Raw genomic sequence first — 72,089 nt, 5'->3', positions numbered from 1 at the left:
TCTCCCCTGGCATCCGTCCGTGATCAGAAGAGTTGATGGAGTCGGTGCATGAACGGGCATAGCAGCAAGTAAAGGACATTGGGCCTTTACATGACCCACCTTATCACAATTATAACGAATACAAACCCCCGGCGATGGAGCTTGTTGCTGATGAAACTCTCTTGTAAAGTGCCCCTCCATGCCACATCTATGGCACCCAGTAGCTGATCGGAATGCTCCCTCATGCATATTCCCGCATTTGCCATAAGTGCGGCTCCTCTGTCCTCCAGATCGTGAATCGGCGGGTTTAAACCGCTTCAATGTCGAATGCGTCTAAACCAAGGTCTGTCTTTTCTCTCTAGTATGGGTCTCAATCTCAATCTCTCTCCTCCGAGCGAAAGACTGCAGCTCAGAGAGAGAATTGTATCTCTGGGTCGATACAAACTCGTGGATCTCCGTCTTGAGCATACTCAAGTAACGGGACAGTTGAACCTGCTCCGTGACAGCATACTCGGGGCATAAAAGGACTCTCTCAGTGAACATCTTGATGATCTCCGTCACCGACTATGTCATCTTCTTAAGCAACAGATACTCCTTAGCTAACATCTCCTCTCCACCAGGGGAACATACTCGCTGCGAAACATATCAGAAAACTATTCCCAAGTCACTACGGCTTTCTCTGTAGTAAAATAAGCACTGGTCACCAATTTCCACCAGTCCTTCTCCCCCAAACGAAGAAGTTTCAAGACACACCTGACCTTCTGCTCCTTCGGACACGAACAAGTGAAGACAAAACCCTCCACATCAAATCACCACCTCATAGAAACAATTGGGTCCTTGACCCCGTCAAACTCTGGGGGCTTCGTGTTGCTGAAGTCCCGGTACTGAAATGACCCTATCCTATAAACTTCTAAAACCGCAACGGCGGCGGTGGCAGCAGCAGCAACAGCCTCAGTGATGACAACATAGCGCTCGTCAGACATCTCAATTGCGGCGGTCTTAATAGACCCAAATACCTCTGGGATAGCCTCCCTAACAGCCATGGTCACCTGGGTGGTGATCATCTCGTGAATCTCATCGTTAGACAAACATGGCCACTACGGGCCTCCAGCTCCTGATCCAGAACCTCTAGTGATCGGCATACTGAAAAACAAATCGGAATACATCAGAAAAGCCACAATTCATACTATTAGAACATTACGGAATCACTAAACCCTCAGGGTTCATGACTTTTAGATAAGTCATATGCTTAGATCATGTCGAATGATACAAATATAATCTGAGAATAAGTCATAGTGTGACTTATAGGAACATTCTAAACTACTTGTGAGAACTAGAGAAACATTCCTAATATGTGTAGTATTTGAAAGAAAGTTGTATTTAAGCTGTTACACATATGTTGAACTTCCAAATACATTGAGATGATTGTCAATCACAATTGGGCATGTTCTCATTATGAATGAAGAGAAATTACATGGAAAGTAGTTCCATAAATATTTTAATTAGATTTACACATTAGAGGTAGAGTACATTGTTATTTGGAGAACCACATTCAAAGATGTTTAATGAATAGTTTATTATGACTATGAGTAATCCCATTACATAAGTATTGGTATCTAAGTCATATTTAAGCATCTAATATATTCTAAATAGTTTTCTATATATATGAGTTATATATATATATATATATATATAAAACTGAAAATGTTTGTATTCGCAAAGTTTATACAAATCAAGCCTGTTAAATCTACTTAATATAGCACCTTCATTAGCTAAAGCATGAAAGTCAAGTCGGTGCTATAGCCTTGTTGATATAAGTAGATGTATTTGATTGAAATTTAATATTTGGATATTGGAATAGTACAAGCAATATATATTGTAATGAGTTAATATGTTGGATATAAGTCTTTCATTAAATAGTTGTTGTGTTCTATATTAGCATGTTTAAATCCTTGAATAACTAGGTTATTCTAAATGTCTATAGTTGTTCATAGTTGTGGGAGCATCTATGAGGTAAGACTAACATGACTGGATTGGTTTATTCTCATGGAGATGAGAATAGCAAGAGTTGCTACCAACTTCATAGGTACTTGATTAGGAGAATAAGTATTGGACCTGACCAACATCAAAATCACTTTATGGATCGAAGTCATGAGTGATGTTTTAATCAAGGTTGTATCTTTGTATTCTTAGACCTGAGATACATATTTGGGGGGTCGAAGTGTAGGAATTTTTGTGCTTTGAAATGGTTTAACGATGTGCTGTAAAAGGCAGTCATAAGTGCCATTATTGGGTATGACATGAACTACAATGATGGATGTATGTAGCCAAGATGGGATTTGTTCCTCTTATTCGTTGAGAGTTAGACATATAAAGCCTTACTAAAAGTTGAACACTAAATGAGATTGATGGCGATCCATATCTTATGTTTAACATGATGTCTGAGACAAAGGAATAACTGATACCACACCTTTACTGACAATTATATCTTAGAGCTCCTGGAATTGATTGTTGATAAGATGGCACCCTTCATATGTTATTAGGGGTAGTAGCCCGTTGCTAGATGTCAGCTACTGTCTATGTCAGTCTGTAAAGAATCTTATACAAGTGGGAGATTCTTGAATCTATATGCCCAAAAATCATTATTGAGTGATATTGCTAATAATACATGATCCTACAGGGTCACACCTTTATCAAGTTGGCACATTATGTATATTTATTATTAATATGATTATTAATAAATAATATCAATTCTTCTATATATTTAGGAAATAACTATTGTTTTGTGAAAATAATAATTAAAGAGAGTATAACTAGTTGTTATATCATATGGTATGATTTAATAAGCCATGTACAAAAGTTTTGGACACTTTGGTTAACCATGATTAAGTTAATGAGTTAACATACCATGGTTAATAAACTATCTAGACAATTTTTGTCTTCCTCTTAAGCATGGCCAAAATCATTTTTATAAGATAAATGGTTGATTGTAAACTCTCTTCTTATGTCCCCCGTGCTTCTAAAAGGCTACCAATATTTTATCTTATTACAATGTAAAGGTATGTCTTGCATGACAATATAAAAGGAAAGCTTTTGCATGAGTTTTTGGCAAGTTTTTTTTCACTAGTTTTCCTCTCTTTTTCATTGTGACCGAAACCACTCTCACCCTCCCTCTTCTTCTTGTATTTTGAAGTGTGTTGAAGAAATGGTTATCTGAAGTGTTTATCCTTTAGTGCTTATTTGATTTAAGCACTTAAAGGCTTAAGAAGTACTTTATACAAGAAGGAACTAGCATTCCAGGTGCATTAATCTTGATGGTGGATACTTGTAGAGAAAATCATACTCTTTGATTTTTCTATCTTCATCAACACCCCAAAACCAAGTGGGTTCGAAGACTCCAAAGGTTGTCATTCTAAAACACTCTATGGTTGTTTTTAATATCATTCTAACCTATATAAATGGATCCTAAATGGTTTGGTTTTGTTATAAACTCAAAAATAAACTTGTTATTTTAAAAGCTTCTGTTGCAGTTTTTATGAAAAACTAACTTATATTTTGTATCAACTCTCATCACTTTGGTTTTACTCATTGCGACCACAAACATAGAAATATGTTTTTTCCAAGATGAAGCTCTTAAATACCAACTTGTGCAACAAAATTTGTGATGACTTTTAGAATGATGCGTTACTTTGTAATGTTGAGAACGAAGCACTTATGAAAGTTGAGATCGAAAAAGTAATGAAGCGTTTTCAAAAGATGTCTATACGAAGATGACAAATTTAAATTGTAATAGATCGTTAGTATGTTTTTATGTAATGGATCGCTTTTTTGTGTTATACGTAATGAATAGTTTTTATGTTTTTGTATTATGTTTGACCGCGAAATTTGTTCTCGTGCCACACCTAGTATGAAATCCAATCACATCACTTAATTATTTTGCCAAATCATTAATAATTGTGACATGTCAATATGTACATGTGTGCATTATTTAATGAATAAAGGGAGTTGATTCGTACAAAATAATTTTTCTCCATAAACAACAATTTGTGCTTTAAAATGTTGTATTGTACAACTATACAAAATATGAATTGTTGTGTATGGTAAAAAAATTGTTGTGTATGAATCACTTCCCATGAATGAGATGAATGTTTATGTTGAACATATGAATGTTTCAAATCCATTTCCTTTAGGTGTTGATCCGCACGCAACAAGATTTTACAATACACAACAATTTTATAAGAATAGACAATTATACCATTTCTTGATTTTACGTTTTATACCCTCTTACTCTAAAACCCTTTCCCACGTATCATCGCGATCAGTAACGACCTTCGCCCAAAAAAAGATACAACCTTCACTTCCACCATCTCCCACTGCAATTGCTTCACCCCTGTCACCACCTCTGGCTGACTCCACTGTCGTCGCCTACCACGTATCATCACATGTACATGTTAATGTCTTGTACAATTTCAATTTTGTTTCTAGTTTTTGATTGTTTCCTGTACAAACATGTATCATTGTGTGTATTAATCGGTTTGGAAAATAACTGAATTAGAATTGTATGTATTATTGATCATAATCGTTGGGCATCAACGGAGAAATATGGGTTTTTCAATGAAGACTGGAAGTGTCTGCTATTGGAGAGCCTTTGGTGCTCTGTTTCAGCGAAGAAAACAGCTTCTGGTTTCAGTTTATTTCTCATATGGCATCGGCCTAATGTTTGTTTTACGTTTAGAAAACAAGGTGACCTATTGCGGTTCTCGATGATTCAGTGGAAGGATTGTCTTCTTTATGGATGCAAATTGGTTTCTGGTTTAGGCACAACATTTATGTTCATCATTATATGAAGTCTTAGTTTGACATCAATATCGTGCCTCTTATATCTTCTTCTAAGTATGGTAAGATTAGGAACATTCCCAAAAAAATTCAAGATTTTTCGTTCATTGCCCTGAAAGTCGCTAATCGTTTTCCTTTTTTCAGGAAGCTGTTGTTTCTAGTTTCTCGTTATCTAGGTTACACTCCTACCCTATTAATGGTAGGACTCTTCACCATTTTAATCTTATGCATGTATGCTAACTTTTAGACCGCTGGCCCTTTGTGAATTTTTGGAGGTTGCTTGTTTTTACTAAACCACACAAGATTTGTGGTTTAAGTGGCAATGGTATACGCACTCTACTATGCAAAACATCAAGTTGGGTGGTCTGGAGTTTTGGTATCGATTAATCTTGCTCTCCTATCATGGGGCATGGGCGGAGCTTATATATGGCCAGGGGGCTGTGCCCCCCCCCCCCCCATTTTTTTTTTAACAATTACTCTATAACTATTTAAAAAGTTACATATTATGCCTAAAACTATAAAATTTGACTTTGCCCCCCCCCCCCGCCCCAATTAAAACTTCAAGCTCCGACTCTTCCTATCATGTGATGCATTGACATTTATGCTCCAATGGTGTGATGATTTGGGTAAAAAGAGTGGAACGGCACAATTTGAAGACCCAAAAGTTCTAGAGTCGTTTCTTGAATATGACATTACAGAGAGCGAGTTATGTGTTCACGGTGAGGAAGATGAACATGTCAGCTCATGTAAATCTTCAAGTAATAAGCCAACTTTGATGGTAGACATAATATATTTATGACATAATAAAAAATTTGTAAAATTGTCTATTCGTAAAAAATTATTCTAGATGACAAAAAATTATTGTGTATGGCAAAAAAATTATTGTGTATGAATCAGTTTCCTTTTCTTGTTTCTACTTCGTTTTATCTTGTTAGTTATTTAATTATTTATGTCATTTAAATATAGAAATCTAATAAATTAATGAAAGTAATTTTAAAGACGAGTACAAAATAGAAAATTAATAACAAATATATATATATATATATATATATATATATATATATATATATAAACTCAAAAATTGGTAGGAACCGCGAACACAAATATTTGTCGGTTGATTGAAAAACTAAAAAGTTAAGATTTAATTTTATTTCTAGTCAAAATCTCGCGAGATAATATGACGTTTTAGTAAATATGTAAGAGATTTTGGTACTTTCTGCCTAAAGTTAATTGTTTTAAGGGTATATATATATATATATATATATATATATATATATATATATATATATATATATAAGATTGAGAAACGCGCGTGTCCAGCACCCCCCCCCCCCCCCTCATTTTTTATCTCTATGTCATATGTAATGGCTAGGCTTTTATTTATTTACTAGTTTATAACCCGTAGGAATCACGGTTATAAAATTAATTAAACTTTTATAATAAATATTTATAAATATTAATCAATTATTTTAAATAAGTCATTTTAAATAAATTATTAATTAAGAGATATATATCAAAATTTTAAAATTATTATAACTTCAAATTTAACTTATAATTAGAAAATATAAATTTGAAATTTGAAATTAGTTGTCTAATATATCTACATGACACATGGCATAATATTAATGAGGAGTTGTATTAGAGTGACACTTGACAAAAATAGATTACAACTATTCATTTATTAGAATAGAGATTTTTTCCACCTGTTTCGTTTTCAGTCATAACTTTTTTTCTTTGAAATAACCAGAGTTCTTAAAATTTAATTCTCTACAAAATAGACACAATCATGAAAATTTGAAAAAAAAATGTGTTTTTAGATTTTTAATATTTATCAAAGATCCCAGAAAAAACTTCAAAAATTATAAAAATTTAATGAATACTTCTACTCACTATACTAGCAACTTTGTCAAAAGAATTTTTTTTAAAAATAAAGTGTTTTACATACCAAATTTGATGTTAAAAGATTAAAAATTAAAAAAAAAAGTTAAACATAATATGATTCAAAAAAATTATGATTCAACATGTTTATGATCATTAATTTGTTACGATCTAAAAATATTTTGTTTCAAATATTTTATGATCCTTAATTATCATATCTTTTATGATTCAAAATTAAATAATTCAAAAAATATAATGATCGAAATGTTGTTATGAACAAAAAAAACTTTATTTAATTTAATATATTATTATCCAAAATCATATCATTAAAAAATAATATGATTCAAAATTATGTGATCCAAAATGATATGATTCAATTTTTCATGATCCAAAAATAATATGATCTAAAATAGTATGATCCATAATATCGTTATGATTCGAAACTTTTAATCATTTTTAAACATTAAAAACTCGAACCGTTATTTAATTAAAAAAAAGATGAAAATAATCAAAAACACAAAAAAAAAAACACACACACACACACACAAGAAACTTCATAGGCATGGTAAACCGTTAAAAAAACAAACAAAGAAAGAAAACGCAAAGATAAATAAAAATTTAGTATATATTGATATAAAAAAAATTTGAATAAAATAATAATAATAAAACGAAAAAAATTAAAATAAACAACGAAATTTTTTTTAAAGAAATGAAGAAAAATATAAAAGCAGCAAAACCGAGTATATATGCCTCTAAAAAAGTTACAAAAAAATAATAAATAATAATAAATAAAAAACCCCACTTAAATGACGTTCGTCATACGTGTTTCCTCAAATTCGTATTACGTTCCACGGACGTGTGTCGCATGCGAACACGTCACGAACTAATAATTATGTTTGACGTTTGTGCCCTTTGACGAAATGGGTGGTGGACAATTGTACTCGCGATTCCTATCATGTTTTGGGTTTAATAGGATTCAGACCCTATCATACGGCAAAAATTTGTCCTCACGGTTCCTACAAATTTTTGAGCTCCTACATGATCATATATATATATATATATATATATATATATATATATATATATATATATATATATATATATATATATATATAAATTTTTTTATTTACTATTATGTCTTATACCAAACCATAGGAATCAAAGTTGTCTAAAAAAAGGGTTCGAAAGCAGAATTTGCAAGACGCAAAAAGAGAAAGTAGTGACTTTAAGGCTTAAACTTTGAAAATCTATGTAGCATATTTCATAGCACATAAGTACAACAATGTTTCTAGAGCTTGGGGAGAGAGAAAACTGAAGAAAAAGCTTTAGAGAGACGACGAAAGAGACTGCATATCGAGAGAGATGTTGAGTAGGAAAGGAAAAGAAAAAGGAAATAATTTCGGAGTTTTGCTCTTATTTTCAACTCTGTACCGGTAAGTATTGATTCTCAATAGTCTCTACGTGTGTCTTATAAGTCTTAAAGTCCCTAAGTAACCACCCACCCCCCCCCCCCCCCGGATTGCCTCTAGTTGTTGGAAAACCACCACAACGGCCAAAAAAGGGATATGGTGGTGTGTTAACTGTTTTGGAGTGCATGATTAGATTATGGACCTTAGGGCTTGTTGGTTGAACTCTCATACCATGTCCTTAAGACCGTAGACCCTCGAGGCATTGTTTCTTGGCCGGAAGTTGTTGGATTAGTGTCTAAGCTCGTAACTATAGTTGGTATTTACTTGACCCGGTTGTGCATGGTCCTTTTGGGTTGCCTTCACCAAAGCAACTTGATAGGATGATTTATGGAGAAAGAAAGGTTATTATGGTTTATTAATATACTATATGAATAATATATTAAAAGAGAAATCATATAATTTAATTAATATTAGACATGAATTAATTAAGAATTAATTTTGTGGCTAAAAGACATTAATTAATTAAAGGGGACTAGAACTGTCAATTGTGTGATAGTTGATGTTGGGCTAAGAATCCTTATGGATTAGGGCATGGACGAAATTAAGGAGAAGTCCATCTTAATTTCGTCCAAGGAGGCCTTATTTCAGAAGGTTCTCAAGTTACTTAGGGCCTAAGTCATCCAATTAGGGTTCTGACTGAAACCCTAGAAGCTCAAGTATATAAGGACCCCTAGGGCTAGCAAAATAGGCCACTTGATCCCTTGGAAGCTTGGAGCCGATTTTTGCCTCTCATCCCCTCTCCTATACATCATTCTCTTGCTTGTGGTGTTTGTGAGCCATTAGAGGTGTTACATTTGTGACACTAAGCTTCTTGAAGATCAAAGTATTCTTGCAATCATTGAAAGGTATCATCTAAACTAGTTCATTATAGATTTGGATTTCAATGTATGCTAGATTAGGGTTTCAAATCTTGGATGAATTGCATGTACAATAGAGAAGCCTAGATCCAAGCTTTAGGGTTTTGTATGAGCACATAGGATTGTTCTTTTGTGTAAAACCCATCAGTGGTACTAGAGCGTTGATTGGCTTTTGTTGTGTTTGATGCTTTGTGTTTTCATTCTTGCTTGAAAATCGATTTATTGGTCCTCTGACTGACAGACTCGGCGAGTCCCAAAGTAGGCTCGGCGAGTCGGGCCTTCAGACAGAGGGATTTTCGGGATTTTATGCCTATTTTGCTGTGAGATAATTACCAAATCGTTTTTAACTGATAAAATACGAATTTTATTAATATTGGATGATTATTCTTGCCAAAATAAAAGATATTTTCAATTTAATTGAATAATTATTTCCTTATATGATAAATGTTAATTATTTGAATTTATTTGATCATTATCTTGCATAAAATTGGATTAGGTCAAAATTAGATAATCACCATATTTAATTGTTTAATTATTTATTTGAATTTTGATCTAGTTAGTTTTGAAATGTTTCAAAACTTGCCCTCAAGTTTTGGAATACAATTTTGAAATTATTAAATTCCAAACCCTAGAATTTTACAAGTTTAAAATTCAGCCTATACTATTATAATATTATAAGAATAATTATTATATATATATGTATAACTAAATGCTAGTCTTACCGTTAGTAGGTCTCATTCACGAAGCCGATCCATAAGGGAGGGGTATAAGGTTATGGCCTATAAAATGGTCGTTTAATGGGTGTCCACTCTCACCCACCGCTTCCTTGATTGGTGGAGGGTCGTTAGCCGAACCGGTAGGATAGGGCAAACCTTTCCTCATTAAAGGTATAATGAATTTATAAAGTAACTAAATGTTTTTTCAAAATTCCCAATATTAGTTACTTTAGGCAAAAGTGAATTTGATGCAATTCCATGAAATTACACTTTGTACCCTTGCTAAGACGTTAGTGGATCGTGTGTGGTTAACCGACACACTAATTGGCTCGAATCAAAGGTGGAAAAGGGTGACTCAATATTTGTCATAGATCGATGGAGCGTGTATGGTTAACCGGCACGTCGATTAGGTGACTGTAACATTGGGGGCATCATGTACATTTGCATGGTTATTCACACCCGGTTTGTGATCCTCGGCATCCCAGTCACAAACTTGTGGGGCATATCGAGATTTAAACATGCCATTGAAAAGTTCAATGAATCTCAAAAGATCTAGGAGTTTTCAATACATTTAAAACTTAATTCTCTTTTGTTTTTCATGGTGAAAATTAGTGAATCGTCATTCACTTACCTTCAAATTATTTGCAATTTAAATTACGGCATCCCTCTTTTAAGTTGTAAATAATGTTGTTGGATCCTAGCCCTAATTTCTCATTTGGGTGTTTAATTGGGGATTCTTATCTAATCAAACTTTGTCTCTTTTCCTTTTTCAGATGTCGAACTTGAACAACAACGCTTTCGGCTCAAACGCCTCCAGCTCATTCTCACTTATGAATTTGTGTGGGAGGGTAATGTTCGACGGAAACAATTTCAATGATTGGATCCGCAACATAAGGATGGTTACCCGCTACGAGGACAAGGAATATGTCCTCGATAAGGAGCTGAAATAGGTAGATATGAACACTGCTACTCCCGAGGAGATCGTTGCCTTCGAGGCCTATGAGCGTGATGCCACGAAAGTCCATTGCATCATGCTGGCGACCATGACTGCTGAACTCCAAAAGTCGTATGAGGACTTCTATCCCTACGAAATGCATCAGGACTTGGTTGAAATGTATCACCAAAGTGCGAGGCAGGAGAGGTACGAGATCATCACTTCGATGATCACGACCAAGATGAGAGACGAAGAGTCTGTCACTGCTCATCTGCAGAAGATGCAAAGGTATGTTGACCGCCTGCTGAAGTTAAATGTTAACTTTGATGAAGAGCTGGTGATTGACATCATCCTTCATTCACTGCCATCCTGCTTCAACCAGTTTCGCATGACCTACCACATGAACAAAGAGGAGGTCACGTTGAGCAAGCTGCAAGGTCTATTGAGGATTGCCGAGAGTAACCTCAAGGACAAATCCGTTGCACAAACTCCTACTCCTACTACAGCCCCTGTCTTGGCTATTGGGCAAGGAAAGGGTAAAAAGAGGAAGGCTCCCTCAAAGAGCCAACATAAGAGAAAGTCCCATGATGGCACCTCTTCTAGTGGAACCAAGGCTGGTTCTGCTAAACCCAACTCCAACCCCGAGGATGCAGAGTGTCATCACTGCCACGAAATAGGGCATTGGAAACGAAGCTGCCCGAAATATCTGCAAGACAATAAGGATGGAAAGATCAAGCCGTCCTTCGTAGGTACTTACACTATTCAATCTAATGATTCATCGCATGCTATTTTTTGGGTACTTGATACAGGATGTGGTTTTCACATTTGTTCTGACTTGCAGGGCCTAAGAAGAAATAGGGATGTGGAGCATGGGAAGATAAACTTGATCATGGGAAACAGAAGATCGTCGCCTGTCACCAAGATTGGAGTTTACTCTTTAGTGCTTAGTAATGGATTAGGACTAGATTTGAATAATTGTTGCTATTCGCCAGAAATGGCAAGAAACATCATTTATTTTCATGGTTTGTATAGACAAGGATTTAGATATTCATTTGATAATGAAAAGGGTTCTATTAATGCTTATCTTAATGGTGTTTTCTATTTTGAAGCATTGCCTTGTAATGGAATATATGAAACTGTGATGGTTGTAGATAATTTAGGAAATGATGTGTTGTGTATTGATTCTTCCAATAGTTTGGACAAAGCATGCTTATGGAATTGTCATCTTAGACATGTCAACAAGAAACGCATAGCCCAACTCCAAAAGGATGGAGTTTGGAGTCATTCGGCCTTAGGGACGATGACGTGTGCGAGTCTTGTTTGCTTGGAAAGATGACCAAGTCACCCTTTACTGGTTCTTGTGAAAGGGATGAGGGTTTATTGGATCTCATACATACAGATGTATGTGGGCCCTTTAGATCCACCACAAGGGATGCAAGCCGCTTCACCAAAGCAACTTGATAGGATGATTTATGGAGAAAGAAAGGTTATTATGGTTTATTAATATACTATATGAATAATATATTAAAAGAGAAATCATATAGTTTAATTAATATTAGACATGAATTACTTAAGAATTAATTTTGTGGCTAAAAGACATTAATTAATTAAAGGGGACTAGAACTATCAATTGTGTGATAGTTGATGTTGGGCTAAGAATCCTTATGGATTAGGGCATGGACGAAATTAAGGAGAAGTCCATCTTAATTTCGTCCAAGGAGGCCTTAATTTCAGAAGGTTCCCAAGTTACTTAGGGCCTAAGTCATCCAATTAGGGTTCTGACTGAAACCCTAGAAGCTCAAGTATATAAGGACCCCTAGGGCTAGCAAAATAGGCCACTTGATCCCTTGGAAGCTTGGAGCCGATTTTTGCCTCTCATCCCCTCTCCTATACATCATTCTCTTGCTTGTGGTGTTTGTGAGCCATTAGAGGTGTTACATTTGTGACACTAAGCTTCTTGAAGATCAAAGTATTCTTGCAATCATTGAAAGGTATCATCTAAACTAGTTCATTATAGATTTGGATTTCAATGTATGCTAGATTAGGGTTTCAAATCTTGGATGAATTGCATGTACAATAGAGAAGCCTAGATCCAAGCTTTAGGGTTTTGTATGAGCACATAGGATTGTTCTTTTGTGTAAAACCCATCAGTGGTATCAGAGCGTTGATTGGCTTTTGTTGTGTTTGATGCTTTGTGTTTTCATTCTTGCTTGAAAATCGATTTATTGGTCCTCTGACTGACAGACTCGGCGAGTCCCAAAGTAGGCTCGGCGAGTCGGGCCTTCAGACAGAGGGATTTTCGGGATTTTATGCCTATTTTGCTGTGAGATAATTACCAAATCGTTTTTAACTGATAAAATACGAATTTTATTAATATTGGATGATTATTCTTGCCAAAATAAAAGATATTTTCAATTTAATTGAATAATTATTTCCTTATATGATAAATGTTAATTATTTGAATTTATTTGATCATTATCTTGCATAAAATTGGATTAGGTCAAAATTAGATAATCACCATATTTAATTGTTTAATTATTTATTTGAATTTTGATCTAGTTAGTTTTGAAATGTTTCAAAACTTGCCCTCAAGTTTTGGAATACAATTTTGAAATTATTAAATTCCAAACCCTAGAATTTTACAAGTTTAAAATTCAGCCTATACTATTATAATATTATAAGAATAATTATTATATATATATGTATAACTAAATGCTAGTCTTACCGTTAGTAGGTCTCATTCACGAAGCCGATCCATAAGGGAGGGGTATAAGGTTATGGCCTATAAAATGGTCGTTTAATGGGTATCCACTCTCACCCACCGCTTCCTTGATTGGTGGAGGGTCGTTAGCCGAACCGGTAGGATAGGGCAAACCTTTCCTCATTAAAGGTATAATGAATTTATAAAGTAACTAAATGTTTTTTCAAAATTCCCAATATTAGTTACTTTAGGCAAAAGTGAATTTGATGCAATTCCATGAAATTACACTTTGTACCCTTGCTAAGACGTTAGTGGATCGTGTGTGGTTAACCGACACACTAATTGGCTCTAATCAAAGGTGGAAAAGGGTGACTCAATGTTTGTCATAGATCGATGGAGCGTGTATGGTTAACCGGCACGTCGATTAGGTGACTGTAACATTGGGGGCACCATGTACATTTGCATGGTTATTCACACCCGGTTTGTGATCCTCGGCATCCCAGTCACAAACTTGTGGGGCATATCGAGATTTAAACATGCCATTGAAAAGTTCAATGAATCTCAAAAGATCTAGGAGTTTTCAATACATTTAAAACTTAATTCTCTTTTGTTTTTAATGGTGAAAATTAGTGAATCGTCATTCACTTACCTTCAAATTATTTGCAATTTAAATTACGGCATCCCTCTTTTAAGTTGTAAATAATGTTGTTGGATCCTAGCCCTAATTTCTCATTTGGGTGTTTAATTGGGGATTCTTATCTAATCAAACTTTGTCTCTTTTCCTTTTTCAGATGTCGAACTTGAACAACAACGCTTTCGGCTCAAACGCCTCCAGCTCATTCTCACTTATGAATTTGTGTGGGAGGGTAATGTTCGACGGAAACAATTTCAATGATTGGATCCGCAACATAAGGATGGTTACCCGCTACGAGGACAAGGAATATGTCCTCGATAAGGAGCTGAAATAGGTAGATATGAACACTGCTACTCCCGAGGAGATCGTTGCCTTCGAGGCCTATGAGCGTGATGCCAAGAAAGTCCATTGCATCATGCTGGCGACCATGACTGCTGAACTCCAAAAGTCGTATGAGGACTTCTATCCCTACGAAATGCATCAGGACTTGGTTGAAATGTATCACCAAAGTGCGAGGCATGAGAGGTACGAGATCATCACTTCGATGATCACGACCAAGATGAGAGACGAAGAGTCTGTCACTGCTCATCTGCAGAAGATGCAAAGGTATGTTGACCGCCTGCTGAAGTTAAATGTTAACTTTGATGAAGAGCTGGTGATTGACATCATCCTTCATTCACTGCCATCCTGCTTCAACCAGTTTCGCATGACCTACCACATGAACAAAGAGGAGGTCACGTTGAGCAAGCTGCAAGGTCTATTGAGGATTGCCGAGAGTAACCTCAAGGACAAATCCGTTGCACAAACTCCTACTCCTACTACAGCCCCTGTCTTGGCTATTGGGCAAGGAAAGGGTAAGAAGAGGAAGGCTCCCTCAAAGAGCCAACATAAGGGAAAGTCCCATGATGGCACCTCTTCTAGTGGAACCAAGGCTGGTTCTGCTAAACCCAACTCCAACCCCGAGGATGCAGAGTGTCATCACTGCCACGAAATAGGGCATTGGAAACGAAGCTGCCCGAAATATCTGCAAGACAATAAGGATGGAAAGATCAAGCCGTCCTTCGTAGGTACTTACACTATTCAATCTAATGATTCATCGCATGCTATTTTTTGGGTACTTGATACAGGATGTGGTTTTCACATTTGTTCTGACTTGCAGGGCCTAAGAAGAAATAGGGATGTGGAGCATGGGAAGATAAACTTGATCATGGGAAACAGAAGATCGTCGCCTGTCACCAAGATTGGAGTTTACTCTTTAGTGCTTAGTAATGGATTAGGACTAGATTTGAATAATTGTTGCTATTCGCCAGAAATGGCAAGAAACATCATTTATTTTCATGGTTTGTATAGACAAGGATTTAGATATTCATTTGATAATGAAAAGGGTTCTATTAATGCTTATCTTAATGGTGTTTTCTGTTTTGAAGCATTGCCTTGTAATGGAATATATGAAACTGTGATGGTTGTAGATAATTTAGGAAATGATGTGTTGTGTATTGATTCTTCCAATAGTTTGGACAAAGCATGCTTATGGAATTGTCATCTTAGACATGTCAACAAGAAACGCATAGCCCAACTCCAAAAGGATGGAGTTTGGAGTCATTCGGCCTTAGGGACGATGACGTGTGCGAGTCTTGTTTGCTTGGAAAGATGACCAAGTCACCCTTTACTGGTTCTTGTGAAAGGGATGAGGGTTTATTGGATCTCATACATACAGATGTATGTGGGCCCTTTAGATCCACCACAAGGGATGCAAGCCGCTTCTACGTGACTTTTACCGATGATTATAGCAGATATGGCTATATCTACTTAATTAGGCATAAGTCAGAAACCTTTGAAAAGTTCAAAGAGCTCAAACAAGAAGTGGAGAATCAATTGGGCAGGAAAATCAAGATGCTTCAATCCGATCGAGGAGGAGAGTACCTAAGTCTTGAATTCCACGACTACCTCAAGGAATGCAGAATCGTTTCACAATCAACGCCACCTAGGACACTGCAGTTGAATGGTGTGGCTGAGAGGCGTAATCGAACCTTGCTAGACATGGTTCGTTCCATGATGAGTCGTGCTTCGCTACCTATCTCATTCTGGGGGTATGCCTTAGAGACTGCCGCCCATATCCTTAACTTAGTCCCTACGAAGAAGGTTGCCAAAACACCTCACGAGATGTGGACAGGGAAAGCTCCCTCGTTGGTACATATCAAGGTTTGGGGTTGCGAGGCTTTCGTAAGACGAGAGACTCACGACAAGCTCAAACCTCGTAGTGAGCGATGTATTTTCATCGGCTACCCGCAGAAGTCCTTTGGATATCTCTTCTACAGACTGAGTGACAATGTTGTCTTCATTGCGAGGAGAGGGATTTTTTGAGAACGAAAACTAATAAGCCAAGGAGACAATAGGAGGCAAATTGATATTGAAGAGCTTTAAGAGTCGAGCGATGAAGGAACCTCTAACACGGGCGCTCAACCCGAGGTGGAAACTCCGGTTGAACCGATTGACGAATCCTTACCTCTTACATGTTCCAGTAGAGTTAGTGTTCCACCTGTGTTAAATGTTTTTCATATAACAAGTGAAGGTGATACATTTATTAGTGATAGTACACTAATAAATTTGGATGAACCTAACAGCTACAAGGAAGCCATGGCAGGCCCGGAGCCTACGAAATGGAAAGAGGCTATGGATAGCGAGATTCAGTCCATGTATGACAACCAAGTTTGGAATTTGGTTGACAATGTGCCAGGTCGCAAGACGGTCGGGTGCAAGTGGATCTTCAATAAGAAGACCGACATCGATGGGAAAGTACACACCTATAAGGTGTGATTGGTTGCGAAGGGCTTTACTCAAACTCCCGGAGTTGACTTTGATGAGACCTTCTCACCAGTTGCGAAGATAAAGTCTATTAGGGTGATGCTAGCCATTGCTGCATTTCATGACTATGAAATATGGCAGATGGACGTCAAAACTGCTTTCCTTAATGGGAAGTTGGCTGAGGATGTTTACATGAGTCAGCCAAAGGGTTTTGTCGATGCAAAGCACCCCAATAGAGTGTGTAAGCTTGAGAAGTCCATTTATGGATTGAAACAAGCATCCTGCCGATGGAATCTTTGTTTCGATGAGAAAGTCAAAGAGTTTGGTTTTCTGCGAAGCGAGGATGAATCATGTGTATATGTCAAAGCCAGTGGGAGTATAGTAAGCTTCCTCATATTGTATGTCAATGACATACTACTCATAGGAAACGAGATCCCGACGTTGCAGGAAGTCAAGTCCTGGCTTGGGAAGTGTTTCGCTATGAAGGGCCTCGAAGAGGCTGCCTATATTCTGGGAATAAGGATAGTGAGAAACAGAAGTAAAAGACAAATAGGACTTAGTCAGAACACTTACTTAGACAAGGTACTAAAGCATTTTAGTATGGAGAATTCCAAGAAGGGGAGTTACCAATCCAAAGTAATGCCAAGTTGAGTATGTGACATCCCCATTTTCACGGCCAGAAAAGACTGATTTTTGTTTATGCTTTGTTTAAAAATCAGAGTAACATTTTAAATAAAAGTGTTGCGGAATTTGTTCCCAAAATAAAATATGATAAAGATTTATCAAAGCATTTCTGTAGAAATGTATTTCATTAAAAACCTCGGGATGTCATGTTCGATACAGATCAAAAGCGTAAACAGTACAATATAAGCCTTACTACATTTATTCATATCTACAGGCCTATATCTGTAATCTCTCATCCCAAACATCATATCTATGCTCGTGCACCACTACCTGTAATACAAGAAACTGAGTGGGTCAGGCTTGGGAGCCTGGTGAGCACATAGGGTTTTCAACCCACAATAAATAAGTTTATTAATTTCATCAACCAACAATAACCCGATTACCCGTTCCCGTTATCCTCACTTTACTTCCCTAAACACCTATCATAAGGGACCTAACCTAAGGATCATCATCGGCATGGACACTACTGCTAAGGGGGTTCCTCAACAATAAATGTCCTAAAGGCAACCATGAGGGGGATGGAGTACACCGGTGAACACATCGTGCACAAACACCTATAGGTTGCGAGCCTGCTAGCATTCCACTGGACTGTCTAGAAGAGTCAGTGGTCGTCATCCATAATCCGCTAGATGACAGAATCAACAACAACAACATCGAGGCATCTCATCATTTTATCACACATCGTCTATTACATCTACCCATGTTTTACCCCAACATTTTGTAGATACAAAATATATATACAGTTTAAATAATTTAAAACGTGTATAAAAATATTTCGTCAGCATAGACAGCAAGTATTCAGACAATATGCACACATAGCACGTAATTTATATTAAATATTTCATATCTATGTGTAAGATGAAAGTGACTATGCACTCACCTGATTATGTGGTGACTCGGTACTCGGACAGCACTTCGTTATCTCAAAACAACTTTCCCTTGAAAAAACCTAGTATCAATACCGCTAGGGTTTAGTCTAACGTTAACCGCGACTAATTAATAGTCTAGCTATTATTATTGTTATATAAGCGTTAAACAACACTCTATATAACTCATAATAATAGCCCAAATAATTATTTTAAGTTCCTAATAATGTTACTATAATTAAATAAAAGCTATATTAAAAATAGCGTAGGCGTAGCTCACTTACAGCGGGTTTTCTCGAAAATCGGGCTTTGCTTGGAGCAGCGTTTCCGAACCGAAAGACCCTTTTTCTCGGGACTCCGGGAGCCTCGGGGCTTCCTTCGGGTGCTAGGGGGGTTCCCTAGGGTTGGGAGGGGTTTAGGGAGGCTAGAGAGAAGTTAGAGAGAGAAAGAAAGGCTTATGGTGTGAAGAAAATATGAAGAGTTCACCATTTATTTATAGGGATTTTATAGTAAAGTAGCCCCTAAGTTTCGTCCGTATCTTCCGCATACGAGCTCCGTTTTCTACGTTCTTTATATCCACGTGTTGGTATTTACGAGTACTACAATTTTCATTTAGACTCCGTCGGCTAATTCTCCTTCTATCTCAGATTTACAAAAACTGTATCGTATTTATCGTGCACGAAGAGTAGCGACTAAGCTTCGTCCATATCTTTCGCATACGAGCTCCGTTTTTGACGTTATTTATATCCACGCGTTGGTATTTACAAGTACTACAACTTTCATTTAGACCCTGTTGGCTAATTCTCATTCTATCTCGGATTTACAAAACTGTATCAAATTCGTCGCGCTCGAAAAGTAGAGACTAAGCTTCGTCCATAACTTTCGCATACGAGCTCCAGTTTTGACGTTATTTATACCCACGTGTTGATAAAAATAAAATCTACAACTTTCCTTTTTACTCCGTCGGCTAATTCTCGACCGATCTTAAATTTAACAGTAGGAGGAGATTAAACTGTTAAATGACCGCGAAGAATTCGTAACTCCTTCATACGGACTCCGTTTTCGTCTGTCTTTTTACTGTTGAGTTCCTATTAATGAGATCTTCAACTCTTATTTAGGTCGCGTAAGCTAAAAACCGCTCGAACAAAAATTCGAGTTTCGGGCTGTACACTGCTAAGCCGAAACTTCGAAAAATCATAACTTCCTCATACGAAGTCAGATTTGGGCGTTCTTTTTATGGACGCTCTCGGTTTAACGTTTTCTATAACTTTCGTTTAGATCGCTAAGGCTAAAGGTCACTCTATCGTAAATTCACTATTTACGCTTCACGGTGTCGTGTCGGTTCTGTCGCGAAACTTCGACGGGTCATAACTTCTTCATTATAACTCGGATTTCAGCGTTCTTTATATCCCCGGAATCCTTATTCCGACCACTACAACTTTATGTAGAGATATCGGGTTTATCTCACACTTTAATTTTGACGCTTATTTTTATTCTTTATTTATTACACATTTATAAATAAGTAATAAGCATATAAAGGCACATAATTCACATAATACTCAAATATTTCATCTTTATTATCTCAAAAGAGTTACAATAGTTGACCTAGACTATTACATCATCTGATAATGCTTAGCCCCGAAACTCGGGCGTTACAGAGTAAGACTCAAAGTCCGAGTACCGAAGTCGAGATAGCAGAGATGAGCCGAGTACCTTACGCTTCCGCAGTTGGCTCGATCATGTATGCTATGACTTGCACTCGCCCTGATGTGGCCTTCGCTTTGAGCATGGTCAGCAGATATCAAGGGAACTCTGGCAAAGCACATTGGACCGCAATCAAGAATATTCTTAAGTACCTTCGGAGGACCAAGGAATGGTTTCTAGTCCTCGGTGGGAGTGATGACTTAAGGGTGTGAGGGTATAGCGACGCCAGTTTTCAGACCGACCGAGACAACTACCGTTCGCAGTCGGGCTGGGTCTTTACCCTAAATGGAGGAGCAGTAACTTGGAAAAGTTCCAAGCAGTAGATCGTAGCTGATTCAACGTGCGAATCAGAGTACATAGCGGCGAGCGAAGCGTCAAATGAGGCAATATGGTTGAAGAACTTCATCGGAGACCTTGGAGTTGTGCCATCCATAAAGGAGCCCATGGAAATTTTCTGTAATAATGAAGGAGCGGTTGCCTTGACCAAGGAACCGAGGGATCATGGCAGATCTCGACATATCGACAGGAAATATCATTTTATTCGACATCGGGTGGAAGAGGGACTCCTCGTAGTGAAGAGGGTATCGTCAGAAGATAACCCAGCAGATCCCCTTACGAAGGGATTGAGTAGGGTTAAGCACTTGCAGCACGCTAGGAGCATCGGGCTGAAGAACTATATGAGTTTAGATTACATAGTTTAGAAACATGTAATAGATAATTGTAATTAACATTTGATGATTAAATAAAGGAGTATTATTTATAAGTAAAGTTATTGTCTTATGTTAATCATTTAACTATTGTTTCACTTTGCATGTTTTGACTTCCTGAATAATAAGATTATTCGAACGTTCCACAGTCGCTCATACTTTGGAAGTAGGTATGAAAGAAGATTGTCATGAATTGGTTTGTAGATTGTCTAAAGTCTATTAGACATAGCAAAATTTTGTTGCAACGTTCATGAGTGCTTATGAATAAGATTTGAGCATTGGATTAGACCCGCGCTTGCTGGCATCACTTCATGGAATTTATCTCGAGTGATCGCAAGACGATAATATCATATGGTCTTAAAACCTAGATATATGGTTTATCATTAGCAAGTTGGTTGTGCATTGATAATGCATAAACACATCAGTAACTTGATGTTGTAAAACGCATTGTTGTGCCTGATTTGATGAGTGGATGGTAAATGCATATAAGTCGAAGTTTATTTGTTCCTTTTATCCTAAGAGGGTAAAAGTGTAGTGGTGTTGATTATGATGGCATGTGCGGAATTAGAAAGATCTAGTGAATCATCATGTAAAATCAAGAACACAAGGAGTAAATAAATCTTTTTAAGCTCATATTAGATCTAGAAAGGATATACAAATGGGTTTGTACACAATTTCTCTCTCTAGTCTAACACTCCAAATGGTTCCTTACATAATGGGAGTCACTCACTTCCTATTTATAGGAAAGACTCAACCCATTTACACATACAAGAGGGTAAGCCTAAAACACTACATCCAAGAGTGACTTTGCACCCTAACATTCTCCCCCTCAAAGTTAGTATTGGATGTCTCGGCTTCAGTATCCAACGAGCATGCACGATCAAGACCAAACTCCCCCTCGAAGAAACACCGGTCTTCAAATCCGCAAATGAATATTCGACAAACCCGAGAAGCTTCGAATACCCATCATTCTCCCCCTTTTTATAATCAAAAAATGATTATAAAACCCACTAAGGGTGAGAAGCGCCCGAGGAATAGTCTTCACGATACTCCCCCTTGATGTGTACCAAAAATGAATTACCAAAAATCTTGCACGGAAAAACAATCACGAAAAAGCCACAAAAAATTTCCAATTTATGAAAAATTTTGACTTTTTGGGTGAAAGTTGCAAGATTTTTCAAAAACCGGGAAAAAATCGTCACTTTCTGAATTCTGCAGGGACCCGTTGCGCCCCAAACAGCCAAATATGCAAAACTCTCCCCCTTTTTCAAAGCTGGGTAGAAAGCGTCAATTTGCACAAACTGCAGGGGCTTGAAATGCATTTTCTTCAATTTTCAGCAAAAACAGTCCTTTTTCGAATTTGGGTATGAACCGCCAAACATTCGAAGCCTCAGGAACTATTTTCGAAAATTCTGCCATTTGTGTTCCAAACATACGAAGAGTTATCCCAAACATTCGAAGTTTCAGAAAATTTTCGAATTTGGGTGAAAAGTGTCAAACATTCGAAACTTCAATTAATTGATGAGGTTGCCAAATATTCGAAAGTTCAGGGGTTGATTTTGAAAATTCTACTTTTTGATCAAAACATACGAAATTTGGATCATTCATACGAAGCCTTTTTCCATTTGTCAACCATTCGAAACTTGAGGGACTACATTCGAAAATTTTGCTTTTCCATTCCAAACATACGAAATTTTGCAACGCTTCGTACGAAAGCATCTCCTCTTCATACAAAAATTTTCCCAAACACACGAATTCGAAGGCATTCGAAGCCTCTTAATGAACAGTAACCTCTTAATCATCCAACCTCTGAATCGAATTATCTTCACTTCGTACATTCAACCCAAAATCAAATTTTCGTTCTTACAGTTCATCGTTTTTCGTTCGTTTTCCAGTTCACCAAACCCAAAATCCTTTCTTTTGCAAACATCGACAACCCTTCGTTTTTCATCAACATCAAACTTCATCAGCCAACATCAATTCCCAAATCTTCGAATCTTAACCCAAATCGATCGTTAACCCTTCGTTCATTAACCCCAAATTCATACTCCGTTTCTTCACGTCTCGATCATTCCAACTCATTCGATCATTCGTTCATAATCAAAGGTTCGTTCGTCTCTAAACCAAACCCGATTTCGTTTTATCAAGTTTTCTTCAACGATTCCTTTGACTGTCGACATAACCATTCTTCGAAAATTAGACTTTCAAAATCATCAATCCATTCGAATTTCATTCAAGAATCGTCATCAAACCCAAAGCAAGTACCCTTCGAATCTAAATCACCTTCCCAGTTCGTTCCAAAACTATCGATTCGCTACTCCAAAATCATCAATCATCGATTTCAAATATTTCGATTGTACATCCTTCCAACCGCAATCAATACTCAAAACTCAACATTTGCGTCCAACTACTCAACCTCCGATTGTCGACCTTGAGTACCATTCGATTTGACCAAAGAAAATGATGACGAAACACAGTCGACTCTCAATATCAATTCCAAGTTCTTCATCTCGATCAAAAATCGATATTCAAATCAAAAATTCCTCTTCCATTCAATTTCAGATACGAAAAGCTGATTGTGAGACCATCTTGAAATTTAACATATCGATTCCAAACCAAATCAGCCGCACATTTGAACTAACACACAAAAACGATTTTGACTTTTTAAGTTGACTTTTCAAATTCGTCAGTCAACAAACAGCAAATCAACAATTTTCAGAATAATTTCAGATCAAACACTCTATTCCAACTGTTCTTCATATGCTATTCACATGTTCTTCACAAAAATTCCAAATTGTTTGATCAATTTTATCAAAATCAAGAGATCAATTTCCGACTTATTTCTTCTGGCTTGATCATGATCGATCTATGAGATAAAACTCAATACATATGATCGATTCACAATATCATCTCTACAATCAAAACTCATTAATTGCTCAGAATGATTAGAAGAAATCGGGACTCAAAAGCTCGGAAACGGAAACAGGGCCCCACGATGATTTGGTTTGACTTATGTATCGGGCCCGGTCAGGACTGAGCTGATGTGTTCAATTAAGTTCTATGTCAGGCAAATCAGAGATCGAGAAACAAACTGTTGGACGATAAGTATGACTATGTTCCATGTAATTGTCCGCACGATATCTAGAACGGAGGACTATACGATCCCTTATCTAAAGGACATGTTACTGATAACATCAGAGTTCGACAGCATCTTTGAGAGCTACGATTGCTAATCGGATTGTACTTGCACTATAGTTACTAGACTTATCCAAGTGGGAGACTGTTGGATTAGTGTCTAAGCCCGTAACTATATTTGGTATGTACTTGACCCGGTTGTGCATGGTCATTTTGGGTTGCCTTCACCAAAGCAACTTGATAGGATGATTTATGGAGAAAGAAAGGTTATTATGGTTTATTAATATTTTATATGAATAATATATTAAAAGAGAAATCATATAATTTAATTAATATTAGACAAGAATTAGTTAAGAATTAATTTTGTGGCTAAAAGACATTAATTAATTAAAGGGGACTAGAACTGTCAATTGTGTGATAGTTGATGTTGGGCTAAGAATCCTTATGGATTAGGGCATGGACGAAATTAAGGAGAAGTCCATCTTAATTTCGTCCAAGGAGGCCTTATTCCAGAAGGTTCTCAAGTTACTTAGGGCCTAAGTCATCCAATTAGGGTTTTGACTGAAACCCTAGAAGCTCAAGTATATAAGGACCCCTAGGGCTAGCAAAATCGGCCATTTGATCCCTTGGAAGCTTGGAGCCGATTTTTGCCTCTTATCCTCTCTCTTATACATCATTCTCTTGCTTGTGGTGTTTGTGAGCCATTAGAGGTATTACACTTGTGACACTAAGCTTCTTGAAGATCAAAGTATTCTTGCAATCATTGAAAGGTATCATCTAAACTAGTTCATTATAGATTTCGATTTCAATGTATGCTAGATTAGGGTTTCAAGTCTTGGATGAATTGCATGTACAATAGAGAAGCCTAGATCCAAGCTTTAGGGTTTTGTATGAGCACATAGGATTGTTCTTTTGTGTAAAACCCATCAGAAGTAACTTAAAAATTATCGGGCCCTCATATTCAAAGAAAATGAGACTTTAGGCTTAGGAATGGTTGCATAAAGTTTGGACATTTTCTGCACAATTAGACTTGTGGATTATAGTCCTTTTCTGCACATTTGATGTTTGAATAAGCCCCCGGGGGAACATTATTAAGCTTTAGGATTTTGCGCAAAACATGACATGAGTGGATGTAAAACGTGACGTGTCGGGCTGAAGGACCCGATGAGTCTTGAGCAATGTGTATAAAACGTGACGCGTTCCAAGAACATGACATGATATTCGAGCGCTACGTATTCATCTTTGTTTTTAGGAAAGCCTTGATCCATTGGAAATTATCAAAACTCATAGGATAACTAGGGCTGCTTACAAAAGTATAGACGACATGTAAATGTTTATGTGTGTGATTGTATATTATAGGTCCTCACGAATACCTATTTACCGTGATTCATAAATTGTGTTTATTGTTGCGATCAGACGAGTTTCACTTCTCTATATGTGATGCTATATGTTTTGTGGGTGATATGATATGTATGCTAAAATTCTGATTATTGATGTAAGACTATAGTTAGACTATAACATTCACACGACTGATGATTGATGAGTTGTATGCTTCGATATATGTCGTAAAATGTATAGATTTATGAGCTTACTAAGCGTTCCATTTACCCATTTATATTGAACACTTTTCAGGACCCTCAGGGATGGACAAAGGTTGGTTTGACTACAAAGACATCCACAATTATGATTGAATATCATGTATTTAGTTTTTATGTTTTAAAAATAAAAGACTTCGTATATTCTGTTTTAGTTCTTGTATGTCGGTTATGGTCGATGAAGAAAGGGTTATTTTTGGTTATGGAAGAATTATTAAGTTTTATTGGATCTTAGAATTAAATGACATTTTTTTTTAAATTGGACGTTATAAGTTGTTATCAGAGCAGGGTTTGACGGATTCATGCATGCAATCATGTATGTCCGAACTCAAACCAAAGCTCAAATTTTCAAAAACAAGTGTTTTTAAGAAACAAATCTTAAAATGGAAAGAAATGCGAGACGGACATTGAATCGGGGTGAGCTATAATTCTTAATTGTATAATATTGCATGCTAGAAAAAGCTAAAGTTATATGTATTTGATGAATGTACTTGCATGCTAGAATTGATTGAAAAGGGATAAATGTCGAATGTATGCACATACTATGTACTTGATCTTTTTATGATGAGAAAGTATGCACGTAGGAATAATAGCATGCCTTTAAGAAAGTATGCATGTAGGAATAATAGCATGCCTTTTGCCATGAGTAAGGATTTGATGTAAGCAAATAACAAATTGAATGCTTTAAAGCTATGCATGATTAGAATCAAAAATAGGCTTGGAATTTTTTACTTAGCCTTACCAAGTTTTCTTGTTTGATTGTTGCCTAGGGTAGAGTTAATTATTTGAAAGTCTATTTCCTTTCTAGTATGCTCTTTCTCTTCTTTCTATTGATGGGGAATATCCCTAAGGTAGGAAATTTATTAGTTTATTTATGAATTAGGATTTTCAAACTACTCTATTGTTCTAGCTAGTACCTAAAACAAACATCACCTATGATCAAATTTAACAAATATCAGAAAATGAGACAACTTACTACTCAACAAGACAAAATGCTCCATCAACCCTAAGACAAACAAGCTAAACTAATAGAACATATACTTAAAACTTTCATCCTACTAATCAATAATCACAAATTCACAATCCTTTTAGCCAATATGATAACCCTTGATGCAATCGCAAAAGCTTCTCTCCTATCACCAATACTTGCATCATTAACTTTGCGATGTGCAATCTCCAAATGCTCATTTCCTGTTTCCAACAAGATATAGGCCAATACCAAACCAAACATCACACAATTTTTTTCTTCCAAAATCCTCATGAAATTTCTCTCGAAAATTCTTCCAAATTTCCACATCTTTAACGCATAATTTCCCTTCATATGATCCATAACCATAAGATCTCCAATTCCCTTCAATTGATGCTTAAACATCGGAGCATCCATGAGATTCAAAAGGTCTATGTTGTTGATATGTAGAGACTCCATACATTTTAGGAACATCAAATATGATTTGAGACCCGTATACTTGAGATGTGTCTTATACAAAAACCCCTTCAAACTTTCACCATTAGTGTTTTTACAAGAGGCGTAGAGAATCACATACAATGTAGATTTGAAGAGAGGAACTATTTCCAAACATCTTTTGATTGTCTTAATGATTTCTAGCTCGGGATGAAATTCATCAAAAGGGAACTCAAATGAGTAGAAATCGCTGAATTTCTCTTTAAGAAAATTACCTTTCTGCTGATTCTGTGAATAACCTTAGGTAACTTGAAGCTAGGTATGTATATCCTATCGCTTTTCTCAAATCACTTGTGTTATGATTTATCTCCATGGATTTGTTGTTTCCTATGGTGATCTTGTAGTCATCGAGCTCATTAACATCAACAATGTTGGCAAGATCCACAAGCTCTCTTTCGTATTCATCCATTAATCTAGACCCATTTTCGTCTATCAGATTATAAGCTAAGATCATCAAACATGCTACAGATTTCTGTGATACTCCATTATGTATTGCCTTGAATGTTTTTCTACCTAATGATACTGTTTCAGCTAACGAGAGTTTTTTTAACCTAAAGATTTTGAGATTTCGAAGCTCTTTTTCAGTCCAATCTTTCTTATTCACGCCAAAGGAGTGAACAAGTGGAACATCTGGAAAATCTGGAAAATGATCATCGTAACTACTCCAAGGTTCCTCAGCAAATCGTTTCACTCTTTCGAAAAAATCATCATTTTTTCCTCTTTTCAGATCCCTTATTAAAGGATGTAGAGCTTCACCTTCCATTTCTGAGTCGTTTGAATCTCCAACATTTGATTTTGAACCACCGCCGCGTTGTATCGCCATCTTTTGAAGCGCCGCCGAATTGAGATTTATTAGCTCTTTATCCGGCCGATCTTTCTTATTCTCGCCAAAGAAGTTAACAATTGGAATATCTGGAAAATGATCATCATAACACTCACTAGGTGCCTCCGCAAATCGTTTCACTCTTTCTAGAATATCATCATGTTTTCCTCTTTTCAGAGCCCTTATGTGAGCAGGTAGAACTTCACCTTCCATTTCTGAGTCGTTTGAATCTCCTACATTTGCTTCTGTAGCACTGCTGCCTTGGACTCCTAATCTCCTACTCCGCTTCATCGCCACCGCCGCCGTGGACTCCTAATCGGAATACGTATCCGTCGGATGTGCGGTCGAGAATCGAGATCATGTAAGCACAGTCCACAACCCTAATTTCCTTTCTAAGTTTCATAACTCCAATCAGTACACCAACGAGCCTGACCAGATATGGGCTTAAAATGGGCTCAATTATTGCAATGCTACTCCTACACGCTACGAAATATGATAAGCAAGAGCATGTTTCTAATGGGTCTAAAGCATCTCCAATATTAAATAAAGTATATTATTATTTAATTCTTTTGTCGGATTATTATTCTAATAATTTTGACATCTAATTAAATGATCTCTCTAATGGTTGGGTTTTTTTATAGTTTTTTCATGAATTTAACTTATTAATCGTTATATATCTAAGTCACTCAACTATAGTCGGCACATGGCTGAAAATATCTCTAACGGAGTCACCAATGAATACATGACGATCAATCTGCTGCAGATATAGTTGGAGGTGTCACTTGTGAGGGAAGAGATTGCAAACGACCTTCGTGAACTACGATGCAGCATCACTAGAGACTTGGACACCCTAAACCATGAAGTCGATGATGTTAAGGCAGGTCAGCTCGATCTATCTAACATGGTTGCTGATTTGAAGAAGCATTTGTGTTCACTACAAGCGTCATAGTCAACATCGTCTTGGGTAAAAACAAGCGCAACAAAGTCAAATGGATTCTTGGGGTTTTTGTTGTTGCTATTGTGGGGGTGTTAACCTACAAGTTCTTAAAATGACAGAAGAACTTTAGGTTACAACATTTCTATCTTGGGTTTCTATTTTGTTTTGATGTGCATCTGGTTTATTCTCCTTATTAGTAAGGCGTTTTGTTCCTTGTCTTTCGGTTTCTGTTGGTAATATTTGGTGGTCATGCTTGGTGTTTTTGTGATCATGTTGCTGTGATGATCAGTTTTTTGATGGTAATCACAGGTGATGGTAGTCGTATATAGTAAGATGCAGTTAGAAATCCTGTTTTAACTTGTGTAATAGACGTAAAGATGTAACAGAAACCCATGAATGAAATGTTGGTTAAGTTAAAATGTTCTTGTTATAAATCTAAATGTGCATATGTCATGAAGTAATACCCAGATTTTTTGTTGATGTTCTTCCTGGGACCACATGACAAAGTCAAACTTTTTAAACAAACAAAACATGAACCCCAATGTTTCTCTTGGGGACATGGGGCAAAAAAGAAGAATATAATACACGAGGCATGTAATACCCAGATTTGTCGTTGTCTATAACCTAGAAATGGAAAACAATGGAAAAGTTCTTTTTTGTTGTTTTTGTGGTTGCCCACTTGGATAATTGCCTGGAAGAAATGAAATACCCCTAATGGGTTAAGTCAAATAAAAAATAATGACTAAAATACCCCTAATGGGTTAAGTCACATAAAAATATTCACTGAAATACCCCTGATGGGTTAAGTCACATAAAAAATAATGACTGAAATACCCCTATTTGTTTAACTAATTAAAATGACACTGATACCCCTAACAAGACTGTAATTAATCTAACTTCTTTGATTGACTAAAATACCCTACTTTATTAATTACGTGAAATAGCATACACCTATTGGATTAACTGATTCGAATGACTAAAGTACCCCTAAACTAACATTAACATGCCATGTTGAAATATTTGTAATGACTAAAGTACCTCGTACACACTAATATAAATAAGATCATACATATTGTAAATATATACACGAATCTAAATATCAAATTTTAAGATTGGTATAACATACATGAACATAACAAATATAAATTCCCTTGTTCAATCCACATAACCGACACACAATTAAAATTGTAATTAATCTAACTCCATTGGCGATCCAACACTAGTACCTTCACCTTCAACTATTTTAGCAAGCTTTAGTTTAAGAATTCTCTCAGACTTTTTCCTCTTGCTTGGTTGACCTGTAGTAGACACATGCCCAACAACTTGATTAACCCTACCCAGTTCCTCAGCTTCATTAACCCTCACCACTTGCTCAGATTCGTCTACCCTCATAACTTCCTCAACTTTGTGGCTCAACTGCATCAACCATAGCAGCATCTTCTCCACCCCTTGCATATTCACTAACTCTCGTGTTTGCATGATCTTTTGTTTCTTTGTGACATTAGTTTTAGGAAGCCTTATCACTTGAGTGCAAGTGGTCTTGTTGTGTCCTTTCTGTTTGCATATGCCACAAGAAACCTTTTTCCCTGCCTTTGAAACCATGTGTTTTCCAGACCTTTCAGAAGCATCCCTTATTCTTTTTCATGGTTAGCCTGCCTGTCATTCTTCTTTTTAATGGAGGCAATGGAAGTATAAAGTTTGTAGAAGGCCACATGTTCATCCCATTCATGCCATTAATGGACTGTTTGTAGGTATTATGGAAGAAGGCTCCCATGTACAATGGGTCTACATATGGTCCATAAGGTGTGATGTTTAAATACACTAATGTAGCTACTAAATGAACACAACCATACCCATTTAGTTGTCATAACCTGCAACTGCATTCCTTTTTTGTGACATCAACAATGTACGACTCATCCATTTTCCTTGTTTCAAACTTCATACCCCACAAGACACAACCTGCCAATGCCTACATAATGTAATGCAAATGTTTAGAGTTGAGAAAGGTAAGGTATGTATGAATAAATAAGTGTTCAAACCTTTACTCATTTTGGAGAATATTCAAGCTTGTTCTGATGTTTGGACAAACAGAATAACGTTCCCATCCTTGACCTGTTAGTTTCATAGTCACCATCCTTTGCATCACACACACACACACATATATATATATATATATATATATATATATATATATATATATATATATATATGAATGTCCTCTAACATTATGATAATAGGTTTCTTCCTAGCATCCAAAATCACACTATTAAAGCTCTCTGAAAAGCCATTCTCCATAGATTCACAAGATGAATTGTGAACTCCAAAAAAAGCTAGAGACCAAGTTTTTAGATCTCTATCCATAAGATGCTTAATGGCTTCGAGATTCAACTTTTTAATCTCTTTCATGACTATGTTAAAATGTGCTTTAGTTGTTTCCTTTCTTGATCTCCAAAACAAATTTTTAAACTTGGCCCTACTAAACTTCTTTCCAAAATTGGCATATATATGCCTAGCACACTGCCTATGTTCTGCTGGGAATACTACTTTGACTGCCTCAACCAAACCCTGCATATGTACCAGGAATAGATGAAGTTAGAAATGTAAATATTTATTATACTATGTTTAATATTTTACAAACATACCTTGTGTTGATCTGAAATTAAAACCAAACCACTTCCTTCATTCCAACACTACAAATCTTCTAAAAGATTTTCAATGAACCATTTCCAAATCTCCTAGTTTTCCACACATACAACTACCCAAGCAATTGGGAATATTCCATTGTTAGCATCCCTACCAACAGCACAAAGCAACTCACATTGGCAAAAACTTTTCAGGAAACAACCATCCAAGTTAATGATCCTTCTACACCCTCCCTTCCACCCCTCTTTGACTGCAGCAAAGCATATGTAAATATTGTTGAAGTAATTCTTACCATTAGGCATTGCATCCACATAAATTTTAACAGTGGATCCAGGATTGAATCTTTTAATCTCTTCACCATAAGACCATATAATTTTCTGCAACCGTGCCTTTAGCTAGACTCAATGCATACTTCTTGGCTCTCCTACACTGTCTCATACTCACAACAATGCCAAAAGTGGTTTTCACCTCCTCTCTAAGTAATCTCACGCACATCTTTTGATTGTTAAAAAATTGTTGGGTAAAGTGGGTACCTATCCATTTATACGTGACAATTGATCCGAATTTGAAATTCTTTGAACAATTATGGTCACTAATAAGAGACTTGATCTGGAAAGACTAATCATCACTCATCCATGAACCCCAAACCCTAAATGTACATTTTCCATCACAACATTTGGCTAGCAACCGTCTACTATCATTTTTCACAAAACATAATTGATAACCATTTGCAACAACATAGTTACAGAGCATGTGTTTCAATTGTTTAGGACTCTCAAACCTCATACCTAACACAGGTTCCTGCTCCTTCCAATGTAGCTTTTCACTGAAAATATTTGGCAACTCGTGATAAACATCTTCATTGTCATCCATGGCTTCTTCCAAAGGGTCACCCAAACATGCATTCTCACCCATGTCGACATCAGGGCCATTATCCTTTTTGAAAAAATGAGGGCTGCTATGGTCATCCTCATTTTCATCAGCATCCACATCCTCATCCTCATGGTCATCCCCATCCCCATCCTCATCATCATCTTCATCTTCATCCTCATCCTCATCCAAATGGCTTGTCTCAATTTCCTTAATTAGTCCCGCACCATCAATCACTTCTTCCACTATGTTATCAACAACCTCATATTTGTGTTCATCCAACCATTCTTGCATGTTACTTTTACCAGAATGGTCTACATACATAGGGAGTATAACACCATATTCTTAAGTTATTGCTATAAAATCGGCATAATCCATCTCATTGGAAATTACGGTCAAACCTTTGGGAAAATCAATATATGGTTGGCAGTAATAGAGTTTCTCACACTTTTCTCCAGTGAACCTTTCGATAAACTAACACCCATTCGTGTCCATGCCTGTAACATCGATGTCCGACAACCTCTGAGTAATCCCCCTGGTGTAGCGTATGGGGTATTTTGTGAAGATTCCTTGGAAGTGCACATCGACTTGGATGAATACAGGATCCATGTTTGAGGTTTGAGGAGACGAAAGCAAGTAAGGGTTTATCGAAAGAGATGGAAGTGGTGAACAGTCGACGGGAAAAGATCTCGTTTAAGTAAAGCTATTATTAAATGACATTGCATACACAATCAGCAAGACAAGGGGTTTAAGTAACGCAGGTGACATAAATATGACCGGCTGACCCCTTCATAAATGAAATAATGACGAAATCGACCCGATAAAATAAAATCCGTGTAACATCCCAAAATTCAAGGCCAAAAATTTCATTTTTAAATAAGTTATTATAAAACCAACAGTATAAGAAAACAACCATAATATCATGTCATGTCAAAACCAAAGTAGAAGTAATCAAAACATGTTATCATAAAACAATATCAGTGTGTAATCCCAAAGATCTCATGTGCGGAAAACCATAGTGTGATGCGCTGCGATCGAGTCGGCTCATTTCCTTTGAAAACGAAGTACCTGAAACCAAAACTGAAAACCGTAAGCACGAAGCTTAGTGAGTTCCCCCATCATGCCACATACCATACAATCACATAGCATACATACTACCGAGCAATTCTGGGGTGCCCGACCTACCCATGTCAAGCCATTCTGGGGTGCTGATTACCTGTGTCAAGCTATTCTGGGGTACTGACTACCCATGTCAGACCATTCTGGGGTGCCTGCCTACCCTTCGGTCTATCTCACCCGGTCACGGGGACTATTTCACCCTCTACTACTATCGTATAATAACATATCATAAACATGATGTCAGACATATCTGGGGTGTCCGACCTACCCTTCGGTCCTAACAACCGATCGGGGGACTATTCCCCTTCTACTACCACTATCACATATGACATAATATGCTGGCACATAGAACACATCAAGTAATAGCAAACCAGACAATTATCACAAAGATAATCATCTCAACTGTAATCAACTACTAGTGGGTCGGCCTTGGTGCCTTAGACCCACTTCTACTGGAAGGTAACTCACCTCACACTGCTGAAGTCCCGTAGACACAATCCCAGCTGCTGGATGACAGCTTCCTGAACTGTCAATATCAAAACATCACCCAATTAATAATTGGGTTCCACTACATCACTATAAGTACATACTTGGGGTCATTACTACATTACCCCATGCTTGGCTTTATTCAATCCCAAGGCCCAATCCATGGGCCCAAAAGTCCAACCATGGCTCAAAGCCCAACATATGGCCCAATTTTCCAAATTGGGCCCATACCTCTATATGGTCTTATTCTGAGGCCCAACCAAAAGTCTAGTCCAACATTCGACATTCTAATGGCCCAATATCACATAATCATGAAGGCCCAATAGAAAGGCCCAACAATAAATCCAAGTGAAATTAGGGTTTCACATAAAATGACGATTAGGGTTAAGTGTTTCTCACTTAACCCATTAAGGACTTAATCCATTAAGTCCAACACTCTTCTAAATAAATCATATGGTGTGATTAGGCTTAATACATAGTTCAATATAAAATTTTATAAATGTCTTGTTTAAAAGTAAGGTGTCTAACCCCAGATCAATTCAATGTCCCAACTGCTTGGGTAGACTTATTTCACCCTCACTCATTTGTTATAAGATATGTCTTAGATAAGCTCAATTACATATAATTGGCCATCTCCTCAACGTAAATCACATTTAAATGTCGCTAGCTAATATTACCCGGTCCGCATTGAATAACCATATTCATATAAATACTTACACCAAACCTTAATTAAATAAACAATGTCCATATTAAGTATTCACATGATAAAATATAATTAACCCAAAATAAGGCCTTGCTATTGCAATCCAAATTCCAAGTCCAATACTAGATAGCTTCATCATCTAGCCAATTGGTTTACCAGCCCAATAAACAATTCGTTAGCCCACTAGAAATCGGGCCTAAGTATCCAAACAGGGGAGTTAAGGGAACCGGTACCTTCATCGCTTCCAGCTTCGATGCCAAACAGCGCCTCCCTCCATGACCAATTCCACACTTCCACTCCAGTAGTAGCCTCACCTCCGGCGAAGCTCCCATTTCCTGCACACAGTGACCGTTGGTTGGAAGCACTCAACAGTCTCCCTCATCGTCTCTGGAGAGGAACGGGGCTATCAAATCCATCTCCTGTTTCTTGATTCTTTGAAGGCGCCACAGTGATTTCCTCAAGAGCAAAACGAAGGTCAACACCCTGCTAATCGTCATTGCCATTAATGGCTTTTAGCACCGCCGTCGGCGATATAGCTCGCCGGAAAATCATTAGACCAGAGAAACGGGATTAAAACCCATCAATCAATCTCTCTCTAATCGAAATCACCAATGAGAGAGATAAGAAATAAAAAGGGTGAATCGAGTCTTACCTACTTTCACTGCTGAACATACGGGATTCATCGGAGACCCACGCAAATGTCGGAGAGTAACGCAACCATTAGAAGACGCCTCCCCATCGGGTTCACGGTGTCGAGCAGAGTGGGTGCTGAAGGATTGATTCTGTTCTCGCTAGTCTACCACCACCTCTTTCTCTCAACAAATACTCCAGTGAGAGCCCCGAAGGACGCCATAGCCTGGTGGCGGCAGCCTCCTCTTGTCCGACTTCCTCTTGGTCATGGCACTCTTTCACACCTCTCTCTCTTACTCCCTCTTTCCCTCTCTCTTAACGCCTAAGGACGTATATTCCCTTCATTCCATTTAAGGATTTGCTCCTTATAATCTGATGATGCGGGTGAGGCAACAAGAGCAGATACAGGTCCCTCCCTCATGCTCTGTCGCTTAACAGGGGGACCAGATGCTTAATTTTCACATATAGGCATAAATAGTCCCTGATGTTTGGTCACCTTACACGCTTAACCCTTCACCTTAAATTCCATTCAAACTAAGATCCATAATTTACCCAAACAGCCCTCCGCTTTGAGAATCTTTTGCAAAACAAATCCAGAAATTACCCTTTAGCCCCCGAATAATCCAAATTATAACATTTGGCTTCCAAAACCAACATCTCACTGAATATTATGGATTTTAGGGCTACTATTCTTTCTTGATTTTTTTTTTATCTATTCATCTACTTAATAAACAGGGTGTTACAATCTGTTCCCTCATAAAACCACTTAAAAAGTTAAGTGACTAAAAAGGTAAACCCTAGAGAGTTCATAGGTCGTATTTGTCATTTTCCCATTTTAAAAATAACAACAAAAAACAACTTGTGCAACAGTTGTACATGAAGGAAAACAAATAATCACCAAAACCTTACAAGTGTATAAACTAGACTAATCGTGAAGGGAAACACAAAACTCTATAAGCGTTTTAGGCAATGAACATTGAAAATACCAATTTATTATTGTACTTTGAGAATAGCACATTGCACTTTGAAAATCAATAGTAAAAACTTATTTTGAGCATGATAATGAAGTAGTAAGAAATCTTGAAACGATACCAAAACCCCAAGATCAACAATGCATGGTAATGAACTTTGGAGACAACAACACCCAATAGCAATGTACTTTTGAAAACGACACCTAACCCCTTAAACTTTTAATTCGAACAGATTTGTAAGCCAAAAAGTAGGATGAATTTTGAAGATTTTAAAGGTCTTTGATCGCATTGTGTTCCATGATCCAGGTTGGAAATTTATTAGTCTATTTATGATAATATGATTCATGATTTTAAAGGTCTGTTGAGGAAAGTGGTCTTGCATTCTGCTTCCATGGGTATTTAGATCTTCTGCAATCACTATCTCTATTAATTCGTTCTTTCTACATTAAACACATATAGCTTGCCGAATTAAGTCATGTTCTCTCAATTAAATTTAGACAAAAAAAAAAATTCTTCTAAACAACATTATATTATCATCCAAAAAACTCTAGCACAAACACCATGACTCCACCCATGATCATCACCCATGGTGACTGAATACACATGGTTGCAGCCTGACTCTTGTCTCCCTTCTTTGAAGTAGATGTATCGATTTTCTCACAACTAAGACCTTTCTTGTCTCCTTTACACATGCTAGCAAAAAGCCCAGGGGGGTATTTCCCATATACATTTATGTAACTAAACAAAGTTGATGCACAATTTGTCTTTTCATCGTTAATTTGTTCCCAATGAGGGCATGCAATTTGCAAAAAGGAATTACAACATGGCTCACGTTGGTATACTGGTCCTTTGCATTGGCTTGTGATGATCGTGTAGTTTTCATTCTCAAAGTTCACAGGACACGCTGTAAAAAATAGATTCTTGACTAGGTTAAGACTAGGTTAAATGGAAGAAATCCCAACTTGCTTTTATTTATTTGTTCATTATTGCATGATTGCATGCATCATACTTTTATTTTTCGCATTACAACTTTGTAATTTGGAAAAATCTAATCGGTTGTAACAATGTCATTGAAATATGTAATATGTGAATGATTTTTGTTTATCCGGGCATCATGAAAATGTTATAGAATAAATGAATAAACCTAATGTTCTTATTATGCGTTTTAAATTGGAACGAAGAAAGGAAAGAACTTACATTGTTTCTGTTGAAGAAGATTACGCCCAGTCACCTTATTATATTGATGCGTATTATCTATAAAGATTCGAGATCATCAAAAATCAAATCGATTGTGTGATTAATATGAGAAAAAAAAAATGAAAAAACAAGAAATTATTCAAGAAAAATATGATTATATGAAGTATTTTACATGAAATTGGGGAAGAAGCGATCAAGAAAGCAGGTGACAAGAGGAAGAAGACAAGGCAATGCAGAAACCGAAACGAGGCCATGAATTGTTGTATTCTTGTAAATTGTATCGATTGATATTCCTGGATTTGTTCAATAATTCCTTTTTTTTCTCCATGATAAATCATCATTTTTATTGTTATTTTAATAGGGTTTTTTTTTTTTTTGGGAAGATTGGGGTGGGGGAAAAAAGGGTTAAAACGTTTTCTAGTAAAATACTTTGCACTCCTTAATCTATGTTCCTAATTCCACTTTGACCCTTCATGTAGTAAAAAGGTTTGTATAAATCCAAAAAGATAAAATATTCATAGTGTGTGTGTGTTTATGAGATTTATCTTATGAAATTATTATTTGTAATCAATAACTAAGAAGCCACTCACTATTTCAAAATTCATGCATTTATTTCCAAGAAATATATCTATTTGTTATTTGGTGTTTTATATTTTGTAATAAGATTAGTGGCCTAATCAGTTAATTTGTTATTACCATTTATCATTACATATAAATTTATTAGATCATCTCCAATCAAAAATTAAATACCGTGTTAACACTATGTTTGGTTGGTGTGAAGTTATTCCATCTCAACACTATGTCTTAGAACATATATGGTGTTGTTTCGTTAACATTGAATTTCAATTTAGTATTAAATTTGCACGTGTAATTTGGTCTTTAGAGTTTAAGTTTATATACTTTTAGTTGATTCTAAGTTTTTTCCAGTTTGAATTTATATGTTTTTTGAATTTATATGTTTTGGTGTTAACATATAGTTATATTTTAAATATAATAATTGATTCTAAATTATTTAAAAAACTAAAATAAGTTTTCCTAATTTAAAATGTGATAAAATAATTAATAGATATTCATACTATTAAAAAATAATTGGTTTAAAGGTATGATAATTCATTTGAATTAGTTATATATGAATAATTTATTTGGTTATATTTGTCCAGTAATATAATATACAAAATGTTCGTAAAAAATATGTACACCAAATTTTTATAAAACCAATAGATATAAGAATTTTCCGCCGTTCCAAAAAAAAATAGATATAAGAATTATTTTTAAAAATCTCAGTAAGTTAGAAAAGTAAAATATTCTTTTTTGTTAAAATAAATAAATACAAAACATGTAATTAGTTGGAGATGGATTATTTTGTACACCATTTTTTGTATAGAAATTATATTAGAGTTGGAGATAATTTAAGGTGTTGGTATTTTGAAAAGTTGTCTATCATAAAAATAGACTAAAGGATTCAAAGTGTAGCATATCACCGAAGTGTAAAAATAGACTAAAGGGTTCAAAATGTAGCATATCACCTAAGTGCTTTTATTTTATGTTTAATTAAGAAATTACTTAAAACTTCAATGTTGTTATCACAAGAAATAAGTTACATTTTTACTTATTTGTTTTTATATGGTTTTAATTAAATTTGGTTGACCAACTATTTCAAGTGTTTCTAAAATTTAAACATTTTATTACATACCAACCATGAAAGTTATATATTGAATCGATCAATGTAACCTACTATAGCATTTGCCAACTTTCTTTTAATTATAATTCTCAACAAAATTAGCTTAATTCGGATAAAAAAATAGTCAAAACTATATAAATAAAAGGGTTGGTAACATGTTCTATTGCATGTCGACCAATTCAGGACAAACTTTCATTGTTTGCTATCGTTCGTTGTCCGAATTTTGTGTAAGCTTTTTATATATGTATATCATGTGTTTTTTAATTGTAAAATTGTGATACAAAAGGAATAAATTGCTTTACTTACTGAATTAGAGTCCAAGACCAAATAGATTCTATGGCTTATTCAGAAGCAGATGTGCACATCGGTTGGGTGGGCCTTTATCGTGCCTTTTGTAAATGGACTTGTCTTGATCAAAGTGGTCCCAAATGATTCTAGCCCAGTCTTATTTTTTGTTTTTGATTCATAGACTTCTTATAAAAAGCTAAATTCGAAAATGGGATTAAAGTCTGAATCATAAAATTCAGAAGAAGTCTGGCGAAAGGGAGAGGACGACATATCAAGATTGAGTTGAGTGAGTCTATTAACTTTAAGATACTTATAAAAATATCAGGAAAAAAAACATAGTCAGTCGACTCTAATGTAATTTTGTGTATGTAGGGATTCTTGCAAACCTGATTTCTGGGTCTTGATCAACCACACATCTTCAAACCTCAAACATTGAGCAAAATTGGAAAAAATAATGTTTGATATGGAACAAAAAAAATAGAGTTTCAAAATTGAATAAAAAAATTAAACTTAGTGTCAAAATCGAAAAAGTGAAAAAAAATCGATTTTGACACGTCAGCATGTCATGTCAGTATGTCACGTCAGCATGTAACTGGGTTGACCGATCAAGTGGTCAGAACTGTAACAAATTGGAAAATACAATGTCAAATTTGAAACAAAAAAAAAACACAATATCAAATTAAAATTTTGGTGTAAATTTGGTGTCTTTTGTGCTACTTACCCTACATTGAATTTTATCTAATGGTCATATCACTTTCTTATTTTTAACATTTCTAACTAATATGTTCTTAAACATGTATATGTTCCGATTTTGGTCCCTATAGTTTTAGTTTGTTATGAATTTAACTTAAATAAGTCGGTGTTGGAAATAAGAGCACCCATCCGAAGGGAGGAAAATAGGGGGAAGACGATGGAGGTTGGGAGTTCGGCGGGTATGGTATGGTGGGTGGTTTTTTGTAGAGCCCATTTATTTTTTTAGTTAAAATTAGTTAAATATAATTTAAAATTAGAAATGATACAACAGACAATTCACATAGACCGACGATCAAAATTGCAATAAAATTCACTGACGAACTGTATTTAAAAAAGAAAACAATTTGGACCAAGAATGAAACTTTTGTACAACCGTAAAAACCATATCTTTAATTTACTCTAAATTTTATATTACATATAATTGTACAAAATTATTTATTTTGAAATCCAAAACAAATCTAATGAGAAAACAGGAGTTCCATACCAAATTTGATGTAATTAACCTCAATTTGAGAGTTGAAAAAATTTATGTACATTTCTGTAATTAAATTGATGTTAGTATTTTAATACCGCATTCATCACACACACATAAGACTGTCTGATACTATATTTGACATCACAACTTCAATACACATTCAATGTGCATTTTGACTAAATTGAAAGTGGCATTAATAAAGTAAAACTGTAAAAGTTACAAATTTATCTAACCTAAAAAAAAGGACAAATCCTCTTTCTAAATATATCTAATAACAAAGGTACATACTTTTTTCTCATCAATAAATAATCCTAGCTATAGGTCCTTCCAAACTTATCAATAACCTCCCAAAATGTAGACATAACACACAATCCATAAATGGTACAAATCCAACCTTTTCAAACCCCTCCAAACATACCATAAAACCAACCAATTTTTTGGTAAAATCTGATTACAAACAACCCAAAAACATACCTTCAGAAATCACCAAAAAAAGATTTCAAAAAAAAAAGGAACAATGAACTATTGATTCCCAGTTCAATCCCTAATCTACCACCATAAAAAAAAATATAAGATTAAACAAAAAAAAAAAAAAAAAAACTAGCTATTTTAATTTTAAATTTAATTTATATAGACGAAAGATCTTCATAAACCGTCTTAATCCCCGGACGCTCAGAAAGCAGCCGTAAACACCGCAACGCAATCCCAAGCACCTCCTTCATCCCCTTATCCGCCGCCGGAGTTCCCATTTCCGTCATCAACACCGCCTCAAAACAATCCGCACCCCGCCCTTCCGCCACCTTCAACCGCACCCAATCATTCAAATCCACCCCACCACCACCCTCTCCCGCCACCACATCTCCGGCACACTTTCCGGTCAAAAGCTCCAACAAAATAACTCCAAATGCGTAAATGTCTGATTTGAAGGAGGGTAGCGGCCGCTTGGATGCCGCCAGCTCTGGGGCCCGGTACCCGAGAACTCCGGCATCAAGAATTTGTTCGATGGTCCCCGCTTGTGTCATCAGACGGTGGAGACAGTAATCGGCTACACGCGCGTTTAGATCTTGACCGTCTAATAAAATGTTGGTTGACTTGAGGTTTCCGTGTGGGATTGCTCGGTCAAAATGGAGGTAGTTTAGACCGCGTGAGATGTCGACTGCTATTTTTAGCCTTTGTGCCCATGTCAATGGAGGCCCTTTTCTTCCCGGTCGATCTAAAACCCAATACACAAATGTTAATTAATTAATTGTATTGTGTTAGATGTAAGAAATAGCAATCTACTTTTTCATTGGTTTGTTTATGGGTTAATCTCATAAAAGACCTTGTATTTTGTGTTTATTCCAGATTAAACCTCATCTTTATTTTTTTCATGAAAAAGACCTTGTATTTTTTCATTTTTTCCGAAAAAAACCCTCTACTTTGTATTTTTTTTTTTCGAAAAAAACCCTCAACCTTCTGAATGTTCCTCAATCTTCTGAATGTTTCCTAATAAATACCCAACTTTTTTAGTGAAAAAAAAAACTCACATTTCACAACTCTTTTTGCAAAAAAATGATTAAAAGCGCTAGAATGGTAAAATTGAAAAAATGCAAGGTTATTTTCATGAAAAAATATAGATGAGGTTTAATCCGAAAAAAAACACAAAATATAAGGTCTTTTATGATATTAAGTATTAACCCTTAGTTTATTGATTATTATAGCATCCTAGTTTTGCTTCTTCCTGTTGGAGTATTATAGTTTGAAAAATCTAGTTGATTATTATTATGGCAAGAAATGAGTAATTGGAAGGAAAAAAAAATTAAAGTACAATGCTTTAATATACAAATTAATGAAAGTACATTGTTATTTCACGCATTTAGCTCTGTTTATTATTTTAGTAAATTTGATACAAATAAATGAAAAATGGATAAAAACGTATATATCAGATAAAACCTAATAGGTTAACTAGATGATCATCATAAAAATCTGAATACAGTCAATACACCATTGTACCTTCATTTTTTTCAATTACAACATTGTACTTTTCAAAAAAAATCTTATTAAATTATGAATTTGAAAGTCTACCTAATTATAACATTATAGTTTGAATTTTTTATTATCGCAATATACTTTGAAAAAATATACCGATCTATAGCAGTGAAAATTGCTTTGTATTTGGGTGACACTGCTATAATTGGCTAGAATTCCCAAAGCAACAAAAATAAAATCCTATTATAAAGTACATTGCTATTTGTAGTTTAGAAAAAGATTCATACCATAGAGAAAACTCGCAAGGCTTCCGGGAGATATATAATCCGAAAGAATTAGCTTCTCGTGTTGTGTGGGCCCCCAATAATACCCTCGTAAACCAACCACATTCGGGTGTCTAATATTCGCAAACTTTTTCGCCTCTTTTGCAAAATCCTTTCTTTGTTTCGCAACACCTTCTCGCAACCATTTCACCGTCAACAACAAACCGTTATCAAGGGTGGCGCGATACGACGTCCCGTGGCTGCTCCTCCCCAACACCTCCGCCGGAGCTCGCGAAAGCTCCTCCGGCGAAAACGACACCGTGTCATCAAGAAAGTAAAGTTCTCCCGCCAACCGATCCGGCGACCGGACATCAAGCCTCGAGAGGTTTTCGACGGTGTACGAGTCGCCGGAATCCGGCGAGTACGAGAAACCACTCGTTTTCGACGGTGAAAAACTCGCCACCGCACCACCACCACCGCCTCCACCAACGCCGATGACACCGCTCTTTTCCGGCGTAATCGTCTCCGATGACGACCCTTTTCGAATATCGCCGGTGGAAACCACCGCTCCTCCGCCGACAGTGTGGCGGCGGATGTCTTTCGTCCCGACTTCCACGGGCCGCCGTGAAACACGCATGTAATGGATGAAAACCGCTAGGAGGATTAAAATCACAACTGCAATAACACACGCGACAATTACAAGTACTTTGAAAACGGTTTTGATCGGTTTTTTCTTCCCGGAGGTGGAGTTACCGGAGTTTGGTCCGGCCGGGGGATTCGGAAACTGAAGGTTGGAGTTTCCGGGAAAGAAGGAAGATTCCGGAAACTTCCGTAAATTTTCCGGAACAACGCCGGAGAAATCGTTGTAAGACGCGTTGAATCTCGTTAAATTATCGGACAAATTCTTTAAGAGCGGGCCCGTGAAATGGTTTCCGGAAACATCTAGAGAAACGAGAGAAGTAAGTCCGGTTAAAGATTCTGGTAAAGAACCGGTGAATTTGTTTCCGGAAACATCTAGAACTTGAACTCCCGATAACAAACCGAAACCTTCCGGAAACTCGCCACCGAGTTGATTACTAGAAATATCAAGAACCCGAATCGTGGATACATTCGATAGGGAATTATCCGGAAAAAATTCGATATTTCCCGAAAGTTGGTTTCCATTAATGTAAAGTTCTTGTAAAGTAGGCATGGAGAGTAATCCATTTGGGAAAGGTCCATTGAAATGATTTGACCCGAGATCGAGTGATTCGAGTCTTGGAAACATTGTGATTACTTTTGGGATTGTTGAATTGAGAGAATTATGGGAAAGATTCAAGTGGTTTAGCCTCAAGAATTGAGATGTGACTTCTGGGAATGGACCGGTCAACTGATTTTGACTAAGGTCAAGAAACTCGATGTTTGCCCATTTGACTAATTTGGTCAAACTTCCTTCGAAATTGTTGTTTGATAAATCAAGAACAGTGCATCCACCCGTCACCAATGGAAGCTCACCCGTGAGGTGATTGTTGGATAGATTGAGGACTTTGAGAGTTGATGGCATTATCATACTCATTGGACCTGTGAATTTGATCAAAGAAATGTTTTAATGGAAAGAAATGAAAGTAAATTGATATAATAAATAAATCAATGATATTATTTTACCTGTGAAATTATTCCCACTCAAATCTAACTCGTTTAGCACCAACGAATCATCTTTCAGAAGATCATTCGGAATAAACCCGGAAAACTGGTTATTCGAGAGCTTAAGAACTTGAAGAACATATGCAAAATTAAAACTCGGAAGTTCTCCAGATAACTGATTGTAGCTCAAATCCAACATAACTAAGCTCCCAAACTTCAACAAACCACCGGAAACTAAAGATCCGGTTAACCGATTCCGGCTAAGATTCAAGTATTTCACAGTGTCAGAAATCCCAGGTAAGAACTTCCCATCTTGATTTGACGAAGTTAACAGATTCCCACTAAGATCAACGTGAACGGAAGTTGTAAAAAGCAGGAATTCAACGTCGAAATCACCTTCAAGCATATTCCCATGGAGGTCAAGAACTTCAAGCGCTATCATGTCCTGAAACCCTTTCGGGATTTTCTTTGTGAGCCCGTTCATTGATAGATTTAGGTAAACAAGGTTGTTTAGCGTTGTAATGGATGATGGAATTGGACCAGAAAACAAGTTGCGGCTTAAATCGAGAGATTTTAGGGAACTCAGCTCTGAAATCCAATCGGGAATTGACCCTGAGAAGCTGTTTCCGGCTAAAGACAGATTCATTAAGCTATTGACCTTACCGATATCAGGTGGGAGAGACGAATTGAAGAGATTATCGGAAATATCGAGAAACGAAAGCATTTCGCCTAATTTGTTTGGGAATTTTCCAGTCATGGAGTTGTTGGATATCGAAAGGGTTACCAATTTTGTGAGATTTGCGAATACATTCAAATCGATGTCAGCTGATAGTGACAGATGATCGAGGACCACACCGGCGACATTACCACCATTGCACATGATTCCATTCCAGGAAGATGGGCAGCCATTGAAGTCGATTGACTCTTCATTCCAGGAATTAAGAACGAACCCAGTTGGATCATGTTTGATTCCTTTTTTAAACTCCAGTAATGCTAAAATATCCTGGGAAGGAAGCTGACTCATAGCAGGAACAATACACAAAACCAGTAATACAACCCTAATCATCTTCTTCATCGAACAAAAAAACCCCAATGTAGCTCTGAACTTTTCTGAAAACTTAGATTAACAGCATTCACAAACACAATACGACTTGAAAGTAGGTTTTATCGGCTTCCCCAAATGGGTTTGAAGGCTATATATCCAGAACTCGAAAGGGTTTACCTAAATCAAATTGTAGAGCACACCAAGATTCATAAAACGAACAGAAAGCGGGTGTAAGAAGTAAAACGGAAGCAATGCAGTATGAAATGCTTGAAGGAAATGAAATTTAAACTACAAATGGAGTGTGGGTTTTAGGTTTTGTAAGATTTAGAGAATATCTTTACCCGTACTAGCGGTGGTGACGAATGTACAACAACTTTGAACACTGTTTCGAAAACCCTTTTTTTTCACTTGAAATAAAAGGTTGAAGCATCGACGAATCTTAGAGTGTAGATTTGCTGCATTTTAGTTGCTAGCATGGCCTGAAAGGGTGAGACATGAGCGCTGCCGTGGGTTGTCGGAGGCGGTGAGGGTGAGGTTACGGCGGAGCAAGCGTGGGGGAAGCACTCTGTGTGTGTGTGAGAGAGAGAGAGAGAGAGAGAGTATGTGATATTGTGATTTAAGACAGGACTTGTGGAGTGAATGGGCTTTGATGTTTCTTTTACTTTTTTTCATTTTAATTTCATTCTTTTGGATAAAGAATTCTCTGATTTATTTTGTTTGTCTCTTTAGAACTTTACTGAATGAAAATAGTTACATATTTATTATTTTTGTTTGTTTTTCTTAATTTTCGTACATATTTACTTTAGTGATATTTTTCAGAAAAAAAAATTGTAAAACTTTAAGCTAAAAATATCAACAAATTTGTAACACATTTCTTTATCATAGTTTTGTATTTTTTTCATGAGTCACATCATTACATTCTGATTAAGTAATACTAACAAAATTTTATTTATATATTAGATAAATTGGCTAAAACATAATATTCTAACAAAAATAAACTGAAAACATTGATTTATAGTCGAATAAGTTATTTAAAAGCACAATTTCAAAATAAGAAGTACAAATTAAAATAATAATGTTTTATTTTGGTAAATTTGATAAAACATAACATATTAACTAGAAAAACTTCAAACATACAATCATAATAATAAAAAATAAAAAATACAAAGAAGAAATACATAAAAATAAAAACTATATATATATATATATATATATATATATATATATATATATATATATATCATTATTTTTCATATTTAACACATTAATAAAACCATATCAATATATTCAAATAAAAAATTAACAGCTTTTTACTAATAAAATATCTTTTTTACCAAAAAGGTACTATTTTTTATAGAAAAAGAAGGAATAAAAATGATGCACTTTCTTTTAAGGTGTTCAAGGCTTTTTACGATATAAGTAAATCGATTACCAATTTTTAATTAAATAAAAAGCGGGAAAATGAAGCGTATTTTCGCATAATCTGTCAGTAAACAAAAACTTTGCCCGCCAAAACAAACTTTCCGTATTCTAATTAACCTAATCCAGATTAACGTACATATTTCATTGCATAAAGTACATGTTGCTTAAGCTTTACAATATGAGAATTGGACAAAAAGGTGGAATCTTTTGTTTCTATATAGTGGACGCCAAAGTAATGTATAAGATGTACTTAAGTGGTATGTGTGGGGTCCGCGCGTGTTAAATAAGTGATTGTTACCAAGCGGCATAGGGAACGTGGTCAATGTCCAGGTAGGACCAATGGTGGGGCCCACGGAGATGACGGAGGAAGACGGGAGGTTGTCAGCGTCAGGTTTTTATAACGGGAGGTGAAGTAGGTGTTAGGGTTAAGAGGTGTAGGGACAATGGAGATATGTTTGTTTATAAGGTTTTCACCAAATGGATTGTGACAACATGAAAAGTATTCGAAATAATGTGGATATCTTAGTCATAATCTCATACTAACTTAAATTATACATATCAGATGTTACATAAAAATAGATTGTTTGAATGTTTGTTGTTAAATAGAATAGTATATATCATGCTAATGGCTATTGCATGAATCATTAATATTAAATGAATGGTATCGGTGGAAGTCTACACATATCATCGGCATTTTATGCAATCTAGATAAATGTAATATTGTGATAATAAGTTATTTGTGGGTAGTGGGTGTAACAATATAAGTCGTTGATCGATAGCAATTTATTATGGATGTTTTTATTTTTATTCGTACTCTTTTTTAATTTTGTTGACATATGTTATGAAAGCAATCAAAGAAAAGTACAAGTAATAAAACAACAACATTTAATCTAGTTCGGTCGATATGACCTACGTATACATACACAAATAGGATAACTCTTCTATTACTCGAATGTTTCAAAAATGAAACGTTGGAATCTCTGGTTACGGATACTCATAACCATAAACTCTAATAAATATATGGTCGAGCCCATAAGTAAATCCAGGATAACTAAACAAGTTCATACTGAAAGGCCCCCTGTCGTGCACTCTCCATAGATAGGTGTTTGTCTAGTTGTGGGCCCAAACATTTATCCATACAAAATCGTCATTCAAGTTTCTTTATATCATATTTATCACCAAATTTCAAGTCACGCTCTAATAATCTCTACCTTGACTTGATTTGTCTTCAATTATCAATGATTTCCAATAGTCATCTTTTTTATGTCGTTTTCCTTGAAGGGACTTACCTCCTACGAACATTCACCAAGTCGAAAAAATGTTTGAGCTTCTTCGTTAGTAGCGCTTTTGCTAACATATATATTGGGTTCTCTTTGGTAGCTATCTTCTCATTATATAACATGTATTCTTTTAAAATATCACGAATGAAATTAAACCTAACATCATTATGCTTCGTCTTCTCATGATAAACTGGATTTTTTGTCAAACTCTGTCACACCCCCAAACCAGAATGGCGAAAACGTCTGGGGGTGTATGACTTTCATATACAGTATCATAACAATTGAATACTAGCGATCAAAGAATTACAACCATTGTATTGAATATTTAATAAGTTGTGCTAAAAAACATTGTCTACATGACAGCAAATGCATATGACAAAAATAAATAACGTGATGCGACGACGCCCCATCCACCAAAACTCTTGTGATTACCTGTTTACTAGTTTCCTGAGAATACAAGTGATTTTGAAAAGTGTCAACAATTAAGTTGGTGAGTTCATAGGCGTTTTGTATGAGAAGGATTTGCAACTGTTTCGTGAAAAATGATAGTGTATGCTTTTAGAAAATCCAATATTTTCTTTAAAAATAAATCGTAAGTCTTAACCCCCAAGACTAAAAATGTAAGTAATGTTGTACTGAAAAATAGTGTTATGAAGTTTTATCTTTATATAAAACTACTTGAATGTATGTTAACCTCGTAAACCAAATATATTGTTAATACTCCATGTGAGTTATTATAACCACACTAATACGACTAGTGACCTGCTACGACGTTCTTCAGGCGTCGGAACTGTTACACATTTGTCACCCCAGACCTGCCGGTCTAACTATAGCTAACAGTTTAGGTGTGTGGTTGTCAATCACGTATAGATTTATACACAAGTGTCACTCTCTCCCTACAAGAGACTCTGGTTATAATGCAGGACTTAGTGTGTACCCTGGTAGGTACGGTGAAGCCAAATGTCTCACAAAATTGTATCAACCGGTTTACGTGAACTGAAAACCCCTTTTTATTGTAAATTAAATAATTATACCTTTAAATAATTATATGTTTCTTCCGAAATGATAGTGTAGTGTTTGTGACTCCTAAACTATACCAATTATAGTTTATCATGTTTGTTTGTCAATACTATTTATATAATCATTTATATAAATTTATAGTAGTTATCTTGTCTAGTTTCAAAATGTAAGGTCAAACATCATATTTTTGGGTTGTAACCCATAAAATGGTGAAATAACTAGAATGTACCCCTTTTTGTTAGAAAAACTATATTTTGGTAAAAGCTCAAAAAACCTTGTAGTTTTGAAATCATAAATTTTCCTTATGATTATATAACATAGTTTATATCTTGTTGTTGTTAATTTTACATCTCAAAACTATTATATCACAAATAATTGTCCAAAAGCTAGTGATAGTCATATTTTATGCAAATAATGTTTTATATTTAACATAGTGATGAAACATGCAAGTATTTGTATGATAACCCAACTTTTACTTGTATTCCCCCCTCCCCTAAAACATAAAAATCTCGAAAATGTGGGGGTATGAACTCACCTCGAGTGTGGTTGTGGGTTGTTTGAAGGGATGATGTGAAGATCTCCAAGCCTAAACACTTGGATGGGGTTGATGAACTTCCTTGGAAATGATATTATCCTAAGAGTTTTAACACATAATAGTGTGTGTAAATAAGATGAAACTAGTGTAAAAGTGTGTAAAAACACTAGATAATCAAGAAGAACTTACCAAAACTCTAAGAACAAACTTGAAGAATTAACCCTTAGAAGATTTTTGGACTTGATTATTGAGAGAGTTTAGAGTAAATAGAAAGAAGATATGGAAGTGGTGGGGGTTTATGGGGTGATTTCGGCCCAAGATAAGGAAGGAAAAGTGATGGGATATTTGCTTTGTTATTTGTTGGGTATTTGCTTTGATATATGCTGGGTAGAACCTTGGAAAGGATGAAACATCAAGTCAAGAAGTCAACCTTCCTTTTCTCTTTATTCCCACCGAAAACCCCATAAAAACCACCAAAATCATATGTGATTTCAGTCTATGCATCAACCGAAATCACATGTGATTTCGGTCTATGTTCCAACCGAGATCACTTGTGATTTCGGTCCTAGTGCAAACCCAAATCACTAGATTGTTGGGGTCCTAGGCCGAAAGCTCTAAAGCAAGGTTTAATTTATGATTTGTGCTCTAACTTGTTGACTTTCAAAGGTTCATTACGAACATGGTTTTCAAAGTATATATATTTACTTATACAAATGATGTCTTTTGGCTTTCAAGGACTTATTGTAACAAACTTATGATGTGGTTTTACTTATACATAGATACATTTTAGACCTTGCTTGACCCAAAATTTGACAGTTGTCACATCATCCCCCCGTTAGAGGGAATTTTGTCCCGAAATTTGCATCTTGGACGGGTTCTTGCAAACTAGAGGAAAAATTGTGGATATTTTTTGTTTCATTTGGTCCTCTTGTTCCCAAGTAAATTCGGGCCCTCGCTTGACGTTCCAGCGTACCTTCACTATGGGTATGCGGCTTTGTTTCGTCCTTTTGACCTCCCTGTCCATGATTTCCACAGGTTCCTCTATGAAGTGTAGACTCTCGTTTACCTCGATTCCGTCGAGTTGGACTACAAGAGTCTCGTCGGTCAGACACTTCTTCAGGTTGGACACGTGGAAGGTGGGATGTACGTTGCTGAGTTCTTGTGGTAGTCGAAGTTTTTAAGCCACCAGGCCGATTCTAGCAAGGATCTTGAATGGCCCGATATACCTTGGATTTACTTTCCCACGTTTGCCAAAACGTATCATTCCCTTCCAGGGGTGAGACCTTCAACAGCACACGGTCACCAACCTGGAACTCCAAGGGTTTTTGTCGTTTATCCGCATAGCTCTTTTTCCGATCCCGGGACGCCTTTAATCGTTCACGGATCTGAATGATCTTTTCCGTAGTTTCTCGTACGATCTCCGGGTCAGTGAGTGTGCTATCAGGCACTCGTCTTTTTGCTAGTTGTGTGTCACCCACCTCAGCCCAACACAGAGGTGATCTGCACTTGCGTCCGTAGAGGGATTCGAATGGCACGACTTTGATGCTAGTGTGATAGTTGTTATTGTAGGAGAATTTGACGAGTGGTAAGTGGGTATCCCAGTCTTTACCAAAGTCTATCACACATGCTCTTAACATGTCTTCCAGCGTCTGAATGGTCCTTTCGCTTTGCCCGTCAGTCTGAGGGTGATAAGTTGTACTCATGTCGAGTTTGGTCCCCAAGGACTTCTGTAGTGATTGCCAAAACCGTGAGGTGAATCTACTATCTCTGTCGGAGATGATGGATATGGGCACTCCATGTAGTCGCACGATTTGCTTAATGTACATCCTTATTAGCTTCTCCATCTTGTCGGACTCTTTTATTGGTAGGAAGTGTGCGGATTTGGTTAACCTGTCAAGGATCACCCATATAGTGTCAAGTCCACCCATCGTCTTGGGCAACTTGGCTATAAAGTTCATGGTTATCCTCTCCCACTTCCACTCGGGTATATCCGGTTGTTGAAGCAAACCCGCGGACTTTTGATATTCTATCTTGACCTTGGCACAAGTCAGCACATAGGTAGCGATCTCTGCTTTCATGTTCGGCCACCAATAAAGTTTCTTGAGGTCTAGATACATCTTGTCTGAACCGGGATGAACGGAGTATTTTGTCTTGTGAGTCTCGTTCATGACAACGTCTCTGTACCCGCCGAATTTCGGTGTCCATATTCGATTCATGAGATAATAAGCTTCGTCATCCTTAACTTCAAGGTTTTTATCCATTCCCCATAAGGTTTCACCTGCGATGTTCTCGGGTTTCAAGGCTTCTAGCTGCGACTCATTGATCTGTGTGGACAAGTGTGAATGAATGGTCACGGTCAATGATTTTACTCGGCGGCCCGAGTATTCTTTCCGACTTAGGGCGTCTTCTACTACGTTGGCCTTGCCCGGATGATAACGAATTTCACATTCGTAGTCATTTAGCAGCTCAACCCATCGTCGTTGTCTCATATTGAGCTCCTTTTTATTGAGGATGTGTTGTAGACTCTTATGATTTGTGAAGATGATGCACTTTGTGTCGTATAGGTAGTGTCTCCAGATCTTTAGGTCAAACACCACTGCTCCTAATTCGAGGTCGTGCGTGGTGTAATTAACCTCATGAGTCTTGAGTTTTCTTGAGACATAGGCGATGACCTTTCCTCTTTGCATAAGCACACATCCTAGGCCCTACTTGGATGCATCAGAGTAGACCACAAAGTCTTCGGTCCCTTCTGAGAGAGACAAGATTGGAGCACTGCACAGGGCTTGTTTAAGCGTTTGGAAGGCAGGTTCTTGTTTATTCCCCCAGCTGAAAGTCACTCCCTTCTGGGTTAAGGTAGTGAGCGGATTTGCGATCTTAGAGAAGTTTTGTATGAAACTTCGGTAGTAGCCACCAAGGCCCAAAAACTGGCGTATCTCCGTCGGTTTTCTTGGTGTTGCCTAGTTTTCAATCGCCTTGACTTTAGAAGGGTGCACGTGTATCCCTTCCTCGCTGACTACGTGCCCCAAGAAATCTACACCTCGAATCTAGAATTCGCATTTCGAGAACTTTGCGTATAACTTTTCTGCACTTAACGTCTCCAAGACCTGTCGTAGATGGTGACTATGTTCCTCCTTACTTCGTAAATAGAGTAGTATGTCGTCGATGAATACTATCACGAATTTATCCAGGTAAGGTCGGCACACACGATTCATTAGGTCCATGAACACTGCAGGTGCATTAGTCAAGCCAAAGGGCATCACTACAAACTCGTAGTGACCGTAGCGAGTTCTGAATGCCATCTTAGGAATATCTTCCTCCTGAATTCGCAGCTGATGGTACCCCGACCTTAGATCAATCTTTGAGAAGTAGCTCGATCCTTGTAGTTGATCAAATAAGTTGTCGATTCGAGGTAGGGGATAACGATTCTTGATGGTGAGTTTGTTTAATTCTCGATAATCTATGCACATGCGGAAAGATATGTCCTTCTTTTTCACGAAAATGACTGGTGCTCCCCAAGGTGAGAAGCTCGGTCTGATAAATCCTTTGCTCAGCAGCTCGTTCAGTTGACTGGACAATTCTTGCATTTCAGTCGGTGCTAAGCGGTATGGGGATTTGGCTATGGGGATGGCTCCAGGAATTAAGTCGATTCTGAACTCGACTTGGCGTACGGGTGGTATTCCCCTAAGGTCTTCTGGAAATACATTAGTAAAGTTATAGACCTCGGGAATATCTTTGATGTCTTTTACTCCTTTTTTTCATCCACAAAGTGGGCTAAGAAGGCGTGGTATTCCTTACGTAGGTACTTCTGAGACTTGATGCATAAGATGGTTTGTAGATTCATGTCGGGTTTGTCGCCATAAATGACGAGGGTTTCACTATTTGGTAGGTTAAGGCTAACGGCCTTTTCGTAACATAGGATTTCGGCATGGTGAGGACTTAACCAATCCATGCCAATGATAACGTCAGCTACTTATTGTGACCGGCATCAGACCGATTTGGAAGGAATGATTATTTAGAGTTAGTGTGCATCCTACGTATATATATTTAGTGTTTTCTGTTTTTCCATTGACCATTTCTACGGTGAATGTTTCATTTAGCGATTAGGGTTTCTGTTTGAGTAAGTGTTTAAACCGGTGGCTCACGAAACTTTTCTTCGCACCACTATGGAAAAGTATGCATGCGTATGAGTTATTTAGGAGAAACGTACCAGTAACCACAGTGGGATCCCTCGTGGCCACCTCATGCCCCATAGTTAGAACCCTTCCCACGCCTTCGCTATTTCTGTTCTGTACCTTCAGGCAGTCCTTCTTGAAATGCCCGATCTCACCGCAATTGTAGCATGGGCGACTCACCCCAGTATTAGCGGCTTGGGTGGTTTGTTGTGTTAGTGCTTTGCAGAAACGGGTTGTGTGCCCCTTCTTGTTGCAATTGTTACATTGCATTTCTCAGAAGGGTCCATGGTGATGGTAGTTGCACTTGTCGCATTTCGGAAGAGTCTCAACATATTGCTTGGCTGGTGTAGGGGCGGTAGGGGCGGTGATGGCATGGATGTCCACAGTTGGTTGTTTCTTGGTCGGGTCTTGAGCGGGTTGGCCCTTCTTTTTTTTCCCGAACTTCCGCTTGTTGTCTCCCCGTTTTGGCTGTTCGGGCGTGGGGGTTATGATGCCCTGACGAACTCCATGGTCGACAAGAGTTTGTGCCAAACGCTTGGCGTTGTCGAAGGTGCTCGGGTTGGCGGATATGACCATTCCCTAGATCTGAGCGGATAGCCCCCAAATGTAACGTTCCACTTTCTTGGCCTCAGGGGTGACCATTCCCGGGCACAAAGTTGTCAGTTCGTTAAATCAGGCAGTATAGGTGGCAATATCAGAGCCCTTCATGGCGTGTTCCCACAACTCTTATTCCAATTTCTGCATCTCACTCCTTGGACAGTATTACTCGAGCATCATAGCTTTCAGGTCCTCCCAACTCATAGCGTTGGCTACCGCTAAAGTCAAAGTTTTAACGTGGTTGTTCCACCACGACAAGGCCGAGTCTGCAAATGTACATGCGGCATATTTGACTTTGAACTCATCTGGGCATGCATAAATTTCGAATATGGATTCAGTCTTTTCAAACCATCTTGTCAAGGTAACAACTCCGCCGTCGCCATGATAGGTCCTGGGTTTGCAGTTCATGAATTATTTGTAGGAGCACATTCACTGGTGCCCTTGGTTTTCTCCATGATTGGAACTGTTAGTCCTGTTTCCGCTTTCGTTGCTGTTACTGCTGATTTGGGCCACGGTGGCAGCCACAACGGCTGTTACAGCAGCCTGGACCACGACAGAGTCCATTTGTGGAGGTGGTGGTGTGAAAGAACCCTTTCTATACTTTCATATTTCTGAAAGACCCAACTTTCATACTTGACAATATAGTTACTCCAAAACATGCTACATGCATATTCATAAAACAATATTTTATATTGATAAAGCGGTTACAAACTATTGGATACAAACCCACTATTTCATAGTGTTATATATTACATAACTTCCCAGGATTCTATAGATTTATACATATGGGAGTGCAAAATACAATAGTTTCAAACTATTCAAAAATCTTCTATCAATACAGTAGTTTCAAACTATTCAAAAAATCTACTACCAGTATATAACTATACTCGATGCTTATCTCCTGCAAATTAGTTAAACATTGAGAGGGGTAAGCGGTGGCGCTTAGTGAGTTCAATAATAGATACAATATAACGTTATGCCATATATATACTGTAATATGCCAGAAGCAAAGAGGAACAAGGAACAACAAAGGCATAATGCGAAAAGCTTTCCATATTAATCAATGAGACATAACAAATTCCATACTTGATATAAAATCAATAAAGTTTCAGCACAAATGGCACAGTAAATACTCAAGAATATCATTTTGCTAGAATGTTTAGGCTTTCAGCCTTATCTTAGCATACTACCGAAGCCAAAGTGATGCCTATGTCATACACTTCATGGTCAACGGTTCATACCAATACCCAAGTGATGCTTATGTCATACACTTCAAGTCAGAGGTACAACCTTGCTATAAAATAGCAGATACAACAACTCGAGATGATAACATGGAAAAGCACATAGCACATATAATACATAACATACAATTGTTCCTATATATTAAACTCACCGAGAAATAAACGGGGGTCAAAATAGTAATTTGGGCAGCACTTCGGCTTTAAATATGACTTTCTTCGTTGAAAACCGGGCTCTGCGAAGGTAGAGCTTCGAAACCGAAAAGATAAATTTTTCGGGCTTCTCGGGAATCTCGGGGTGCGCTTCGGGATTTGGAATAAGTACCGGGGCTTCGGGGAAAGTCGGAATGTAAGAAAATGTTGAAAAGGGGTGAAAAAGACCAAAATTCAAACATGTAACCGGGAGGTCTCGCACCCTTTATATAGGTGCGAGCCTCGGATCCGAAGCGAGGAGAGGAGGGCATGTGTGCGAGGCTCGGAACACACGGCAGCAGGGCGAAGCTTCGGCCGGAGAGCTGGCTGCTTCGGTCCAATGGGAGGAGGACACGAGGGTCAGATCACGTGTTGCATGCGAGGATCACGTGTGGCATGCGAGGATCACGTGTGGCATGCGAGGATCACGTGCTTCTTCGGACACCTGTGCGACACGCGTCGCTTCTCGGACATGCCACGCAGCAGCTTCCGACACATGGCCAACTCCGAGTGAGGGTGACCTGGCAATCACTATTCATGCGAAATTTCTCGAAGAATGTGCCCAATCTTGTAAAACCCATAACTTTCTCATACGGACTCCGTTTTTGACGTTCTTTATATGCACGCGTAGAGAAAATTATGCTCTAAAACTTTCGTTTAGACTTCGTCGGAAAATTTTGACTTTATTTTTATATTATTATTTTTAACAGACCGGGACTGGTAAATCCGTTAAAAATTCATAACTTCTTCATCCGACGTCCGTTTTCGTCAGACTTTTTACCGTTGTACTACTAATGACGAGACCTTCTATTCTCGTTTAGGTTGTGTCGGCTAAAAATCACTCGATCTAAAATTCGAGTTTTTAGTTGTCTACTGCTAAGCTGAAACTTGTAAAAATCATAACTTCCTCATACGAAGTCAGATTTTGGCGTTCTTTTTATCGAACTTCTCGGTTTAATGAATACTACGACTTTCATTTAGATCACTAAGGCTAAAAATTAGTTTATCAAAAACTCACTTTTTACGTCATTCGGCACCGTGTCGGTTTTATCGCGGATCTTCGATTGGTCATAACTTCTTCGTTATAACTCGGATTTCGACGAGGTTTTCGCCTACGTGTTTCTAACGAGATTATCTACAACTTTCAACAATAAAATTTTACTTATTTCAAGTTTTATATTTTCGCTAAATTTCACTATTTAGCTTTTAATTGGAATCTCATAAGACTTCCAATAATTTATGAGTGATTCTAAACATAGTTTTACCTTATTTCTAGTAAAAACTATCTGTTAGAACTCAGTACTCAATATCACATAATATTTCATAATATTATTTATATAAAACACGATCTCAAAACGTGTATGTTACAAATACCTCCTCCTTTTGAGAATTTCGTCCCCGAAATTACATCGATTAAAATAAATGGGGATATTTCGCTCTTATCTCATTCTTATTCTCCCAAGTATAGTTCGGGCCTCGATGGTGTTTCCATTTGACAAGCACCAACTCTACTTCTTTATTACGTAGCTTAGTCGTTCTTTCGTTTACGATCTCTTCAGGCTCTTCTACATAAGTTAATTTATTATCCAGTTTCACCTCGGATAATGGAACTGCCTCATCATAGATGTTTAGGCATTTGCGCAGATAACTCACATGGAAGACATCATGAATACCTGCCAAATCTTCAGGCAATTCCAAGCGGTATGCTTGTTTACCAATCCTCTGGAGGATTTTGAAAGGACCAACAAATCTAGGACTTAGTTTTCCTTTCTTTCCAAATCGCATAAGACCTTTCCATGGGGATACCTTCAACATTACGAAATCCCCCACCTGGAATTCTATTGGTCGTCTCCTCTTTTCCTTATAGGACTTTTGTCGATCCTGGGCGGCTTTCATTCTTTCTCGTACAATTTGAATCTTGTCGGTGGTGTCTTGAATCATTTCAGGGCCTCCAAGGATTTTCTGTCCTATTTCACGCCAACATAATGGAGTACGACACTTACGACCATATAATGCCTCATATGGCGGCATTTTGATTGAAGCGTGGTAACTGTTATTATACGAGAATTCGACAAGAGGTAAGTATTTATCCCAGTTACCACCGAACTCCAAGACACATGCACGAAGCATATCTTCTACCGTTTGGATTGTTCTCTCCGTCTGTCCATCTGTCTGGGGATGATAGGCTGTGCTGAGAGCAACTCGAGATCCTAATTCACGTTGCATACTCGCCCAAAAGTGAGAAGTGAAGCGAGTATCACGATCGGAAACGATCTTTAGTGGCACACCATGTCTTGCAACAATTTCATCTAAGTATACTTGTGCGTATTTCTCCATTGGAGCCGTTTCACGCATGGCACGAAAATGAGCGCTTTTAGTCAGGCGGTCGACGATTACCCAAATGCTATCATCCTGTCTAGCAGTCTTTGGCAATTTGGTAATAAAATCCATGGACAGTTCTTCCCATTTCCATACAGGTATACTAAGGCTTTCTGGGGTTCCGTAAGGCTTTTGGTGCTCTGTTTTGACTTGTAAACATACTAAGCATTCCTGTACATATCTTCCAATGTCTCTCTTTAATCCAGGCCACCAATAATCAGCTCTTACATCATAGTACATTTTACTTGTACCAGGATGTATTGACAGTTTAGAGTTATGGGCTTCATCTAAAATCTTCTTTCTTAATTCACCAATCTTCGGAATCCATAGTCGATTCTTGAATACCTTCAATCCTCGTGGATCATCAAGTAAAACATCGGTGTAATGTACCATTCCTTCTTTCTTCACATTTTCTGGCTTTAGGGCTTCTACTTGCCATTTCTCTAGTTCATCTAGAATAGTGAACTTTACTGTGGTGTGAGTAATAGCATAACACATACTATTACGATAAACCTTTCTGCTAAGTGCATCGGCAACTACATTAGCCTTTCCAGGATGATATAGGATTTCACAGTCATAGTCTTTGATCAGCTCCATGGCTCGTTGTTGTCTCATATTCAGAGTTTGCTGACTGAATATATACTTGAGACTCTTGTGGTCGGTATACAATTGACATTTTGTACCAAAGAGGTAATGTCTCCAAAGTTTTAAGGCAAATACCACTGCAGCGAGTTCGAGATCATGAGTGGGATAATTCTTTTCATAATCTTTCAGTTGTCTTGAGGCATAGGCTATCACTTTACCACGTTGCATCAACACACAACCGAGTCCTAATCTTGAAGCATCGCTATATACAGAGAAATCATCATCATCTTCTGGAAGTGATAAGATTGGAGCATGGGTCAAAAGATCTTTTAGAGTCGAGAAAGCTTTTTCTTGGGGTTCACCCCATTCGAACTTCACTTCCTTTCGTGTAAGACTCGTGAGAGGTACGACTATACGAGAAAAATCCTTAATAACTCCGGTAATATCCCGCGAGACCCAAGAAACTACGAATTTCGGAAGCATTACGGGGCACTTCCCAATTTTGAATAGCTTCAATTTTAGTAGGATCTACGGATACACCGTCACGAGAAATAAAATGGCCGAGAAATTGAACTTGGCGAAGCCAAAATTCACATTTCGAGAATTTAGCATAAAGCTTCTCCTTTCGAAGAAGTTCTAACACCGCACGAATATGAATGGCATGATCAGCTTCAGTCTTGGAATATATTAGAATATCGTCTATGAATACAATGACAGATTTATCGAGCATTGGGCGGCATACCCGATTCATCATATCCATGAATACAGCAGGAGCATTCGTTAAACCAAACCGCATAACAAGGAATTCGTAATGCCCATATCGAGTACGAAAAGCAGTCTTCGGTACATCCTGCTCGTGAACTTTCAACTGATGATAGCCAGATCTTAGATCAATCTTGGAGAAATAGCTAACACCCTGAAGTTGATTAAATAAATCGTCAATGCGAGGTAGTGGGTATTTGTTCTTGATAGTCACCTTATTCAGCTCACGATAATCAATGCACATCCGCATCGATCCGTCCTTCTTCTTGACAAACAATACAGGAGCACCCCAGGGAGAGGTACTTGGTCGGATAAAGCCTTTGTCAAGTAATTCCTGCAGTTGGATCATCATTTCTTTCATCTCAGCTGGCGCAAGACGATAAGGAGCCTTAGCAATCGGAGCAGCACCAGGCACAAGGTCAATTCGGAATTCTACTTGCCTGTCCGGAGGAAGACCAGACAATTCTTCGGGAAAAACATCTGGATATTCCTTAGCAATGGGAACATCATTCACCGTTTTCTTATCTTCTTTCGAGACATCGACTGTGTAGGCCAGATAGATAGAACACCCTTTCGATATGAATTTACGGGCTTTAAGGAAAGATATTATTTTTAAGGTTCCTTGTTCACCATAGACATAGATAGGATTCTCCCCTTCAATGGGAATACGTACTATCTTTTCATAACACAAAAGGTCTGCGTGGTTCTTCGACAACCAATCCATGCCGAGAATAATGTCAAAGTTGGGCAAGGAGATAGGAATTAGATTAGCAAGAAAATTGTAGCCTTCAATTTCTATAACACAATTCCTATAGACTTTATCGGCAAGTAATGATATACTTCCAGCAGTCTCTACGTGAAAGGGTTGCGCGAGTGCATAGCAAGCAATTTGAAAAGAATGCGCAAATTCATAAGACACAAAAGAATCTGAGGCACCAGAATCAAATAAGATGTGAGCAGGTCTAGAGTTAACAAGAAATGTACCCGTCATAACATTCGGGTCCTCGCGTGCCTCTTCTGTGGTGATCTGGAATGCACGACCCTTAGCTTTTGGAACCTCCTCCTTTTTAGTTGGAGTACCCCTTGATTGTTGAACAGGAGCTTGACTTTTCGCCGGTTGTTGAACGAAAGCTTGACTTTTCGCCGGTTGTTGAACGGAAGCTTGACTTCCCGTCATCTGACTAGTAAGGGTGGGGCAAAAACGCTTCCTGTGGCCAGTAACACCACATGCAAAGCATGTAACACCTTTCATTGGACACACTGGCCTCTTGTGTCCTACTTCTCCACATCCAAAACAGACCACGGTTCTTTCCTCTAGTCTGCATTCGCCCGGATGATTCTTTCCACAATTTCGACAAGCTGCCGACTGAAGAGAAAAAAATTGTGACCTGCCGCGGCCACGAAAAGCACTCTGAGATTGTACTTGCTTGCTAGGTTCAGATCGAACGAATTGAGTTGGTTGAATAGGGGAAGCAGGAGCAGTCCTTTCAGTACGTGGATGTTTCGGAACAGTAAGAGTGGCACCACGTATTTCTAAGTCATGCTCACGCTTTCGAGCATACTCAACAGCTTTATCAAATGATAGTACTTCCCGATTGGCAACGAAATCGTGAATTTCATGCCGTAGTCCTTCTAAGAATAACTGAATTTTCTCATCTTCAGTTGGAATATACTTTACGGCAAACCGTGCTTTTTGATTGAACTGAGTTTCATACTCATTCACAGTCATTCCTCCCTGTTTAAGCTCGAGGAATTCTTTCTCCAACCTCCTCCTCATGTCTAGAGGACAGTACTTCTCTAGCACACGATTTTTGAACATTTCCCAGGATAAATTCTCCTGGTCAAACTTGCTGAGAGCTTCATAGGTTGCTTCCCACCAGACCAAGGCTTCTCCGATGAGCATTGCAGAAGTATAGTTAGCCTTGTCTTCAACATCTACATGAGAAATACGAAACTCTTTTTCTGTGTTCTGGATCCAAGTAAGAACAACAATTGGATTAAGAACACCAGAAAACTCTGTAGCACCGCTACTCTTGAAATCTTTAAACGAGGGACGCTTCACCTCTCCTCTCGAAGATTCTCCAGTGGCTTTCTCTTTTCCTTTATCACCACTCTTTTTGTGTTCTTCGAGAGTCTGTCAAATAACACCGGTAAGTTTACCCAAGAGTCGCTCCTCACGAGGAGATACTGGAGTATTCACTTCCTCAGGTTGAGGACCTTCACCAACCTCGGGGGTATGGCTACTAACCTGTTCAGCCATTGCTCTGAAATTGGGAGTAATATTGTATTTTAGAATATTAGGGTTTACTATTACCTAATACTTTTATATAAATATATTTCCTATGGTTTGTATCCCTATACTTACAATAATTAAGTTCATATATTAAACTTCCAATAGTTTAAGACTAAATACCAATCCGTGGAATTTAGTTCACTTAAACCACTGCTCTGATACCATGATTGAAAGAACCCTTTCTATACTTTCATATTTCTGAAAGACCCAACTTTCATACTTGACAATATAGTTACTCCAAAACATGCTACATGCATATTCATAAAACAATATTTTATATTGATAAAGCGGTTACAAACTATTGGATACAAACCACTATTTCATAGTGTTATATATTACATAACTTCCCAGGATTCTATAGATTTATACATATGGGAGTGCAAAATACAATAGTTTCAAACTATTCAAAAATCTTCTATCAATACAGTAGTTTGAAACTATTCAAAAAATCTACTACCGGTATATAACTATACTCGATGCTTATCTCCTGCAAATTAGTTAAACATTGAGAGGGGTAAGCGGTGGCGCTTAGTGAGTTCAATAATAGATACAATATAACGTTATGCCATATATATACTGTAATATGCCAGAAGCAAAGAGGAACAAGGAACAACAAAGGCATAATGCGAAAAGCTTTCCATATTAATCAATGAGACATAACAAATTCCATACTTGATATAAAATCAATAAAGTTTCAGCACAAATGGCACAGTAAATACTCAAGAATATCATTTTGCTAGAATATTTAGGCTTTCAGCCTTATCTTAGCATACTACCGAAGCCAAAGTGATGCCTATGTCATACACTTCATGGTCAACGGTTCATACCAATACCCAAGTGATGCTTATGTCATACACTTCAAGTCAGAGGTACAGCCTTGCTATAAAATAGCAGATACAACAACTCGAGATGATAGCATGGAAAAGCACATAGCACATATAACACATAACATACAATTGTTCCTATATATTAAACTCACCGAGAAATAAACGGGGGTCAAAATAGTAATTTGGGCAGCACTTCGGCTTTAAATATGACTTTCTTCGTTGAAAACCGAGAGTTTTCTTGAAAACCGGGCTCTGCGAAGGTAGAGCTTCGAAACCGAAAAGATAAATTTTTCGGGCTTCTCGGGAATCTCGGGGTGCGCCTCGGGCTTTGGAATAAGTACCGGGGCTTCGGGGAAAGTCGGAATGTAAGAAAATGTTGAAAAGGGGTGAAAAAGACCAAAATTCAAACATGTAACCGGGAGGTCTCGCACCCTTTATATAGGTGCGAGCCTCAGATCCGAAGCGAGGAGAGGAGGGCATGTGTGCGAGGCTCGGAACACGCGGCAGCAGGGCGAAGCTTCGGCCGGAGAGCTGGCTGCTTCGGATTGGGTTGGCTGCTTCGGTCCAATGGGAGGAGGACACGAGGGTCGGATCACGTGTTGCATGCGAGGATCACGTGTGGCATGCGAGGATCACGTGTGGCATGCGAGGATCACGTGCTTTTTTCAGACACCTGTGTGACACGCATCGCTTCTCGGACATGCCACGCAGCAGCTTCGGACACGTGGCCAACTCCGAGCGAGGGTGACGTGGCAATCACTATTCATGCGAAATTTCTCGAAGAATGTGCCCAATCTTGTAAAATCCATAACTTTCTCATACGGACTCCGTTTTTGACGTTCTTTATATGCACGCGTAGAGAAAATTATGCTCTACAACTTTCGTTTAGACTTCGTCGGAAAATTTTGACTTTATTTTTATATTATTATTTTTAATAGACCGGGACTGGTAAATCCGTTAAAAATTCATAACTTCTTCATCTGACGTCCGTTTTCGTCAGACTTTTTACCGTTGTACTACTAATGACGAGACCTTCTATTCTCGTTTAGGTTGTGTAGGCTAAAAAATCACTCGATCTAAAATTCGAGTTTTTAGCTGTCTACTGCTAAGCTGAAACTTGTAAAAATCATAACTTCCTCATACGAAGTCAGATTTTGACATTCTTTTTATCGAACTTCTCGGTTTAATGAATACTACGAATTTCATTTAGATCACTAAGGCTAAAAATTAGTTTATCAAAAACTCACTTTTTACGTCATTCGGCACCGTGTCGGTTTTATCGCGGATCTTCGATTAATCATAACTTCTTCGTTATAACTCGGATTTCGACGAGGTTTTCGCCTACGTGTTTCTAACGAGGTTATCTACAACTTTCAACAATAAAATTTTACTTATTTCAAGTTTTATATTTTCGCTAAATTTCACTATTTAGCTTTTAATTGGAATCTCATAAGACTTCCAATAATTTATGAGTGATTCTAAACATAGTTTTACCTTATTTCTAGTAAAAACTATCTGTTAGAACTCAGTACTCAATATCACATAATATTTCATAATATTATTTATATAAAACACGATCTCAAAACGTGTATGTTACATGGTGGTGGCGCTAATGTACAATTGAAGCGCCTGTTACATTTCCGGGGTGGAATTATTCTGCCATAAATTTTAAAGGTGGAATGATGATAAGTCTTTGATAAGAGTTTATGAATCGGACATTACCGTAATGGAATGCCTTGTTTATATATGTATCAAGTCTTGTTGTTATTGAAATTTGCAAGCAATTCACAAATGAAATTTACTATAAAAAAGTAAACAATTGCATAACAAATAACATCCAATGAAATAAAAATGCATACCCATTTCATTGATAATATGGTACTAGTACATAGTTTTTGTGAAAATTGACCTTTAAGAAGGTCTACATAAAAAAGTAGCACCAACGCTTACTCGTAAATAAAATCAAGACGTGGGTAGTATAATCCCTACTTGCGGCGGGTAGTCTCCTGTGGGCCACGGGATGAAAGTCATGGAAGCCTGCATCTCTGCTATCCGACGCTCAACTGCAATCACCCTCTCCTCGAGAGTCGAGTGTCTCTCCTGATACTCCCTCGTTTCTGCTCGAGCGGTGGTGAGGTCCTCATGGAGGTGGTCAATGAGGTGACATGTTCGGGGATAGTCCATCTCCAATAGTCGAGTCTGTGCGTCAGTGGCCTTAGCAGCGACCCCCAGCTCCATGATCCGATTAACCGACGCCCATGTCTGATCTCTGAGGTGTGTGATTCGCTGAACCATAACAGGGAGGGCCCTGTCTACCGTTCCTCCATGACTGAGGTTATAGAAACCTTGCTCCATGTCGTATGGAGAATGCTGATGTTACTGCCTGCTCCACTTTTCCAGGTCCTCCGCCCAGCGAGGCGTGGGTCCCTGGTAGCCCCAACGTTGTGCGGGAACTCGGGCGACATAAGGAGGATTTATGACTTTGGACTTTGCGTCCGAGTCCTCCTCTACCTCTTCCACGTCTTCTTCTTCTTCCTCATCCTCTCGATCCTCTTCGGGTTCTTCTCCCATTAGTTCCTCAGGATCCTTTTCGATCCACCCACCATTTCCATGGTTAGGGAAATAGGGGTCTCCGGGCATGTGAAATGCTGCCATGACGTCTATGCGAGAATAGAGATATGAGAAATACATGAAAGGCTTAAGTGTATGATCTTGTAGTATTCTAAAATACTCTTATAGTGTTTTAATCTTTATGTTTGATTCTAGAGTTTCTTGGTATATAGGGTTGGTAAGTTTTAGATTCGTTGCCCACCATGATCATTCCTAAACACATGTTAGTCATATCTCGTATAAATATAGTTGATCAGGCTATATTTATCCCATATATGATTACATAAATGTCTAGGCTTAATCGCAGTGTTTAATTCCTCTAAATACTTTTTATATGGTTCTTATTATGACATTGTTTCTAGTATGTATGCATGTACGTATACTTTTTATAAAATACTATTATATTTTAAAAGTATACTTCTTAGTCAGAGTGTTTTAGCCTCATTGTATTTATAGTTGTATATCTTACATGGTTTGATATACTCAGTTCACTATAAACAATGTTCTGATACCAATCTGTCACACCCCCAAACAAGAACCGTGGAAACGTCTGGGCGTGTATGACTTTCATGTACATTATCATAAGAATTGAATAGCAGCGATCAAAGCATTACAACCATTGTATTGAATATTTATTAAGTTTACATTTTGCTCAAAAACATTGTCTACATGATATCAAATGCATATGACAAAAATAAATAATGTGATGTGACGACGCCCCATCCACCAAAACTCTTGTGATTACCTGTTTACTGGTTTCCTGATAATACCAGTGATTTTGAAAAGTGTCAACAGTTAAGTTGGTGAGTTCATAAGAGTTTTGTATGAGAAGGATTTGCAACTGTTTCGTGAAAAATGATAGTGTATACTTTTAGATAATCCAATATTTTCTTTAAAAATGAACCGTAAGTATTAACTCCCAAGACTAAAAATGTAATTAATGTTGTACTGAAAAATGGTGTTATGAAGCTTTATCTTTATATAAAACTACTTGAATGTATGTTAACCCCGTAAACCAAATGTTTTGTTAATACTCCATATGAGTTATTATAACCATACTAATGCGACTAGTGGTATACCACGACGTTCTTCATGTTGGATTAGTGTCTAAGCCCGTAACTATATCTGGTAAGTACTTGACCCGGTTGTGCATGGTCCTTTTGGGTTGCCTTCACCATAGCAACTTGACAGGGTGATTTATGAAGATAGAGAATATATTATGATTTATTAATATATTATGAGAATAATATATTAAAGGAATAATCATATTATTTAATTAATATTAGTCATAGATTAATTAAAATTTAATTTGGTGACTAAAAGAGATTAATTGAATATAGGGGACTGAACTGCAATTATTGGATAATTGAGTTATTGGGCTGGGAAACCCAATGGAGCAAGGGGTGAACGAAATTATGATGGGAGTCCATCATATTTTCGTCCATGGCCTAAATCCAGAAGGTTCCATGGGCTGCTTGGTGATTAAGTTGTCCATTAGGGTTTGGGTTGAAACCCTAGACGCTCACAGTATAAATAGACCCCTTAGGTTGTGGAAATCGGCTACACTTGCTTCCTTGGAACCCTAGAGCCGATTTCATACCTCTCTCCTCTCTCCAAATCAACCTCTTTCTAGTTAGTTTTTGTAAGCCATTAGAGGAGTGACAATTGTGACTCTAAGCTCCAAGACAAGAAGAATCAAGCAAGCTACAAGAGGCAATCATCTAGATATGAGTTTCTTATGTCAAATTTGAATTGTATACACTATATCTAGGGTTTGCAAGACTTGGATAAATTGCATGTTCAATAGAGAAACCTAGATCCAAGCATTAGGGTTTGCATGTGCACATAGACTGAGGACCGGTCCAGACATGCCGAGGGCTCGGAGAGCGGTCCAGATAGACTGAGGACCGGGAGTCGGTCCAGTTGGACTGATGGATCATTATGCATGCTGTTTGCTTATATGTTTATATATGATGTGGTTATATCTGTATGGCGTTCGTATTTTGGGGGTAACTTGCTAAGCCTTCGAGCTTACATTTATCAATTATTGTTTCAGGTATTCTGATGATCGCGGGAAGGCGAAGGCGTGATCGTGCACCTCCTTACATTTTCATGATTGATTATGGGGATACTCTGATGTTTAAACTATTTTGAAAGTAAACTATAATAACTTAATGGTTTTAAATGTTTTAAAAAGTTTTAAATTGGCTTGAATTTTATGGGTGTTACAAGTTGGTATCAGAGCCTTGGTTTGAGTGAATTGGAGGGAACACTCATGTGTCTCCAGTCTCAAACTGAGGACAAGGTTATAAAACGATTTTCTTAAAATGTTTTCAAAATAATAAAAGGAGGATGCAATGTGTACGATCAGCCGGAGCCAGTAAGTAGACCCCAAAATACCATACAGTTATTTGATTATGTGATATGTCAGAACAGCATGCTAGTGCTAGGCGAGGGATCTTCAGGAATTGCATGATAGAATTGCCTAATTACATGATGCCTGCTAGCCTAGGGTTTCCTTTATATGAGATTGACATCATTACTGTAGTTGCTTAGTGTATGTATCACGGTTATACATAATTACGATCTTATAGCCTGAGAATGTTTGATTTGGCCTTATGTTCTGTTCTTGTTTGATTGGGAGCTTGGGGTAGGATTGGATATTCGAAAGTCTATAGGGTCCAGCGTTATGTATGGCTAGCATACACTAGTGCTGCAGGGTTGGTGGAAGTTTCATTGATGGGTGGGTAGTGAGAGGCCGGGAGGCTAGTTATGATATATTCAGCATTCCTCTAGGAGTGAGGATTGAGCGCTCGCTATGTTTATGTATATTATCAGGGTGTTGTGGTGATACTTGGGACAAATATGGGTAGGTGTGGAAGGTAGTAGGGGCCCATACTACTGAAAGCACAGGACCCATACGCGTAGCAAGGAAGTCACAACCCCTGGGGTTTAGTTGGGAGTTGGTTTCCTGTCATCATATAGGTTACCAGAGATCTTTCTGATGTATTATCAGAATGATGATTACGAGACGTTTTGCGACCGGATCCAGATCAGGATTGGGAGCTGGCAGCCAAGATAGGCCAGTATTGTCAGAGGATCGTATCAGGGAGATTGTCTGGGGTCAGATTCCGGAGATGTTTGGGTCTATCAAGACCGTCATGGTTGAGTATTTTGACGAGCGCTATGCATCCATTGCTGAGACGGCTGCCGCAACAGCTTCAGCAGCTGTAACGCCGGCAGGGGTAGGAGTTGGTCGAGCTTTCCAGTACCGGGATTTGTTACTGGGACATATCAGGAGGGCTGCAGTTACTTGGGATCAGGTAGATGTTCTATACTTGTTACATTCCACAGGTTAAGCGGGAGAGTCTAGCACATGGGTTTCTAGATTTGAGGCTTCGGGGGTTTGCTCGAGACCGGAATGTGAGTCGCGGGGACTCCGGAAAGGAGTAATGATTATGTTCAGCTGGAGTTATGCAGCTGGAATTAGAATGGTTAATTGATAGGATTGGAATGTCGTCTTCTAGGGCAAGGATTGTGCCCTTTCAGTTTACGAGCTCGAAGGATTGAGCAGGTTTGTGACCCAGGATCAGGTTGTATTCCAGCTCGGGGTCAGTTAGTCATCGGGATTGGCAACAGTAGTTCAGCGCTGGTGAGCGCATGTGGGTTGATATGGCAGAAGTATTATGCGAGGTTCAGTTCGCCTTTGATCTCTTGTATCAAGTGGTAAGGATTGGTTATGCGATCTATTGCACTTTTGGGATTGTAGACTATGTCCTGGAAGTAGTTGTAGCCTGATTTAGGGCTGAGGTTGTTTCAACTATTGTAGTTCAGTTGTGGATGATCGAGGTGGTGAATGAGTCAAGGTGCGAGACTTTGAATGATATGATTTCTAGAGCCGAGGGCGGGAGATTTGTTGGAGCACTTTAGGAAGAAGGGTATTATGTGGGAGGTATGCGGACAGGGTCCCACAGTATGGTTATTCAGCGTTGTCAGGATTCAGTAGTTCAGTAACCGTTATTGATTGGCAGAGGGAAGCGCCAAAGGAAGTAACTCGTTGCTGAGATGTTAGTTGGAGAATCTACCTTTTGGACTTCAAGATATGAGTGTGGGATCATTCAAGAATTAGGGACTGTCGGTTTCACTGGAATTCAAGAAGTGTTCAGCTAGTTCTTAGAAGTGTGTGATCACTTGTGGTTGGCTAGTAAAGGAATACTAGTTGAAAAGGTCTGGATGTCATCAGATCGATCGTTGGAAAGTGAGAAGGCTTGGGAATTCTAAAACTTTCATGTATTGTGAAGACTTAGTTGAATCTAAGTGGGGGAGAATCGTCCCGGAATGCAAAAGCAGGATCAGTTTTGAAAATGGGATAAGTTTTGCATTGTTTTCAAGAAGGAAGACAACCCTAATGGCTGCTTGGTTTGAGAGTTGTGTGAGTTGGGAGTTCGGTAAAACTCCCAATATGTGAATCGTGTCTTCTCGGTGTTTGATAGCAGAACTTGGGAAATCGGGTTGGGATTCTAGCTATGAATTAAGTTCAGTTGTGTGTTAGGTCGAGTGCATGTTCGACCGGTATGGAAAGTGTTGTAAGACTGCGAGGGAAGTCGTAGCATTCACTAACGATCAGTTAGTATGGAAAGTGTTGTAAGACTGCGGGGGTAGCCGTAGCATTCACTAGCGATCGGGTAGTATGGAAAGTGATGTAAGTCTGTGGGTGTAGCTGCAACATTCGCTAGGTTGACAGATAGCATGAGCGATTTGTTAGGACGCGGAAGGGACAGTAGTAACCACCAGTTCGGGTGTAGCAGTGAGGATATGAAATTCCACGGATTGGTTTATGGGTGTCCCAGAGGGATTAGATCTGGTTGAGCCAGTGATAGGACTGTAGGAACGCCACTACAATTAAGAGATCAAGGAAGCAAGGAATTGCTCAAGGTCGTTTGTGATATAAGTCTACCATTGGTCAGGTAGCAATCACTTTTAGCCTTGGATTTTGTGACGTTAGGATTTGACGCATGGATCCGATCGGTTGGATCAGAAAGTTGTTAGAGTCGCAGTGGCATGATAACTAGTGGCAATTAGTTCCAGGGAAGGATTTCGTTCGGATGGCGTGTGAGGCAACTATGTGGGAGTCCTTTAGCTCCGCGACCGGGCCGAAACCTGGTATTTCAGATGAGTGTTACTTGGTTGTGATGAATCAGATGATTTTTGGGATGAGATGCAAGGATAGCTCCTTGGATTTCAAGTTATGGGTTAGACCCGAACGATGTATATAGTGGTATTCCAATCTAGGGTATTCCATCATGAGGATGACCGGACCCTACGGTTGAGTGGACCTGACGTGTTTGATATTCCAACCCGAGGGTTGATTGGACCAAACATGTGTGTGATACGAGGGTATTCCATCCAAAGGATGAATGGATCCGTCATAGGCATGCCTGGTATTCCAGCCCGAGGCTGATTGGGCAAGGTATGAGTAATTGTGCTTACGAGCCGGTTATTATATGTATGTGGTTCGGGAACTAAAGGATCATAGTTAGTAGTGTGGGATTTGTAATTCTGTTTTCTGGTGGGAACCTCGAGTTATTAGAAGTTGAGTGGAAAGTTGAGGGGTAAACAGACTGGATTCAATGATAATGATTCAGTATGAGTGGTCTGTCATGGAATCAGACTATCTCAAGATAGCAGATTTCAGATGGAGTAAATGTGAACTTGTTGTAGGGAGTACATTCATCTTCAGGTTTTAGAACCCTGCTAGAGTGGGTTATGGTTGCCTTGAAAAGGCTGGTCACGATTACCCTGGGAAGTTTAGGGTGTGCCTAGGATTGTAACCATGTCGCCCAAGTTGTCGGGCGTATAAGGGATGGTAAGGGATGATTTCGAGGACGAAATCTAATTTAAGTAGGGGTGAGTTGTAACATTCTGTTTATTTAATAAATAAATAGATAAAATTTGATGAACGAATAGTCAAAATTCATATTATTTAGCGTGGTGTTGGCTTTGGGAAGCCAAATGTTATAAATCAGATTATTCGGGGGTTAAAAAGTAACTTTGGGATTTATTTTGAAAAGATTTTGGAGGCTAAGGGGCTATTTGGTAAGTATTAGACTTGATTTGTAAAGGAGTTCAGGAGGTTGGGTTAAAAAGGTAAATTCGGACATAAAATGAAAAGAATTGGAGGAGGAGGGGTATAAAGAGTAAATTTTGGAGTTGGTTTGCAAAGATATTGATGGGGGAGGGACCAATCCTGCCATTATGGCAACATGTTTACGGGATCAGGGTATATAAATCCGTAACCACGGATCAAACCCTAACCCTAGCAAACCCTTTACAGCCGTCACCCTCCTTATACCTCCCTCTTCATTTCCGGTAGTCGCGCACCACCATTAAAGCCTCCTCAGCCGCCGATCATCAAGGCCGACAACCACCGTCCCGCTTGCTGCCTGGTCGATGAAACGCCACCCATGCTCTCTCCAATCGTCTCCATGGAGCCTCTTAGCCACCGAAGCCAACCACCATTGCTAACGCCGACGAAGCTTGCCGCCGCTGCTGTTTCCTATGCTGCTACCGCCGCCTCCCACGGTGTTGGGTTTATTTTTCGGGCATGACGCGTGTACCGCTGCTGTACTCGGTGGTTCGAACCACCTTCTCCTCTCCTCTCCGTTCTGTTTATTGATACGTCGCCACCACCACTGTTGGAGCCTTAAGACCACCGGGAAATAGTCGGGGACGTCTCTCTG

The 72,089-nt window shown here is 37.8% G+C and overlaps 1 protein-coding gene and 1 pseudogene across 3 annotated transcripts; both read right to left on the bottom strand.

Annotated features, from left to right (window-relative positions):
- Positions 1-36,677: 36,677 nt before the first annotated feature.
- Positions 36,678-37,682, bottom strand: LOC145131548 (GPI-anchored protein LLG2 pseudogene; annotated as a pseudogene). The gene is made up of 3 exons (XR_013717789.1): positions 37,514-37,682; positions 37,342-37,398; positions 36,678-37,048 (listed from the first exon to the last, which is right to left on the bottom strand). The product of XR_013717789.1 is annotated as a GPI-anchored protein LLG2 pseudogene (transcript).
- A 3,251-nt stretch (positions 37,683-40,933) lies between these two features.
- On the bottom strand, positions 40,934-46,087 carry GHR1 (Leucine-rich receptor-like protein kinase family protein). 2 transcript variants are annotated; one of them, XM_079064457.1, is made up of 4 exons: positions 45,779-46,087; positions 44,414-45,614; positions 42,794-44,329; positions 40,934-41,751 (listed from the first exon to the last, which is right to left on the bottom strand). In XM_079064457.1, exons 2-4 carry the CDS (start codon positions 45,465-45,467, stop codon positions 41,165-41,167), a joined length of 3,177 nt encoding a protein of 1,058 aa, XP_078920583.1. In that variant the 5' UTR covers positions 45,468-45,614; positions 45,779-46,087; the 3' UTR covers positions 40,934-41,164. The 2 variants fall into 2 exon arrangements, with proteins under 2 accessions (XP_078920583.1, XP_078920584.1); XM_079064458.1 differs by having other exon boundaries at positions 44,414-46,087.
- Positions 46,088-72,089: the final 26,002 nt, after the last annotated feature.

The sequence above is a fragment of the Lactuca virosa genome, chromosome 8, assembly GCF_052849685.1.
Source record: "Lactuca virosa cultivar CGN04683 chromosome 8, Lactuca_virosa_CGN04683_v6, whole genome shotgun sequence".
Lineage (NCBI taxonomy): Eukaryota > Viridiplantae > Streptophyta > Magnoliopsida > Asterales > Asteraceae > Lactuca > Lactuca virosa.
The sequence above is the reverse complement of the archived record's forward strand: the minus strand, read 5'-3'. Positions and strand labels throughout refer to the sequence as shown.

Excerpts from the sequence above, each read along its gene's own strand:
- GHR1 (XM_079064458.1), bottom strand. The coding sequence starts at position 45,467 with ATGAAGAAGATGATTAGGGTTGTATTACTGGTTTTGTGTATTGTTCCT. Across the intron at positions 44,330-44,413 it reads GAGTGGGAATAATTTCACAG|GTCCAATGAGTATGATAATG; the intron begins GTAAAATAATAT and ends TCAAATTCACAG. Across the intron at positions 41,752-42,793 it reads CCTTGCGAGTTTTCTCTATG|ATCGACCGGGAAGAAAAGGG; the intron begins GTATGAATCTTT and ends ATTGGGTTTTAG.